At 56.4% G+C, this 62918-nt stretch overlaps 3 protein-coding genes across 3 annotated transcripts; all 3 read left to right on the forward strand.

Moving 5' to 3' along the window:
- The first annotated feature begins 5652 nt into the window (after positions 1-5652).
- Positions 5653-31226, forward strand: ZFR2 (zinc finger RNA binding protein 2). The gene is made up of 20 exons (XM_061189070.1): positions 5653-5709; positions 7052-7143; positions 7489-7720; positions 8678-8798; positions 9265-9468; positions 9597-9871; positions 12610-12792; positions 14599-14809; positions 15962-16122; positions 16911-17030; positions 18375-18514; positions 18669-18804; positions 19287-19477; positions 22390-22561; positions 25669-25807; positions 27288-27385; positions 27807-27902; positions 29322-29433; positions 30179-30276; positions 31014-31226. The coding sequence occupies exons 1-20, from the start codon at positions 5653-5655 to the stop codon at positions 31224-31226; spliced, it is 3051 nt and encodes a 1016-aa protein (XP_061045053.1).
- A 15589-nt stretch (positions 31227-46815) lies between these two features.
- Positions 46816-52613, forward strand: MATK (megakaryocyte-associated tyrosine kinase). Its single transcript, XM_061188897.1, has 12 exons — positions 46816-46888; positions 47278-47391; positions 47478-47593; positions 47680-47899; positions 48378-48471; positions 49896-49961; positions 50866-50965; positions 51041-51125; positions 51211-51284; positions 51399-51594; positions 51974-52060; positions 52157-52613. Exons 1-12 carry the CDS (start codon positions 46880-46882, stop codon positions 52394-52396), a joined length of 1401 nt encoding a protein of 466 aa, XP_061044880.1. The 5' UTR covers positions 46816-46879; the 3' UTR covers positions 52397-52613.
- Positions 52614-56166: 3553 nt separating this feature from the next.
- On the forward strand, positions 56167-57333 carry RAX2 (retina and anterior neural fold homeobox 2). The gene is made up of 2 exons (XM_061188899.1): positions 56167-56382; positions 56995-57333. The coding sequence occupies exons 1-2, from the start codon at positions 56167-56169 to the stop codon at positions 57331-57333; spliced, it is 555 nt and encodes a 184-aa protein (XP_061044882.1).
- Positions 57334-62918: the final 5585 nt, after the last annotated feature.

The raw sequence follows: 62918 nt of genomic DNA on the forward strand, positions 1-62918 counted from the left end.
CTTTGACCATAGTCACGAAACGTTTACTTGACTGCTTTGCAAGCCCCGTTTTGGGTGTCTGCAAAGCCCTCGACCACCGGGAGCTGGCCTGGCCGAAATTTGCATAGGTGACCTGAAGTGGCCTCAGTGTGTCTCCTATCAGCTTTGCCCTCAGCTTCTCCCCTCTACAGCCATCACCACCTGTCTAGTCTGCTTGAGCTGCCGTAACAAAACACCACAGACTGGCCTAAACAATGCATGTATTTGTCACAGTCTGGAAGCTGGACATTCAAGATCAAGGTGCCGGCAGGGTTGGTTTCTCCTGAGGCCTCTCTCCTTGGCCTGCAGATGGCTGCCTTCTTCCTGTGTCCCTGTGTGGTCTTCCCTCTGTGTGGGCATCCCTGGTGTCTCTTCTCATAAGGATACCAGTCCTATAGGATTAGGACACCACCCTTATGGCCTCATTTAATTCTTTAAAGCCTCTATCTCCAAACACAGTCATATTGGGGTTAGGGCTTCATGTGAATTTGAGGGGGGGCGGGCACAACTCAGTCCACAGCACCACCTTAGCATCCTAAAACAGGACAAATCTTGTCCTGAGATACTGTGGTGACTCCGGATTGCTTTCTGGCTAAAACTCGGATTCTGCCTGGCATCCCGGAGCCCCGAGCCCACCATTCAGCCTCCTGTCACCCACCCCTCCTCTGTCCTTCAGCACACAGGACCGTTTCCCTGTCAGCCCCTGTGCTCTTCTCCCTTTCCCATGTGTGTGCCAGGCCCTTCTCTCAGCCCAGGGGGCTGCATCTGAGCCCCTCTCTGGAATCCCAGTATTCTTCATAGGTGAGGCCTTTTCAGGCTCTGGGTTGGAGGGGGAGGCTCGTGCTGCCTGCTGGGCTGTCAGCACATCCATACTTCTTCCAGACGGTGTGTCTCTGCCTCCCCTGCCCCTCCCCCAGCGTCTCAGCTGTTTGTACAGGAGAGGTGCTTCATCCTGTCATCTGAGTAGATGGGGGCGGGGGTGACCTCCGGTGAGATCAAGGGCGTTTCACCATCCCACATAAAACTCAAAGCTGATATCTACCCTGCCCCTGTACGCCTCACAGCCAATCAGTCTGCTCACAGCTGTGACGTTTGCAGGCCCTCGTAATAAAACTGACGGGAGTCACCCTGCAGGGCACGGGAACACCTGAGACCTCCCACCACTGAGTTACATCAAGACCAAACGGCTTGGACGCCCAGCCATCTGTGGGCAGACTCTTCTTTTGTCCTTGACTTTGGTCTAGCTCAGAGGTCTTCAAACCTCAGGGTGCATAAGCATCACTACTCAGGGTCGTATACAACTAAAACATGTCCCGAATTCTTAGTTTACACCCGCAAACGTGCTGTCTTGAGCCTGATCCTGAGTCACAGGGCAGCCTGCAGTGTTCCGGTGATCCTTCTGGAGTAGGGTCTGGACCAGCCGTAAACCAACGCATGACGCTCCCCATCTGCAGCTGGGGTCTCAAAGCTGGTGCCCTGGGATTGGGCTTGTCCTAGACCAGCAGTTCTCACCCGGACAGTGTCTGGGGACATCTGTGGTTGTTCGAACTGGGGGCACCTCTGGCATTGAGTGGGTGGAGACCAGGGATGCTGCTCCACAGCCCAAAGTGCCCAGGACGGCCCCCTACAGAGAGTGATCGGGCTGCAGTGTCAGCATTGCCTGGATCGAGAAACCCTGTCCTAGACAGAACAGGCTGTTTGATCTCCTGGCCTGGAACAAGGTCAACAACCGCCCGCCTCACTGGTTCCCTAGGTGGGGCCCCCACCAGATGGAGACACAGCTTTTGACCTGAGCTGGGTCACTGCGGGAGCAGGTGAAGAAAGCCCCAAGCTTGTCTCTACTCCCTCGGGCCCTCGGCTAAAGGACAAGACTTGCCCTCCACCACGGGAGACACTTTGCCTCTGCACCCTCAGTTGGCACCACTTGTGCTGGGTCTTCAGGACTGGGGGCAGAGACCCTTCTGGAGGTGGAGGCCATTGGCACGCTGGGAAGCCAGGCAAGAAGGAAAGCATCACTGCAGTGCTGCTGGCCTCTTACCCAGCAGAGGCAGCAGGGCTCAGTCCAGAGAGCTCCAGGTCTGCGCTCACCCTTGGACTCCAGCACTCCCGCCCTTGCAGCTTGGGCAGCTCAGACCCCTTTGTCGAGCCTTCTGAGTGGCTTCAACGGCATGGCTTTTTATCGTCCTCCCAAAGCCCATCCCATCCGTTTTCCTTGCCGGTTTGGGTTGGTCCACACCTCTCCCATGTGACTCAGGAGAATGTGGCCCCAGCTCCAGGTTAAATCCTGATGGATCTGAGGCAGCCATCCTCGCCCCATTCTCCTCAGCTGTGCCCTGTTTGGAGCAGGTCGTGTGGGACCCAGGCTGGAAGAGAAGCCATGAGGGGAAGCTGGCACAAGAAAGCATATACAGAACATACGTAGAACATGTGTAACAGTAGAAAATGGGAAATAGCATGTGGTGGTTTAAAAGTATTGCCATAAATTCTCATATTCAGTATTCATTAAGAGAATTCATATTCCATATTCCCATAAATAAATTCACTCCTCCCTTCAAAAGATGGCGCTTAATCCTGTCCCCTTGAAGGTGGGGTGTATTTAGTGGTTCACTTCTAACGCTGAATGTGGCAGAAGTTATGCCATGTGATGTCTGAGGCTCACAACAAGCATAGCTTCCACCTGGTCCTTCCTGTCTCTCTCTCTGTCATCTCTCATTCTGGGGGAAGCTGGTCACCATGTTGTAAGAACACTCAAGCAGCGTTGGGAAAGCACCAACCATGTTAAGGAGCCATCCTGGAAGCAGATCTCACTACCCGAGTCGAGCCTTCAGATGATGCTGTCCTAGCCGACTGTGCGGCATGGGGAATCTTAGTTCCCCAACCAGGGACCGAATTTGTGCCCCTGCATTGGGAGCGCGGAGTCTTAACCACTGGACTGCCAGGGAATTCCCCCAGCCAACTTCTTACTGGCAACGTCTTAAAGACTCTGAGTCAGGGCTTCCCTGGTGGCGCAGTGGTTGAGAGTCTGCCTGCCAATGCAGGGGACACGGGTTCGAGCCCTGGTCTGGGAAGATCCCACATGCCGCGGAGCGGCTAGGCCCGTGAGCCACAACTACTGAGCCTGTGCGTCTGGAGCCTGTGCTCCGGAACGAGAGGCCGCGATAGTGAGAGGCTCGCGCACCGCGATGAAGAGTGGCCCCTGCTCGCCGCAACTAGAGAAAGCCCTTGCACAGAAACGAAGACCCAACGCAGCCAAGAATAAATAAATAAATAAATAAATTTATTTAAAAAAAAAAAAAAAAGACTCTATGAGTCAGAGCCCATCCACACCACTCTCAAATTCTGACCGACAGAATCTGTGAAGATGATAAATATTTATTATTGTTTGCAGCCACATCGTTGGGGGTAATTTTTTAAATTGAAGTATAATCACTTACAATATTAGTTTCAGGTATGTAACATAGTAATTTGATATTTTTATACATTACAAAATGATCACCACGATAAGTCCAGTTATCATCTGCTACCATGCAAATTTATTGCAATATTATTGACTATATTCCCCATGCTGTATATCACATTCCTCAGACTTACTTATTTAAGGACTGGAAGTTTGTACCTCTTAATCTCCCTCACCTATTTAACTCATCCTCCCAACCCCCTCCCTTCTGGCTACCACCAGTTTATTCTCTGCATCTATGAGTCTGTTTCTGTTTTTTTTTGTTTTTGTTTTTGTTTTTGTTTCTGTTTTGTTATGTTTATTCGTTTTATTTTTTAGATTCTTCACATAAGTGGGATCATGTGGTATTTGTCTTTCTCTGTCTGACTTATTTCACTCAGCATAATACCCTGTAGGTCTATCCATGTCACAAATGGCAAGATATCATTCTTTTTTTACGGCTGAGTAATATTCTATTGTGCACGAGTACACGTGAGTGCACACATATGTGTGTGTGTGTACCTAAGTATCCGTCGTTAGACGAATGGATAAAGATATATATCTCATTTATCCATCTTCTTTATCCATTCATCTATCAGTGGACACTTAGGTTGATTCCATATCTTGGCTCTTGTAAATAATGCTGCAATGAACATAGGGGTGCATAATCTTTTTGAATTAGTGTTTTTGTTTTCTTCAGAAAAATCCCCGGAAGTGGAATTGCTGGATCATATGGTAGTTCTATTTTTAATTTTTTGAGGAAGCTTCATACTGTTTTCCATAGTGGCTGTACCAACTGACATTTATTAGGGGTAATTTTTAACTCTGCAATAGAAACTGATACATAATATAAATACTTACCAATAGTAAAATAGGCAAATGAAATATAGTCAAACAAATGAATAGCCTTCACAGTTTGAGAGGCCCAGGGCAAGAGTACAAATGGAAGCCAGCATGCCATGTCTAAATATTTCAACATTATAGACCAAGCTGGCAAAAGTTAAATACAGTATGTTCTGTCCCACCTACCTTAACAAATATACCTTTCTAATGACCAAGAAGAAAAAAAAAAGAGTGATGCTAGGTTTACAGTTGTCAAAACATCAAAGGTTATCATTACTGTGCGTGTCTGGGCATGCTGGTGATGGGCTGATGATGTTTGGGTGTCTTAAATAAAATAAAAACATACTAATTCATGAATGATTATATATTCTGTAAAATGTGTTTTAGGTGCTTTCATTTCAGCATGAATGATGTTTGTGTAATCAAGATTTTCATGTCATTTGAGTTTTGTTACAATAATGACCCTGTCATGGGCTGACTTGTGTCCTCCTAAAATTCATATTTGGGTGTTAGGTATTGGGGGTTAGGACTTCATTGCTAACTAAAGAATGTGACTGTAGGAGATGGGGTCTTTAAAGAGATAATTAAGGTAAAATGAGGTATTAGGTGGCCCTGATTCAATATGACTGGTGTCCTTATAAGAAGAAGAGATTAGGACATAGACACACATAGAGGGAGACCATGTGAAGATGCGGGGAAAAGATCCCTGGGACCCCGGCGGGCCAGGACCCCACCTGCGATTGGGCTGCTCCCACCCACCATTTCCCAAACGCCTGACTGTGGGCCATACTAATATTTCCTGAGCACCTGCTATGTGCCAAGCGCCACTGTCATGCCGGCAAATAGCTTGGGACCCACCGCAGTTCCTGTGGCTTCATGTTGGTGGAAGGATTGCGTCAGGCGGTGCTGGGAGGGAAAATCAAGCAGGGTGAGGGGGCAGGATGATGGGTTACAGGGCCCTGCTGCTCTCCAACAGGGGCTCAGGAAGGGCTGGAGAAGGAAGTGAGGAAGGGAGCGAGCAGGTGTGGGAGGGGATGGGGGTGGAGGGCCTTGGGAGGGTTCTGAGCAGGAGGGTGACGTGGTCAGGTCTGTGCTTTGAGAGGACCCCTCTGGCTGCCAGGAGGACGAAGAGATGCTGGCTAGGAGATGGGCAGGGACGATGCAGCGGGCTCCGCTTGACCCTCAGCACCGCGCTTCCCTCTCCCTGGCAGGTCCCTCAGCCCCCAGGACGGCCTGGATAACACCCCCCCATGTTGTCCCCATTTCTCCATGGCCCTCCCCACTGGGCAGTGAGCCACTTTGGGGGGCAGGAATGACACTGCAAGCATCACATGTGAGTCTAGCATCGGCCCAGAATGTGTGCGAAGGTGCCAGTGGACAAGTGCTGCCAGCCGTCGTCCCTCTATACTCAGGTCTGCCTGCATCTGAGCTGCGCACACGCCTTGCCTCATCCTCTACGGCAGCGGTCCCCAACCTTTTTGGCACCAGGGATCAGTTTCGTGGAAGACAGATTTCCCACGGCCAGGGTGGAGGGGATGGTTCAGGCAATAATGCAGGCGACGGGGAGCGGCAGGTGAAGCTTCACTCGCTCTCCTGCCCGCTGTGCACCCCCTGCCGTGCGGCCCAGTTCCTAACAGGCTGCGGACCAGTACCGGGCTGTGGCCCGGGGGCTGGGGACCCCTGCCCTACAGGGTTTGCGGGAACTTCCTTCTTTTAAAAATTGAAGTAGAGTTGATTTACAATATTGTATTAGTTTCAGGTGTACAGCAAAGTGATTCAGTATTTTCTTTAAAGATCTTTTCTGTTATAGGTTATTATAAGATACTAAATATAGTTCCCTATGCTATACAGTAGGTCCTTGTTGTTTATCTATTTTCCATATAGTAGTGTGTATCTGTTAATCCCATATTCCTAATTTATTCCTCCCTCCCCTCCCCTTTGGTAACCGTAAGGTTGTTTTCTATGTCTGTGTGTCTGTTTCTGTTTTGTAAATAAGTTCATTTGTATTATTTTCAGATTTGACATATAAGTGATATCATATAATATTTGTCTTTAACTTACTTCACTTAGTATGAGAATCTCTAGGTCCATCCATGTTGCTGCAAGTGGCAATATTTCATTCTTTTTTATGGCTGAGTAATATTCCATTGTATATATGTACCACATCTTCTTTATCCATTCCTCTGTCGATGGACGCTTAGGTTGCTTCCATGTCTTGTCTATTGTAAATAGTGCTGCAGTGAACATTGGGGTGCATATATCTTTCTGAATTAGAGTTTTCATCTTTTCTGGATATGTATCCAGGATTGGGATTGCTGGATCATACGGTTGCTCTATTTTTATTTATTTATTTACTTATTTTAATTTTTAAAGTTTTTGGCTGTTCCATGTGGCTTGTGGGATCTTAGTTCTCCGACCAGGGATTGAACCCCAGCCCTCAGCAGTGAAAGCGCTGAGTCCTAACCACTGGACCACCAGAGAATTCCCATCTATTTTTATTTTTGAAGGAACTTCCATACTGTTCTCCATAGTGGCTACACCAATGTACATTCCCACCAACAGTGTAGGAGGGTTGTAGGAACTTTCTTATATGATTCTTATTGGTATTGGGCTAAAATCTTAGCCGATACCCTTCCCCGACAAACGGGCTTTTACATTTGAGGACCGCCTACTGGTGACTGATATTTGCAGAGTGAGGCGCGCGGGGATCAGAAAGATCTGGGTCTGAATCAGGCACTTGTCACCTATCCTCAGAGTTTCGTCTTCCAGACAGTGGGGACAGACCAACAGACGGACCTACAGACAGCTGGCAGTGCCTTCTCTAAGGGCAGGAAGGTAGGGATGAGGTGAGGCAGACAAAAGACCTCAGCTCTGGGCTTCCTGCAGAACGAACCACAAGCAAGAGCTGGTTCTTATAGGTAAAGAGTTCTTAGTTTAGCGTTAATCGACCTTCCGTGATTTGTCTCAACTGTGAAAATGGGGACCAGGCTGGCTCCGAGCACTCAGGGTTGCTGTGAGATTAATTCATGAAAAGCGCTTCCAGTGGCGCCTGTGCTCACAGAAGAAAGGTCTTGGACTGGAGGCATCCAAGTGGCTGACGTCTAGTGTCAGATGGCATTTTTGTGCTCAATGCAGGTTCTCGAATGCCAGGATCTAACGCTGCCGGGTTCTGTGTTTATCTGTGGTTCTAGCGCCCAGCCTCCGATGGCTTTTCCCCTCCCAGCTGCTGGAACCAGCTTGGCCATGCAGCCTGCTCCTGGACTGGGCCCTGCCCTGATCCCGTTTCCCGAGGCCGCCCAGCCACCCAGGCCCATCACTCCAGCGGGGTACGGCGGGTACCAGCCCCACCCCGGCCATGACCTCGGTTACGGCGGCCAGCCCCAGGAGCCTGTGCCGGCGGCCACCACGGCTCCCTCCTACCAGGTATCAGCCCGACTTTTCTCTGCCCAGCACCAGTCCTTCCTTGAAAACACAAACCAGACGGGCCATCACCCTTCTGGTGCTCCCATCCCTGCCCTTAGAGGGGATGGGGGCTGGGCTTGTCCTTCCCGGGCCTTTCCGGTGCTGACGATGCCCCCTTCCTGACCCCGAGCTCTAGGACCGCAGATCTGGCAGTTGTGTTTCCACGTGGAATCGCCAAGGCGTCCCACGCTCCATGTGGCCCAGCCCCCTGAGCCTCTGTCACCCACAGCTTGTTCCTGATTTGCTCGGCCAAGCTCGTACCCACCTGGCTCCGTCCCCTCCCTCCTTTACTCCCCTTTGCTTCCCCAGGACCTCTGGGACTTCTCCCAGCCTACCATCCTGAGTTCCTGCCCTGCTCCCAGGGCCTCCTCCCGGCCTCTTGGATCCGTCCTCACCTCCATGCAGTTAGTCCCTGGTCCACTCAACAGCTCCTATCTCCCTGTGAACCAAAATCCAGCCGTGCTTCCTGCTGCCCCAGGCCCTTCCGGCACCCCGGCCCTGCCTGCCCACCCAGCCCCTCTCCTGGCGCTCAGTCCTCTGCTCTGACCAGCTTCCGGGTCTCCTGCCAGCCCACCCGCTGACCCCCACCAGGGCCTCCGCTCCCTGCCAACCCGGCCAGGAGCCCTGTCCCCGGTCTCCGCATGCTTGCCTCCTCCTCCGAGCCGTCCCCGGCAGCCCTTGTCCCGTTGCATGTTCCTCAGAGCACTTTTGCTCTCAGACATTAGCATCAGTTCTGAGGGAGCAGGCCACATCCCTCTCCCTGGTCGCTGCGTCCCCAGGTCCCAAAACAGAGGCTGGTACAGAGCAGGAGCTCGGGAACCACATGGATGCAGGCCTTGCAGGGGGCGAGGAGGGGGCCTTGCCCCACCCTGAGCACCTTTCTCCTGCTCTGTGTTCCCCATGGAAACCCTCTCGCAGGACAGTTACAGCTATGGACCATCGACAGCCGCTGGTGGCTACGAGAACAAACGGGACCCGCCACCTGCTGCTGGCCTGCCTCAGCTCCCAGCCATGGCCACGGCCACGCTCTGCCCACCAGGTGGGTGGGTCTCTGCAGGGTCAGGGCGGGGGCAAGGGGGCCTCGCTTACACGGGAGGGACCCCAGGAAAGTCAGGTTTCAAGCGCTTCAGGTTCACAGGAGGTGCAGCAGTAGCGTGGGTCTCAGGGCTGTCTCCTCAGATACGCCCCAAAGTCTCCACTAGTCAGTGGGCCCGTGTGTGCGAGAGAGAGGGGCGGGGAAACCCAGACAGAGAGATGGGGGAGAGACGAAGGTGGGACTGGAAGTGTTTTCCAAGGAAATGGGTCCTGCTGAGGACTTGGAATCCAAGATGGGAGAGCCCGGGGCTCCGGCCTCCAGCGCGGCTCAGACACCCAGCCTTCACAGCCAGTTGCGCCCAGGCCGTGCCAGCTCCTGGCAGCCAGGCAGTCGTGTTGGTCACACCTTCTCTGCTCCCTGGGCCCGGTGTCACAGGGGTGGCTCTGCAGAGGCTGTGCTTGCTCTCCAGGGCCCCAAGGAGCCTACGGTGGCATTGGGTACAACCAAGCACAGCCCCTGCCGCAGGTGCCCACCGCCGAGGCGGGGCAGCCGGCCAGCGCTTCGCCCTCCACCTCCACCTATCCCCCGGCGAGCAGCGCTCAGCCCGCGGCCTCCTCCCTCTCCACCCTGCCTTCCTCATCCTCGTTCGGCCCAGCCTCCGCCCCGTACACCGGTAAGATGGTGGTTTCCCCCTCAGGCATGCAAGTGCAGGCTGTTCCTTTTATTTGCTGCTGAAATAAATGTGGTCCTTTCCTCAAAACCAACCCATCTCCCCCTCTCATTTTTCTCTCCGCTTCATAGGACCAAGCTACCCGAGCTATGGCGCATCCCCGTACTCAGCGGTCAGTCCTTACTATCCCCCGCTGCTCCTCCCACAGATGCGGCCGCCCCCGCTCCCAAAGCCCGTGGACTCGTCCCTGTGGGGCGGCTCGGGAAGCAATCCCAGTGCCCGTTGCGCCAACAACTTCGCCAAGAAGCTACCAGTTGCCACCAAGCTGCCAAAACCCAGGGGTGGCCCCAAGCAGCTCCCGCTTCACTATTGTGACATCTGCAAGATCAGCTGTGCTGGTCCCCAGGTCAGCCGCCCCGCCCCACGCTGGGCAGGCCCCGGACCTTCCTGCCCCCGCGGGTGGGAGAGCCCTCCCTTACCCCCTGCGACCGGCCAGAGGTCAGGGTCGTTGCTTGCTCAAAAGAGATCTGTTATTAATTTGCAACGCCAAGTGCGCATCAGCATAACCTTAAAACTGCCTGGTGTTCTTGTGAAAGACACGAGAGTGGGCCCAGCGCTGGTCGTTGGCCGCAGAAGCGTGGTCTTGCACCCTGAGGCCATCTGCAGCAGGGAGGCCCTCAGCGCACTGTCCTGGACGCGAGGGCTGGCAGGCACGGCTGGTCACAGTGCACCTTTGCTGCAGGGCCGTGCAGGCAGAGCCGTGCATGCAGGGCCGTGCAGGCAGGGCCGTGCAGGCAGGGCCGTGCATGCAGGGCCGTGCAGGCAGGGCCGTGCAGGCAGGGCCGTGCAGACAGGACCGTGCAGGCAGGCCCGCAGGTGGGTAAAAGCACGTTCGTGCGCGTGTGCGGGCGAGTGCACTGCTGTCTAAGCAAAGGACCTCCCCAACCACGCTCGCAGGTGACCCATCTCGCTCCCTGCAAAGATCATCAGACGCTAGGGCTGGTCCTCACAAAACACCCCGTGTGGATTTTGTCTTGTTCTTAGTACTCTGAGAGAAAGCTGGCACCGTGGAGGCATGCAGAGACTCCAAATCGCAGGCTATAGAGGTGTGGGAGGAGCCCAGAACCCCTCATCCCGCCCCGACTTCCCTGGCAAAGGGACGAGGGCCGGGCGGCCCGCACTCAGGGCTGCATCGTGAGGATTCTTGGTTCCTCTCACCAGTCCAATACAAGGTCTGCTCCTGTGATTCTAGACTCTTCGCGGCATCACGTTGAGCAAGGGTGTGACGCTCCCCACGGCCGTGGGGTGGGACGGAGCGTGGGCACGTGAGCATCACCCGAGTGGGTGTCGAGGCCTCTCTGAGCCTCGCCTCCCCGTGGGACCGGGTTTGCCCAAGCGCGTCACCACTCGGCATAGCATCTGGCACGCAGACGTGTCAGCTCCAGTTGTTCCCAGCTTTTTGTTAATGTTAACAGCGCTTGTTCGTTGGACTTTTCATTGAGATAGTGGTGGTTTCACAGGTCGTTGTAAGAAACACCGTGGAGAGGCCACGTGCCCTCACCCAGCGCCCCGAGTGCTGACGTTTTGCCAAACTACAGTCACTGTCACAGCTGGGATGTTGGCCTTGAACCCGTCCGCTGAGTCAGAGGTCCCAGGTTTTACCGGTCTCACTGGCACCTGCGTATGCCTGTGCGCACGTGCGTGTGCGTGCGTGTGGTCTGCTCTGTGCGAGCTCATCACCTGCCCAGGCTCGCGCATCCGCCTCCACCACCGAGATGCCGGGTGCTTCTGCAGGGTCCCCGTGCTGCCCTTCCCTGCTCGCCCCTCCCGCACCCACCCAGCGCCGCTTGAGAGACGGTTAACGTGGAAGCAGCCACGCACGGCCTCCGTCTGCATCGGAAGGACTTGGTCGGCGTGGCCTCCCCGCAGCGGGGGCAGCACTTCTGCCTCTTTCCCGGGCACCTGTCTCTGAGTCCAGGACAGCACAGTTGGCGGTGCGGTCTCCGTCCCGGCCGAGCGAGGGGCCTCCAGGGCAGCTGTGGGCTTCAGGAGCCGCGGGGCACCAGGCAGGCCTCCTTCTAATGCTCCTCTGGGTTTTTTCTCATTCCACATTTGTTCCGTGTCTGTGATGGAGAGTCAGGCATCGGGATGGCATAAACTGCGAACATTTGTTCTTTCTACGGGCTCAGACTCTGCGAAGCGTGTTCTGAAGTAGTTTACTGTTGGCGCCTTGGTGTATATCCTTTCAGGCTTGTCTCCGTCCCACAGGCTTTTACGTCATGTCCGTGTGCGTGTGTGTGTGTGTATGTGTGTTCTGTGGCTTAGGTAAAAACACAGATTCCTGGGACTTCCCTGGCGGTCCAGTGGTTAAGACTCTGCGCTTCCACTGCAGGGGGCGCGGGTTCAATCCCTGGTCAGGGAACTAAGATCCCATGTGCCACGAGGCACAGCCAAAAAAAAACCCCCACAGATTTCTACATTCCGAGAGCACCCTTCCCACTCCTGTCCCTGCCCCCAGAGCCAGCCGACGTCACCAGTGCCTTTGGTATTTTCCAGAGACATTTCTGTTCCGCGGAATGTTGACTCTTGGCGTGGTTAGAGGGCATTGGGTTAGCAGGCCCACTTTGCCTCGTCTTAAGGCTTCCCAGAGACAAGTCAGGGCTGCCCCGTGAGAGCTCAGTCGTGTGCCAGACGCTGTCAGACATCTCGGGCACGTGGTGCGGGAAGCGTGGGTCTGTGCCTCGCGGCCACCTCCCCCAGGTGGACCCCGCGGTTTGGGAGCAGTGTTCTAACAGTGAAGTGTGTCGCGCGTCGTTCCGGTAGCACGCATCCTTGCTTGGCTTCTGAGGTCAGATTCTGAAAAGCCGGAATATTCTTTCAAGCAGCCCCTGAAACTAAATGTGTGCTCCTTTGAGGATGCTTGCTTAAGAAACTCATTGATTTTTAGAAAAAACAAAAGAGAAGGAAACCTTATGTCTTTCCGTCCAAGCTTCTGAGTCTTCTATCTGTTGACTGGGCTTTAAAAGGAGGCCCGTGAACAGAGGGGTGGGGACATCAGGCCTCCGGTGAACTGCGGCGACGGGGAAGGCGCGGTGCCAGGTGGGCACACAGCCCCCTCAGGCCGCCCTTGCTCTCTGCCGGCAGACCTACCGCGAGCACCTGGAAGGGCAGAAGCACAAAAAGAAAGAGGCGGCTCAGAATATGGGCACCCAGCCCAACGGCAGCCCACGAGGGGTGCAGGCGCAGCTGCACTGCGACCTGTGTGCCGTGTCCTGCACCGGGGCGGAGGCCTATGCCGCCCACATCCGGGGCTCCAAGCACCAGAAGGTAGGAGCCCCTCACAGGCCCCGGCCCACTCGGGACCCAGAGGGGCGTCCGATGACACGGGGGGTGGGCAGCCACCCACGAGAAGTAGCTTTCCCTGCAGGCCCACGCGTCCTCCTTCCTCAGAAGCCAAACCCCTTCTCCCAGTTAGAAAAGTCACACCTGCCCCTGGACGGAAGCATGGAGCAGGGCAGCTCATACCCAGAGGAAACTGTTCTTGGCCTTGGGTGTGTCTGCATGTATATATGAACCAGAGTTTGTATGTTGATGAGATCAAATGGTATATTCCATTTGGGGTCCTTATTTATTAAAAATCAAAGTAGTAAGGTTTAATATTTTAATATCAATGTTTTCATTGATACTAAATTATTTAATATCAGCATTTGTCATGTTTATTACTATTTTAATATCAACGTTTTCCTGTGGGCTTAAAAATGCCTGTAGTATGTCATCTTGTGAGGAAATGAATGGGCTCCTCCACCCGAGAGAAGGTAGGGCCCCTCTCCCTGTGCCCTCTTTCTATGGTCCAGAGGTGCTTTTTGGAAATCAGCAAACCTTCCCCAAATGGCATCACGAACCTGCAAGGTGCTGCTCACCTTTCGGGTGTGCGCTGAGGACAGGAGGAGGGGGAATTCCTGGCTGGACGCCTGCTTTGAGCTGCACCGCACAGTTTAGAGCGAGAGGGTTAGGAAGGCCCCTGTCCTGTGGCTGCCTCTGTCTGCCCCGTCCACAGAACCCCTCCAGCTGCCCCAGCTCACCGGCCATGCTCCCTCCTGCCCCCGGGCCTTTGCTCACACCCTGCCCTTGGCAGCCCCCTTCCAGCCCCCGCTGCAGGCTGGGCCGCCCCGAGCCCCTGCCTGAGGATCTGTCTTCTCCCCCTGCTCGTCAAGGGCCTCGTTCCCCAGCCCAGCTGGGACAGGCTCTCGAATGCCTGCGTGAACCCACAAAACCCACCAAGGAGGGAGCAGTGAGGCGTGGAGAAGGGGACGCGCCAGCCTGGTGGTAGCAGGGGTGCAGGCGGGAGAGCTGGGCCCAGGCGGGGTGGGCTGCGGGTGTCACAGCTCGCAGGCTGGGACTCGTTCTGGGGTCAGGAGGCCCTGCAGCCAGCCCCGGGGTGGGGGGCACGTTTGAGCCGTGAGTGTCAGAGACTTAGAGCCAGAGAATGTGTCTGAGACGGTCGTCAGTGCAGACTCTGGGGGTGGTGGAACAGTCCTTTCCAACTGGAACTTTTGCAATTAAGTGCCTTTGTGTGTGTGTGGGGGGGGCATGCCGAGGACAGGGGGATGACTGTATCCTAGGTGGATCTGTGTCCCTGGACGTGTATATGAGTTCCTGCAGAATGTGGAGGTGTGTCTATGGACGTGTACGCCCACGTATACCGAACATGGATCTGTGTCGTGGACGTGTACACGTGTACATCTTAGCAGGCGGTCTACACACACTGTGTCTCTACCTGGGGCTGGCACCGGGCTGGTGCTTGGCATGCAGAAAACAGCCATGCTTCTCAGTGCAGGCAGTGGAGTTTGGAGGAAGGGGGTCTGTGTAAGCCAGCAGGGGTGTCAAAGTATTATAGGTCCCCCATGTGCAGGAGTAGTGGGGGCCTAGAAGCAGGAGACAGCTCAGGAAGGCCCTTCCCAAGGCATTTAAGTGGGAGCTGGAGAAGGGGCAGGGTCCCCGGGGACGGGATGGACCACCGCCCTCACTTCCACAGGCTGCCAGCTCCCGCATGCCCGGTGAGGTGCTCTTCCTACCCCTGAGGAAGGTTGGCCAGGCCTGAGCGGCCCTGACAGGGGGCTGGGTCTGTTCCAGGTCTTCAAGCTGCACACCAAATTGGGGAAGCCCATTCCCAACATGGACCCGGCGCCAGCGAACTCGGCCCAGGCCACCAGCACCAGCCAGCCGGCCTCCACCCCCCTCACCGCAGAGAGCCCCCCCGCGGCCCCTGCCAGCCCCAGCATGTGTGCCCCAAGCAGGCCAGCGCCAGCCAGGAGACCGGCCACCTCGAAGGCCTCGCACGTGGGTACGTGTCTCTGCTCTTCACAGCCACTGTCCTGCCTCAGCGAGCTCGAGCCTCAGAGACGGGATGGTCCGGTCAACGGTGTGCGTGTGGCCATCACTTCTGGGGAGGCAGGACCTATGAAGGGGGTGGTTCTCTCCCAGATCCCCGCTGGCGGGGTGTCTTCTGCCGCCTTTGGCCCACCCTGGGGAAGCGTGGGCAGAACCATTGCAGCTTCCATTTCTTCCCGTGGAGCTTGGGACTGAGCCGCGTGCTGGCCACACTCGGGAAGCCGGCCCTAGGCCTGGAGAATCCCCTGGGCTGCCACCTTCCACGTGCTGGAAGCAGCCCCCTTCACACCGGGCACTCTGATAAGTGAGGTGGGCCCCGGGAAATCCAGGCAGGTTCCTCGCAGCCCCACCCGCAGCCCTGCCTTCCCTCGAGCGTGTGTCACCCGCACCTGCTGTGACCCCTGGGCAGTCACGGCTGCTGAGGGACATGCATTTCAAGGGTAAATAGGCTTACATGTCAGGCAGTCACTCCACGTGCCTGATTCACCCTCCACGGCTCTAGGTTTGTCATTAGTCCCACTTTACAGATGGAAGAACCGAGGGGAGGTGAGGAAAAGCACCTGGCTCTGGACCACCCGGTGAGCGGTGGAGGTGGGATTCCAACCCAGTCTCTGCTCTCCACCACCACGCTTCGTGTGGGAGGCGGGGCCTATTTTATTTTGAGCCTCAGCAGGCCTGAGATTTGAACCGTCACGTGATGTTGAAGATCAAATCATAAAGCGGTTTTGGTGACAAAGAAATGTCTCCCTTCTGAGGCTCAGTAAACCCTGGTCTGCCTGATGTTCCACTGTCGGTTAACTAAGGGCTGCAGACTTTGTGCAGCAGTGGCGGTTGTCCTCAGAGAGGGGCCTACGACCTGGGCCTCCCTGTGGACCCGTCCACCTTGGCACCAAACGCCGTGAGGGCCTTGCTCTCCCAGTCGTGACCCAGGCTGGTGGGAAGGGGTCTCGCGGGACTGTGGATCCCACAGGCTGACGTCACAGAAGGGGGAGGGGGGCAGGGGAGACCCGGTGGCATCGAGTTGTACCCTTCATGCTGACGGACCAGAAGCCGACCCTGGTCGCTGGCTGGAGCAGATTATAAGTCACGCGGTTCTTCCTTCCAGGGCCTCCTGCGCTGCCGGCAGCAGACAGCAGAGCCCCCCAGGGGAAACTGGCACACCCCAGATCAGAGCGGCCCGGAGAACCGCCCGCCCAAGGAGGCTCTGTGGAAGCTTCTGGAAGGTGCTGTGACGCACAGCCAGTGGGCCCAGGCTACGTGGAGGAGGTAAGTGCTGGGCGTCCGGCCATCGGCTCACCCTGCTCCACCCCGGGCTCCTGTGGAGAAGGACCTTGCAGGGCCAAGCCTCGAGGCCTCGTCCCAGTTCTCCCCCTGAGACTTGCACACCAGCCCCGGGCAGACCTTAGTGAGCCAGCATCCCTTGGATCTCACTGGAAGGCCCGGGTGCTGGGCTTCAGATCTTAGAAGGAAGGCCCGAGACAGGCGGAGGCGTTTCCTGCCGCCAGGCAGCCCCTCTTCCTGCGGCAAGCAAGGTGGCAGGAGGGATCTGTGTCCTGGAAACCCACGGGCACGTGATCCTCGGGCACAGGAGCCAGCGTGCGCCCCACACAGCACCACCTGCATGCCCGGGGCTTTGTGGAGCTCAGGTTCTGAGCCTCTCGCCCCAGGCCCACAGTCCCAGCCTCCCGGGTGCCTCCCGGGCCGTGCATGTGGGCATTTCTTCTGTGCTCGTGTTCGTGCTTTTGTTCACCCAACTCAGCACCTTCTGTTTTGTCCCCTGCAAAATAGCCACACCAGGCAGGCTTCCTGCCAGGCTGGTGGCAGCCCCGGGATGGGGGGACAGGGGAAGGGAGGACGGGACGGTGGTGGCAGAGGGGAGCCAGGCCTGGGAGGGCGCGCTGGTGAAGAGCCACTCCTCTGAAAGCATAAACCGCTGGGCAGACAGGGAGCCAGCGCCCGGCCTGGACGGCCCTGGGGGATGGAGGCGCCCTGCTGGAGCCCAGACCCGCCGCGTGGGGGCCGTGGGCGGCGCTCAGCCGTGCCTTGTGTCTCAGGTGTGCAACGAGGAGGGCAGAGTGATCCGGTTCCACTGCAAGCTGTGCGAGTGCAGCTTCAATGATCCCAACGCCCGGGACATGCACGTGAGGGGGCGGCGGCACCGGCTGCAGTATAAGGTGTGCCTGCAGGGGGTGTCTGGTGGGCCTGGCTGGGGGTGAGCGTCTGTGCTCTTGACACCTTGGCTCACATCTCAAAACACACCTTTTGCCCCCATGAGTCGGAGCCCCTGGGCCCTTCAGCACCCCGGGCTCAGCCAGAGGGACCCTCGGCTGCTTTCACGAGGCCTCCTTGTCACGGGTTTGCCGGGGCATGCGTGCACACGTGTGTTTAGACACACTTGACTATCGGGCCCCGTGTACACTTGTGCACAGCACACACTGTGACTCTGCTCGTGACAAACAATGGCTTCTGGATATTTCCTCTCTTTTCAGCAGCCTTGTTGAGATACCATTCACACACCACGCAGCTCACCCATGTAAAGTGGCTTTTACTACATTCACAGAGTGTGCAACCAGCAGCTCCATCTAGTTCCAGAACAGTCCGTCAGGAGCCCCGTTCCCATTGGCAGCCACCCCCTACCCCTACCCCAGGCCCTGACAACCAGGAACCCACTCTCCGTCTCTGTGGACTTGCCTGTTCTGGACGTTTCCCATCAACGGAGTCACACACCGCGTGTCCTTCTACATCTGGCTTCTCTCACTGAGCATCGCGTTCTCAGGGTCCGTCCACGTGGTAGCGAGTGTCAGGGCTTCACCCCTTTTCCTGGCTGAGAGATGCTCCCGTGTGTGGAGGGACACGTTGTGTGTGTTTCACCCGCTGAAGCACGCTTGTATTGTTTCCACCAGTGACCAATCCTTAGACAACACTACACTCTTTGAGTGATGAAATTAAGTACTAAGGACAAAGCCCAGTGAGCGAATTAGCAATGCTATTTAGAATATATAGAGCTGGATCCCACACAAACGGAGTTTCCCTGGGTTACTCTGATCGGGACGAGCATGTCCGTTCAGTCCTCCGTCAACATGCGTGACCACTGACCGCGGTTGCTGCTCCGTGTTGCGGCGCCTTCTCCCTCTGGCTCCTCTGTCAGATGTGCGGATGGTTGGCTTGCGCAGTGGCGGACGTCACGTCTGCTGCTCTGCAAGTCAGTCATAGTTTTGTTCCCCGCTGTGGTTCCCTTTCCTGCCATGGCCTTTGGGGACGAGGAGTGTTGACACTTTGGGGATTGAAACTCACTGTTGTCTAAACCTGGCAGGAGGGACTTCCCTGGCGGTCCAGCGGGTAAGACTCCGCGCTTCCACTGCAGAGGGCGCAGGTTCGATCCCTGGTCGGGGAACTAAGATTCCGCATGCCGTGGGGCGTGGCCAAACAATAAAAAAAATCAAAAAATAAAAAATAAACCTGACGGGAGGTGACACCCCCAGCATTCTCGTCTGACCGAAGGTCTCCGATCTTCCCAGAAAAAAGTGAACCCCGATCTTCCGATTGCGGACAAGCCCAGCACGAGAGTTCGGAAGCTCCTGGAGGAGAGGCTGAGGAAGCAGCGGCAGCGGAGCAAGCAGCGTCTGGGGGAGCTGCGGCGCCGGCACGATGAGATGAGGTGCGGGGCCTCAGGGCCCTCCGCCCGCCAGCCGCGCTCAGCCCGGGCCAGACCAGGCGGCGTGAGGAGCCGCTCCTGGGGCTCCCCACGGTCTCCCGCGTGACCGGCCCAGGGTCCCGCCGCTGCTCATGGCTCCTCGTCCCTGCCACCCCAGCAGGCGCTACGGCTCGTGCAAGAGGCGGCTGGAAGAGGAGCCACAGGCGCAGGAGGCGCGCTTGGGACGCCCGCCGGCCGACCAGCATCCACCTCCCCTCAGGAGCAGGCCGGTGCTGTCCACAGCCAAGCCTCTGGTGGGTGGTGGTCTCGTCTTGATGTCCGAATGCCTCAGGGGCTGGGAACTGGAGGGGGCTGAGGGCCTCACCTCCAGCCACAGCGATCCCTTAAAGCTTCCTGAGGCCCCAGTGGTCACATCCCTCGGGAGCCTTTGGGTGTCTGTCCGTCCGAGGGGGCCGGGCCGGGTCGGATGGGAACTGTGGATTGCACCCTGCTGACGGAGGGGGTCACCAGCTGCCTCGGGGCCTCTGGCTCGGAAGTTCGAGAACGTTGCCCAGGGAGCCCACTGGACCCCCAGTCGGCCCAAGCTCCCCACAGCCATCGGGGCCCTGGGGTCCTCACTGGTCCACCTCCCCTGTGGACCCTGTCATTCCTCTGCCTGGCTCTCCGGCCACCGCTTGCCTGTCAAAGCCAGCCTGACTCCGGGCCCCCCGCGTCCCCCGGGTCACCGGGGCCTCTCAGGCTGCCCGTGACGTGACACGTGTGCCTTTCCCCGAAGCCCATGAGGCGGCCGGAGTCCAGCGACGACCGGCATGTCATGTGCAAGCACGCCGCCATCTACCCCACAGAGGAGGAGCTCCTGGCCGTCCAGAAGGCCGTCTCCCACTCGGAGCGCGCCCTCAAGCTGGTGTCCGACACAATGGCCGAGGAGGATTCCGCGCGCCCAGAGCCAGAAGGCGGGGAGTGCAGGTAATGGGCATCGCCCTCCTGTCCGGGGGCCCGGGGTGACAGAGGCGGCTCCATTGCCGGGTGGCTTCGAGCCCTTGGACGCCCAGGGCTTTCCAGAAAACTCCCCAAGAGAGGCTCAGAGCCGGAGCCCCGAGGCTCAAAGGGAGTGGTAGTCCCAACCGGTTGTTCTAACACCAGAAGTTACTTTTCCTGTCAAAGGTGCGTGTAGAAATGTAGTTCACAGAGGATTAGCCCCTCTGTTTCCTCACCCGTAACGCGGAGATAAGTGTGATTCTCCTGGAGCAGGAGGTGCCGCTGAGCGTCCGCATGAATCATCTTTCCCGCTGCCGGGAGTGTCGCAAGATGGAAAGTCCCGATGCCTTGTAGTGAATCATGAGGGAGTTAGCTTTTCCAAGTCCCTTCTCTCTGGTTGGCTTCTTTTCCATTTACTTTTTTTTTCTGGGCGCACCACACAGCTTGTGGGATCTTAGTTCCCCGACCAGGGATTGAACCCGGGCCCTCAGCAGCGAGAGCGCGGAGTCCTAACCACTGGACCACCAGGGAACGCCATCATTTACTTTTTTAAGGTTTTCTTTTTTTTTTTTGGTGGTAAAATACTCATAACACGAAATTTGCCATCGTGACCATTTTTACGTGTACAATACGGCAGCACTAAGTACATCACAAGGTTGTGCAACCATCACCGCTGTCCATTTCCAGAACGTTTTCATGATCCAAAACAGAAATCCGTCCCGTGAAATTCCCCAGGCCGCTCGCTGCCCCCGCCCCTGGCACCCACCTTTCCACTCCCTGTCTCCACGGCTTGGCCTGTTCTGGATGTTTCACGCCAGTGAAGTCATGCAGCATCTGTCCTTCTGTGTATGGCTGATTCCAGTCAGTAGCTTCTTCCTGCCGCAGTGTTTGCTCCCCGACAAGAACATGAGAGCCACTCGTGGGTCACCAAGTGTCATAATGAAATGCACTTACCCCTCAGCGTGAACGCAGCTGCCTCCCCGGGACAGTGGGCCTTCCTCACCGCCTGGAAGGGGAAGCAGGCGCGGCCCCTCGGGCAGAAAGGGGGGGCCCTCCCTTAACCTCCACCCTGATGTCTTCTGAAGGAAAAGGCCCCTCACTTAGTGCTTTGCAGTTTTGCTCCCGTTTTCTCCCCGTGCTCGTGTTTTGCTTTTTTTGTTGTTGTTTGTTTGTTTGAAAATATTTTATTTATTTATTTATTTATTTATTTATTTATTTCTGGCTGCGTCGGGTCTTAGTTGAGGTATACGGGGTCTTGGTTGCAGCATGCGGGATCTTTCGTTGCGGCGTGTGGGCTCTTCGTTGCTGTGCGCGGGCTTCTCTCTAGTCGTGGTGTGCAGGCTCATTAGTTGTGGCGCGAGGACTCTCTAGTTGTGGTGCGTGGGCTCAGTAGCCCTGTGGCATGTGGGATATTAGTTCCCCGACCAGAGATTGAACTGGCGCCCCCTGCAGTGGAAGCGCAAAGTCTTAACCACTGGACTGCCAGGGAAGTCGTGGATGTTCCATTATTTACTTAACTATCGAAAAGAGTGTGTTAGTGTTTGGGTTTTGTTTTTTTTTCTATTTTATTATGGAAATTCTCTAACACACACAAAAGGTGACGAGGCCCAAGTGACCATCCCTAAACCAGGGATGACTCACTTGCTCTCTACCCACCCCCCTCCTCAACAGACCGCTGCGGTTAAAGGAAACCCTATCACACACGATATCAGGCATATCAGCCCGAGGGTGGAGTACGTGTCTCTAAACAAGACTCTTTTTCATTTAACAAAACCAGAACACCATTATCATACTTGAAGAAAATGAACAATAATTCTTCAACCCCATCAAATATCCAGTCAGTGCTGAAATTTCCAGTTGTCTTTTTGGATAGCATAACGTGGTCTTTTTGTTTAGGGTTTTTTTTTGTTTTGCAGTTGTTGTTGAATCAGGGTCCAAATTGATTGACAACCTGTCAGTCTCTTTATCTGCAGGTTCCCCGCCTCTCTGCTTTGTCTTCCCCTGAAGGATATGGTCCTGGTCCTGTAGACATCCCAGGTGCGGCCAGGTCCCTTCGGCCCATCCCGGGCTCCAGCACTTGTGGTCCCGAGACAGACCACAGAGAAATACACAAATGCATTACAGAATTAGGTTATCTCGTATCCTGAGAAGTGTCACAAAGAAAACAACAAAGTGGGGATCAGGGAGTGGTGGGAGCAGGCGGCAGCTTCGAGAGCCAAGGGGCGGACATTTGTGTTGTGACAGCTGTGGGGAGGGCCGCCACGTGAGGGCACCCCAGGCAGCGGTCCGGGTGGGATGAGCCTCGTGGGGAGGGGGTGGAAGGAGAGGGCGGTGGCGAGGCGGCCCAGGGGTCAGGCTGGGGGCCTCGGGCCCCGGGAAGAAGCTCGGGTGTCCCCAACCTGCAGAGGGGCAGCACTGGGAGGGTGGCTGCCGGGTGGACGCGGTGGTGGCAGTCACCTGCGGAAAGTGACCAGGCCGGTGTGGTGCAGGTGGGGACACGACTCGGAGGGAAGCAGGGAGCACCTGGCCGGCGGCCTCGGGGGAGTCCAGCTGGGGGCGAAGTGGCCGCAGAGGCGGCTCAGCAGCACGAAGCCAAGGACCGACGAGGGGGCCCTGCTAGCTGAGGACCAGGGCGCCGCTGGGGGTGGCCGCGGGTGGCCTCTTCCAGAATGCAGTTTATTAGGAAACAGTGATGGCCGCCAGCCCTGCTGAGCAGCGCAGCTTCCTAGCGGCGGTTCCAAGCGCTTCTCCCAGATCTGTCTCCTCGTGGCTCTTTGATCAGGTGCCCCCTGGCAAGGGCCGTGCTCCCGTTTTACAGATGAGGAAGCGGCCCCGCGTGCAGGAGCGGAGACCCTTCCTCCCCACCCTCTGCCCACGCGTTTGCGGGTTTGTCTCGGCAGCCACCCAGGCCCCTCTGCTCGGATCCTGAAAGGCGTGATGCGGGTCGGCCTCCTGGCGAAGGGCCTCCTCCTGCGGGGAGACAGGGCCGTGCAGCTGATCCTGCTCTGCTCCCAGAAGCCCACCCGCGCCCTGCTGCGCAGAGTCACGGAGCAGCTGCCCCTCCAGCTCCCGGTGAGGCGCCCGGCCACGCATCGCGTGGCTTCTACGCGGCTTGGACACAAACCGGTTTGTTTTTAGAAACAGGCACAAGGAGAGAGTGGTGGAACTTGAGGGTTCCTTTACAAAGGGGGTTCAGGGTAGAGCTTGGAAACAGTCTAAACGTCCGGCCACTGAGGACGGTTACTTCCGTCACATCCACAGCAGAGCCCAGCCAGCCGGCACGGAGCACAGACGGGACGAAATCCACAGGGCAGACACTCAGGCTCATGAGACTAGAGAGGCGCAGGGCTGGGGGTCGGCCGGACTTTCTCCTCCGGAGCAGTTCCTGTTGTTGTCATAGAGCTTTTTTTTTTTTTAAATAAATCTATTTATTTATTTATTTATTTTTGGCTGAGTTGGGTCTTCGTTGCTGCTCATGGGCTTTCTCTAGTTGTGGCGAGCGGGGGCTACTCTTCGTTGCGGTGCGTGGGCTTCTCGTTGCGGTGGCTTCTCTTGTTGTGGAGCATGGGCTCTAGGCACGTGGGCTTCAGTAGTTGTGGCATGCAGGCTCAGTAGTTGTGGCACACGGGCTTAGTTGCTCCATGGCATGTGGGATCTTCCCGGACCGGGGTTGAACCCGTGTCCCCTGCACTGACAGGTAGATTCTTAACCGCTGCGCCACCAGGGAAGTCCCTGTCATAGAGCTTTTCTCAAGCGAGATGGTAACCGGGGGAAGAGTGAAATCATGTCATGATTTAAATTGATCATCTTCCATTAAAATACTCAATTCCCAGGGCGGTTTCTTCTTCCTGATGTGTCTGCTGCCCTTCCTGAGACAATTCAGCATCGTTCCTCCCACTCGTGTAGTGAGCACTGGGGGCCGGGTAGACCCAGGCTGGCCTCTGGGGCTCCCAGTCTGGTCAGGAGACACAATAAACAAACACAGAGCAAGCTAACGTCCAGTTTATCTTCTGTAGAGAAATTAAAACCTGATGTCAAGTAGCGAGCACCTGGGGAGAGCGGGGGCCACTTCAGACAGGACCGTGGGAGGTGTGTGTCCTGACAGAAGATGGAACAGGTGAGATGAGAGCTGAGAGATGAGGAGAGGCCTTGAAAGATGTGGGGGTGGGCAGTATTCCACATAGAAGGACCTGCAGCTGCAGAGGCCAAAAGGCAGGAGGCCCAGGGAGATGCGTGCCCAAATGGACAAAGGCCTAGATCGAGCTGGGCCTGAAGGCCATGTGGGGAGGTAAGATTGCCTCCTCAGGGAAATGGGGAGACTGGAGGGTTTTAAGCAGGGGAGTGACATGCTCCGACTTCACCAATTTAATCACTCGTTTCCTGAACACCCATGACATGACAGTTTTCTGCTCAATACCATAGGGGTTGCAAAGATGGCTCAGATGCAAGCCCTGTCCTCTGGAACCTTGCAGCCCGGTGGCTAAGACAAATCCCTAAGCCTCATGAAGATGGATGAGGCCATGGGGAAGATGGCTAAGGCCACTGGAGAGTTGGCAATGCCCCCCACTCCCAGCCATGTAGACAGACCCTCCTAGCCGTTACCTGGCCGAGTGTCTTGGGGGACCCCAAAGCAAGATGAGGGACACAGTAAAGCTTTTCTATGCAGGCACCGGGTCACTGCACCAAGCCCGCCTTCGTTGTGCGGTCTCCCCGGGAGGCTGGTAATCGGGGACGGCAGTCGGAGTTCTGATGACTGTGCGCAAGGGGTCCCTTCTCCCTGTGCCCCTGAGAGTGACAAGCCGGAGAGGGTGTAAATGGAGGGGAGGGAGATCCGCCGAGAGGGCGGGGCTTGTCTGGAGGCTCTGCTTGCAGGGGGGCTGACCCTCAGGGTATCCCCCAGTGATGCAGCCGGGGTAGGCGGGGTCCTAAGGACGAGTGTGCTGGGGCAGGGCTGAACCCTGGGCAGGCATGGGGTGGGTAGCGGAGCCAAGGGGCCTCAGATCTTGCCTGGAGGCAGCCCCTGTCCAGTGTCCTGAGAAACCATCGTTCTGCCCTCATTACACAAACAGTAGCCTGCTGGACCAACTGAAGGATTTTGCATTTTTCACTGAATAGCATTTCTTGGGTCACATTCCATATTCGTACTTAGGGAGCTTCATTCTTTTTTGCGGCCGAAGAGTATCCTGTTGCCACTTGTCCATAACTAGCTGGGTCCTTCCATGTAGTTGGACGTTTAGGTTGTGTCCCGCGTTCTGTGTTACCAGTGAGGCTGCAGCAGATGAAGAACCTTGTACACACAGTGCTCCACACACGTGGGAGCGCGTCCCGGGGCAGAGTCGCTGGGTCAGAGGCCTGAGCCTGGAGGCTTCTGCCGAGTGTGGCTGGGTCAGCCTCCACCAGCAGTTTAGAGACGCATGGATTTGCCAGCCCAGCGCCTCCCCAGACTCTTTGAGTTTTGTCCTTCCTACAGCTGACGATGGCACCCCATTCTAGTTTTAACGTGATTCTCCCTTGCCATGGGAGTCTTTTTTTGTCATTGTGTAGAAAGGGTCACTTTGGTTTCTCTTTCTCCAAGCTATCTATCACTTGCCAGTTTTTTTTTTTAAGATTTATTTTTAATTTATTTATTTATTTGTATTATTTATTTTTTTTGGCTGCGTCGGGTCTTAGTTGCGGCACACGGTGTCTTCATTGAGGCATGTGGGATCTTTGTTGCGGCACGCAGGCTTCTCTCTAGTTGTGACATGCGGGTTTTCTCTTCACTAGTTGTGGCAGGCAGGCTCCAGGGCACGTGCGCTCTCCAGTTGAGGCGCGCAAGCTCAGTAGTTGTGGCACGCGGCATGTGAGATCTTAGTTCCCCGACCAGGGATTGAACCCGAGTTCCCTGCACTACAAGGCAGATTCTTTACCACTGGACCACCAGGGAAGTCCCCACTTGCCGGTTTTGCTGTTGGGTTGCTGATCTTGTTGTTATTGAGCTTTGGGTGTTTTTACATATGAAGACACCTTGATGCTGGGTCTGCTGTCTATATGCATTTCTACGTGTGCACTTCCGGAGGCTGGGGCTGTGTCTGTGTCCCTAGGAGGTTCCAGAACACCCGGCATGGGGCCTGGTACCCGACCGCAGCCTGCCTGTCAGCTGGAGTAATGAGGCCTTGTGTTGTATTTGCACCTCGTAGATGGTGACAGAGGACAAGTACGAGGTCTCCTCCGACCCTGAAGCCAACATCATCATCTCCTCCTGCGAGGAGCCCAGGATACAGGTCACTGTGTCCATCACCTCGCCCCTGATGCGGGAGGACCCCTCTGCAGACCGAGGTGCGGCAGGGCCCTTCCGTCTAGCCCTCCTTTCCACACACCCGGTGGCCTAGGGCAGCATCCGCCTCTGCTCTGGGCGGGAGGTGGGGGGGTTGCCACGGCCAGTTTCCGGCACTTCCGTCAGCCCGGATGCCCCGGTGAGATAAGAGCTGGGCCTTGGGGCTGCGGAGGAAGGGAGGTAGAGAGCTGGGGCGGAGTGTCAAGTGGCTCAGTACCCAGCTGTGGGGCACGTGCGTGGGGAGCACTTCCTCCCATCCCTCCTGGCCGTGCGGGCACCTGCTCCCCGCCCAGAGGAGACCAGCTGTGCTGCGTCCCCCAGCAAGGCAGGGGCCCGGGGACCTGAGACAGATGCGCATTGCCTGAGCCAGTGGGAGGGGGTGCGGGGCGAGGCCAGAGGGCAGCCAACAGGGAGGGTGCAGGCCAAGCCGATGGGGATGCACCCGAGTCTCATCCAGCCTTGGAACCTCCCGGAACAGCCCCGGAGACTGTTTCCCAAACTCCAGTCTTTCTTGGACCCCCTTCATTACTGTCAGATCTGAGGGCCACGAACCACTGATGCTTTCCTCTGAATCAATTCCTTTTTGACTCTTAAATTTTTAAAGAGGAGAGCCTTTGAACCGTAAGTGGAAAGCCGTTACCAGTTGTCATAAAGAGTGTCATCTGAAAATAAATACAGTGGGAAGAAAAAGTGATGCCCTTCAGTTCCAGGTGGAGGCCCTGCTCGGGCTTGCTCCGAGGGGGGACTGGGAATGTCGGAAAGGGTTCAAGGTCCGAGGCCTCGGAAAGAGGTGGACTGGAGGGGGCTGGAGAACCGGAAACCCCTCCGAGGGAGCCCCGGGCCCCCAAGAGCTGCGATGTCCCCGCCCTGCTGGCTGCTGCGGGGAGGGGAGCTTTCAGCTTCCTCTGTTGCTTGCTCTCAGCCCCAGAGGAGCAGACCCAGGCCTGGGGGTTGGGGGGTTTATGGGCGAAAGAGAAACCTCTGCTCCCTCCTGTGACCTAAAACACCAGGACCTCGCAGCATAAGGGGAGAAGAATTTTCCTGAAGCAAGAAGAAGAAGGAATCAAAAACAGGCTGGAATTTCCCCCAGACACAGAGCCCTGGTCACCTGTGATGGCGTGTGCTCAAACCTGACCCGCTGTCTCCCTCTTAATTATGCATGCGGAAGTTTCTGGGAATCCAGCTTCATTCATAGTTTTCCATCTGAACCGTGATTTGCTAACCAAGGGAGTCAGCGCTGATGGCACTGGGTGACACGCGTGGAGCTCTTTCCTCGTGAGAGCGCAGAACCCGGAGGAGATGGGATCTTCGTGGAGAGGATGTCTGTGGTCCTTGCAGCGTCCCAGAGAACGGGCCAGCGAGCGGAACCATGTGTCTTCTGGATAAATGCAAAGAGGCCTAGGGACCTGAGGGCCCGGCCACGTGGCCCGGGCAGCGGGAGCAGGGAGAGGGGCGCCTGGCCCATGTGCCCTTCTCTTCTAGAAGGAACAGAGGTGCCTCCGCCTGACCCGGGAGATGTCCTGAGCTCAGAGAAGTGCCTCCAGTCGCTGGCTGCCCTCCGCCACGCCAAGTGGTTCCAGGTCAGGGGTCGGGCCCAGAGCGGGCTCCCAGTACAAATGAGGGACAGACGTGGGTGGGGCGGCTCCTTGGCCGGCTCCTCGACCCATGTGTCCACGCCCAGCGCTAACGTGATAGAGGTTACATCCTGGCTGATTGGGTCGGGAACTTGAAAGGAGTGACCACCACTCTGGGGGTGGGGGGCCGTGATGGCCGGCACTAGGGCTCAGCCCTGGGCCATTTGGGAGTGGAGTCTGCTTCCGGTCGCCAGCCGTGAGGCCGGCCGGCCCATGCCTCCCGGAGTCCCTCACTGCCAGGACAGGACCCCCAGCTGGGCTCACTGCCCCTGGATCAGCCCTTGTTCCCTCGGCCCAGTGCACGTCCCCCCCCTTGGCCACGTGCTTACAGCTCCCTGGAGCTAACCATGTGCTGCTTTTCCCGAAGGCGAGAGCCAGCGGACTGCAGCCCTGTGTGATCGTCATCAGGGTCCTTCGGGACCTCTGCCAGCGCGTGCCCACCTGGGGGGCCCTGCCAGACTGGGTAAGGCAGTGCCAGGGGGCTGGCCCTGCTTTAGGAAGCCCCCAACCTCTGACAGGCCACAGCCCTGGGAGGCCGAGCCTCATTTCCTGGTTCAGCGCTCAGCTTTCCAACAAAGGGCTGGTGTCCGTCTGAGCACCAGGAGAGGTGGATTGCGGTGGGGCATATCGGGGTCCCTTGGCCCCAGGGTGAGGCTTGCTACAGACACAGTCTCATTTGACTGCATTATCTGAAACCTACAACCTTGCGGGCAGAATCAGGAAGCATGCAAATACAAGGGCGCCCCAGCAAGAGGTGGGGTGTTTGCCTAGACCTGCAGGTGTCAGTGCAGAGGCCCCCGTGAGGGCAGGCAGCCTGGTGCAGACCCACCTCCTCTGAAGGGGAGGTCCCCTGCGGCCCTGACACCCCCGGTCAGCAGGCCCCGAGCCCTTCTGGGGGAAGATGATGGGAAGGCCCCCTGTCCCCCAAATCCCCAAGCTGCTGTGTTGTGAGACCCCCAGCTCCTGCCCTCCATGGGCCCCCCTGCCCCGTCTTTCAGGATCTCATCTCGTCTGTGCGCCCCTCGGCAGGTCTGTCTCTGAGTGTCCCTCTCCCGTCACACACCCACTGATCCCCCAGCGAGCGCAGATGTGTAGGTTTTTAAGCCTTTCACCTTCGACATTATCCTTGGGAAGGCGGCCGAGTGCCCTGAACTTGGGGGGACGCGTGCATCTTACGTGCGGCCTTCTGCTGCCAGTTTGTCGGCTCCCACGCCCACAGGCGGGTTCTTGGACCCTTCCCACCTGAGCCCAGGCTACCCTTGGCCTTGCTCATGAGGGCTCTGGAGCCCACCCGGACCTCGGCTTCCTGCCCGTGGACCGGGGAGATGCCCACTCTCGGCACCACCCCTGGGGGATGGCACAGCGGTGGCCCCGTGCTGAGTGACGAGAGGGGTTCACTCAGACACTGGGAGGGCCCCGCATTCCCCGGAGCCCGTTTCGCTATAAGTATAGACGCAACCCCCATGACAGTCACAGCTCCGGCCCTGCCCTGGGGCCCGGGCAGGTGGCTCCTTGGAGGTGGGGACACGCCTGCGCGAGTCCCCAAGTCCTTGTGACCCTCATGGCCCTCACTGTCTGAACCTCAGGTCATGGAGAATGAGTTTCTTTTAACCCTCATGACACTGGTTTGCAATGTTACTGTCTATGGGATTTTGCTGATGTCGAAACTAGGCGAGAGAGGGAAGAAACCCACCCATGGCCACGCCAGGGTGGCAAGGCCCCGGTGACCCCCTCCTTGTAGAAGTTCAGGGGTGGGTGGGCGTGAGGGGAAGAGCTGGGAGGGGAGCCTCACGTCCCCGGGCCCCTGGAGACCTGGCCGAGGCTGCACAGCCGTGCCGTCCTCAAAGGCCCGGGTCTCCTTCTCTGTCCCCACCCGGCCCAGGCCATGGAGCTGCTGGTGGAGAAGGCTCTCAGCAGCACGAAGGGGCCCCTGAGCCCCGGGGACGCCATGAGACGGGTCCTGGAGTGCGTGGCCTCGGGGACACTCCTGACAGGTCAGTCCCCGTCGGCCGGGAGCCCAGACCCTGGAGCACGTGGCAGAGACCAAGGGCCATGGCGGGGGCGGGGGGACGGGGGAGCGCAGAGGAGCCTCTTAAGAACACTTGAGAACCACGTCCAGCACAGGCAGGACAGCGGACACAGACGTGCACACACATGTCACCACTCAAGGGAGCCACACGGAGGTGTGGACCAGCCGGAAGGAGAGGCGGGGTGGAGGCTGGAGGGGAGGGGTCCGTGCCTTCTCTCACGCTCCTCTGATGGCACACCCACCCTCTCTGGGGAGCCAGGGACAGCCCGGGGGACATTTCCGAAGGAAACAACAGGGATTCCATGATGGGCTGTGTACAAAGATGTTCACCACGATGCCCTTCACGGTAGCAGAAGGAGGAGAGCACGCGTGCGGCCCGCGTGACATGTTAGATGCAAAACGGTGTTTTCCAGTCATTTCAGTGACACGGGGCAATAGCGTTTTAAGTGGAAGAAGAGGATGATACACTGACCCGTGGTGTGAGCCTTTTCTGTAACTACATGCTCGCCCACGTGTGCACACACACGCAGGCGGTGAGGAGGTCTGCTGAACGCCTGTGGGGCTGGAGGGAGAACTGGCAGGGTAGAGGCCCGGTGTGGCCCGTGGGCATGAAGGGGCCAGGTGCAGACCCCCCAGCACTGCAGAGCCGCAGTGGCAGCCTTCATAGGGTGCACTCTCCTTCTCTGCCACTCCCACCTCCCCTCTCAAAGATGGGCCGGGGCTCCAGGATCCCTGCGAGAGAGACCAGATGGACGCCCTCGGGTCCATGACCCTCCAGGAGCGGGAGGACATCACGGCCAGTGCCCAGGTAGGAGGCCAGCCCACGGGGCTCCCCGACTCGGGCCAGCTCGACCTGGCTGCGGGCAGCCCAGTTCCCAGCCCCCATTCACATCTGCGCTGCATCCCAGGAAGTGGTCTGGGACTTCCCTTCCCACCCCCTCCCTTACAGAGACAGGTGGCTTGTGGGTGACAGGACTGCTTCTAGGGGCAGGGCCAGCCTGGCCTAGAACCAAAGCTACTCCCGTGATGAGGCGCAGACTTGGGGCCTCCTTGGCCGGTACTATCCTCCCCAACCCTGCCCTGTGGTCTGCAAACACCCAGCCAAGGCCTCCAACTGGGCCTAAACAGCTTCAGGCCCCAAAGCAGAGACGCCATCTGTGGCTTCCCTTTTGTTTGCAAATTTTTATTTATAAGCAAGTCTCCAGCAGTACAGAAATCGCACTGGGCCTGACATTTATGAATGGCCTTCAGTGGAAAGAGTCAAATTGCTCTTGATCAGAGCCAAACCCGGAGAGGCAGGATCTAAGGTCCCTGTAGCGAGGAGAGAAAGAGCTGAAATTCCGAGGGGCTTCCTGGCACAGTACTCACCACCAGCTGGCACAAGCAACTCCCAGTACAGTTCTTCACGTCCAAGGGTGACGTGAGCTCTGCAATTGCTAGAAGGGTGTCGAGGATGCCCAGCAAGCCCCCGAGTCCACACGGGGCCATGAGAGGCGGGCCGGCAGGCCGCGGGCAGGAGGGTCCTGATGGGTCGTCTGCCCCCAGCACGCCCTGCGCATGTTGGCGTTCCGGCAGATCCACAAGATCCTGGGCATCAACCCTCTGCCGCCCCCCAAAAGCAGGCCTGGGGCGCGCTTCCGGAAGAGGCCACGGGAGGTGAGCGAGGCCGAGGCCGAGGAGGGCGCCGGCCAGAGGAAGCGGGCTGGTGGGGCGGAGAGGGGCCTGTGTGAGCGGCCTCGCCTCCCCAACGGGACCTGACGCCCCACCAAATGGCTGCTTCACCCCTGACGCTGGGCAGTCCTGTTTTCCTTTGCAGTAATGTTCCGTAGATTTCTTTAAAGACACTTGTGCTTAAATCATTAGCAAAATCTCTTCATCTGGCGATTTGAGCTGCGGGGGTTGGGGCACAGCGCCCCAAGGCCTGCCTTCACCCGGGCGAGAAGGTGCAGCACAATTTTAAACCCTGGCATTTCTTGCTAGCTTTAAACTCATCCTGTGGCCTACTAAGGGTGTGGGTTTTTAAATGGCTTCGTGAGGACACACCAGCCGTGCGTGGATTTGAAATCTCACGGGCAAGCCCACTGGGGGTCCCACATCAGGAAGCCTGGCCCTGGAAGGCAGGTCGGGAGGATCTGGGGTGGTGGCCAAGCCTGAGAGTGTGCCCAGGCCGGGGTCCTCAGTCCCCAAGCCCAGTCTGCTCCAAACACGCTGCCCCCTCCAGCTCCCCAGCCTGGAGACGGCCCCGCGGCCAGAGGTCTGCAGGGCCTGAGCTGGGCTCGTCCCCCAGCCTGCCATGGGAGGGCCACAGAGCCGAAGGGTGGTGAGGATGCAGGCTGGGCACGCCCCTGACCCCCGGAACATCTGTGACCCCCACGGCACTGCACCCCGTGCCACTCCGTGCCTTCTGCACTACGAGGAGCAGCTCTGTATGCCTCATTCGGGGCTGGGTTTGCCTTGTCTCTCTCCCGTCCTCCTCGCATAGGTGCAGCCAGTGTGGGTCCAGGGCCCGCCCCTTGAAAGCGGAGTCTGGGGGCTCTGCCTGGTGCGGGGCACAGAATCAGGCGCCTCCTGGCACTGGTGGACATGAGGGCACCCTTGCCCAGCTCCCACCCCGATCCGTCCAAACTTCCCTCTTTGCGACAACTTCTCTTGCCTGGCTGCCCCGTGGCGCTGAAGGAGATAAGTCCATCTTTGGGCTGGCACGATCTTTTCTGGTCACTTGATTGTTTCCAGCTCATTTCTGTGTTTAAGGGACAGCCTGTGTGTGGCTTCACATCTAACGTCTTCGTAGAACTACCTGGAAGTTTGGGGGGTGGGGAATAAACGAGATATGCCTGTCTCTCGGTGTGGACCGCGCAGTCCTTCCTCGGGGTGCAGTGACCCTGCTGGGCTCCCGCAGCCTCTCAGGGCCCCAGGCAGGGGCCCTGACCAGCCAGAACTTCTCCCCGAGACTCTGAGGCTGGGAGTGTGGATGGGGAGGAGGTCCAAGGGGCTGGTGCTGCCCAGGTGTGGGCCTCTCAAGCCATCTCCATACTGAGGTCCCCTGGGAATGCAGAGGAGCCAGGCTCTGCAGACCCCAACCCCAATCCCGGGGATCCAGCCCAAGAAGCACTCATCTCACACACATCCCACAGCCACTCAAGGAACCCACCCTGGCCTGGTCCAGGAGATACACAGCGGGACCATCAGTGGGAGGGTCAGGGACCCGGAAGGCTTCCTGGAGGAGGTGGCAGCCAAGCTGAGTTGGGAGGGGTGGCTCTCCGCCTGCAGGCCCCCTACCAAGAGTTCCCCCGCAGTTTCCCCAAATCCTCATTGCAAACCTCAGGGGGTGGCGGGGTTCCAGACGGGGAGAGGGCAGGTTGGAGGGCAGAGAGGGGAGGAGGCGGGTGAGGTTGCAGTGGCCCATAGCGGAAGTGGCACATGCCCATGGGCACAGACCAGGGCAGGGAGATGGCCAGGACCCCCTTCTCAGAGCTGGGCCAAGAGAGTGTCGGCCCGCCGTACAGGCAAAGCTTAGCCTGGTTCTACCAGGCACATTATCTACCGGAAACAGGAAGCAGCCAGCTGGTGCCTGACCACTCCGACCTCCCCGGAAGGGCAGGCGGCTCTCCTCTGCTTCTGGGCCCTTCCTGAGGGAGCAGCACCCCAACAACAGGACTGAGGGCAGAGCAGCCCTTCGGCTACAGCCGCAGACCGGGCACGGGGGACGTTCTCCACCTCGCGCCGGGGAGCTTCACCCGCACACACCCTCTCCCTCTGCATCTCTGTCAACAGCTTTGCTATTCACCCAGCTGCCCAGGCTGACCACCACCGCCACCGAGGAGTCCTTCTGGGTTCCTTTGTGCTCGGGGCCGAGCCATCTGGAAGTCCAGTTGGTCCCACTTCCATTGCTCTCCGTTCACAGCTTCTGGCACTCTGCAGCTTCAACCCTCCAGCAGCTGGGGCCTCAGGATAAAACTCAGGATTACACTCAAGATAAAACCCCAAATCCCGACAAAGTCCCCCCAAAGAACCCAACTGCCACCCTCTGCCTCAGTAACTCCACTTCAGACCTACTAGTCTCTGCTGGTCCTCAGCGAACCAGCCAAACTTCTTCCTGCTCCAGGGCCTTTGCACGTGCTTTCCCCACTGCCTGTTAAGCTCTTCCCCTGGCCTGTATGGCCAGCTGCTCCTCTCCTCCTTTGGGTCTCAGAGAGGCCTCCTTGACCACCTCAACCTGTCATAACCCTATTCATTTCCTTTATGCCACACACCACTGATAAAAATCATTTGTTATCTGCCTTGCTCCCACGCTGTGAACTGTCTGCGGGCAGCAAGTGTATCTGCCTTACTCACCACGGCACCCCAGGTCTAGAATAGACCAAGTTCAGTAAATATGTTAATGCTTGAAACCATGCTCTGACCCTCAAGGATGGGTGTCTGTGTTGGAGGGATTCACCTCCTAGCAGATAAGAAGACACCGTTTGTTTCGGTGTCATCCCAGGAGATTACTGTATCGATCAGGATGAGAGCCTTTGGCTAAGGCGGTGGCGAGAGGATGAAGGGAAGGGAGAACGGGTTGGCATTCAGGGGTGGCCATCACCGCTGCACTTTTGTGGAAAGCCCCTGTCCCGCTATCATGAGCCTTCCTCACATCCTCACATTCCCGGAGGCAGTAGCAGCTCCGGGAAATCTCACGACCCACTACTCACCATCCCATCCCTGCCTCCTAGGGAAGACGGATGTGATCTTCTCCATCAGGTGGTGTAAGACCAATCCAGTTGACAGAGAGTTAAATCAACCCCCCCACCCACCCACCAGCAACTCCAGAACACCGAGTTTAGGCAATGCAGCCACAAAATCAGACAGCTGGTTAGCGATGTACTCGGTCCAGATGGATGGGACACCTGGGCTATGGTGCTCGCTGCAGGCCTGAAGAGCGGTTGCTTCTCGTCTTTCCAGCCCTCTCCCCACCGGGCAGAGGACCCCAGAGCAGGCTGGCAGCTGGCCGGGAGACGTGGGACCAGGCACTTGAGAATTCGGACCGCTGAGCGGCGACAAGCAGCCCAAGACAGCGACGCAGGACCTCAGGCTTCGGGATGCCGGTGGGCCAGCCTGGTTGCTAGGAGACGGTGGTGAGTGTAGGAGGGATGACGCGGGGCTGTGTGGGCAGGGCTGGAGCCAGACCTGGCAGGCAGTCCAGGAGAGACACACATGAAAGTGCAGATCTGCCAACCCCACCTGCAAAGTCACCAATAACACAGAAAGAGAGCCACGAAAATGCACTGCGTCTCCTGGTCCAAATAAGTTGCACTCGGTGGTAGAGGGAGCATCTCCAAGGCTCAGCCAGTCCGAGGCTTGTTTGGGGAAATGTTGGCTCCATCTTCTCCCTGGTCACCCGTTAGTTTGGCTTCCGGAATGAGAAGATGTTTCAGGTAAGCGGATTAAGGCTCTGCTGAGTGGACAAGCCAGAGGACCCATGTTTCTCCTTAAGGTGGAGAGGGCCGCCCGGGGTAAGGGGTGTGTGTGGGTGGGTATCATCCTGTTTATATCTGCCCAAGTTCTGAAAAATAAGTGTACTGGGAAACAGATATTTGCACACCCATGTTCACCGCAGCATGATTCACAGCAGCCAAAATGTGGGAAAAAGCCAAAAGCCAAGTATCCATTAACAGATGATAAACAAACGTAGTCCATCCATACAGTGGAATATTACTCAGCCTTAAAAAGGAAAGAGATTCTGACACCTGCTACAAATAACGTAGATGAACCTTGAGGACATGATGCTCAGTGAGAGAAACCAGACACAAAAGGACAAATACTGTCTGATTCCACTCATAGCAGGTCCCTAGAGGAGTCAAATCCACAGAGACAGGAAGTAGATGGTGGGGGCCAGGGGCTGGGGGAGGGGGAGGGGGAGTCAGTGTTTCATGGGGACAGAGTTTCAGTTTGGGGAGATGGGAAAGTTCTGGAGATGATGGTGGGGATGGTTGCCCAACAATGTGAAGGTACTTAATGCCACTGAACTGTGCACTTAAAAATGGTTACAATGGTGAATTTTATGTCTATTTTAACACAATAAAAAAAATTTTAATGCATTGGGTTTTTCCAATTACAAAAATCTTGGAAGTTTCAGAAGAATGGAAGAAGGGAAACAAAGTCAACCACTGTTAATACTCTGTGTTTCCTTCCAGTTTTCTCATTTTCTACACTCTTGGTTACAGATGGGCTGTTTATACGACTTTGATTCCTCCTTTTCTTCAGTTGACATTATAACAACTTTGATTTCTCAACTGTGTTTTCAAGGTGCTTAGATATACTTTTCTAACTTAATTCTTCTGGAGACCTTTGGAGACAAATCTTTTTCATTATTATTATGGTGCTAATATACACATAATATAAAATTCACCACTGTATTTCAAAATGTATGACTAAGTGGTTTTTGGTATTTTCACAGCGTTGTGTAACCATCACCAATATTTAATTCCAGAACATTCCATCATCCCCCAAAGAAGCCCCATCCCCATTAGCAGTCACTCCCCATCCCCCTCCCCAGCCCCTGGCAATCATGAATCCACTTTCTGTCTCTGTGGATTTGCCTGTTCTGGACGTTTCCCATCAATGGAATCACACACTGTGTGTCCTTCTGTGTCTGGCTTCTCTCACTGAGCACCATGTTCTCAAGGTCCATCCACGTTGCAGTGTATGTCAGTGTTTCACTCTTTTTTTATGGATGATAATATTCCAGTGTGTGGATGGACCACATTTTATCCATTCACCAGTTGATGGACATGTGGGTCATTTCCACTTTTTGGCTACTATGAAGAGATGTAATTTTTAATAGCTGCATAACATTCCACCAAATGAACATACCCTAATTTGCTTAACTGTTCCCCTACTGTTGGACATTTAGATTGTTTTCAAATTATAAATTATACCTCTGCAAACACATTCCTGAACATTTGGGATTCTCTCCCTTCCACAGATGCCCAAGATCGAAAGGCATGAACATTTTAAGGCATTTGAAACTTCCATGTAGAAGACCGCATTCCACCAGAGGTTTGCGAGTTCCCCCGCACACCTCCCCCCACACTGTAGACAAAGGAGCCTCATTCACCGTCCCCAGGTCAGGACTGTGCCCTCTTATTTTCCAAAATTCTTTTCTGCACATACGTTTAACAGTTAGGTTTCATTCTACCACGTCTTGTATCCTCATTATGCTGTTCTTTCATTATCTCATTCATTCAACACATGTTGATTGAACACCTATTATGTGCCATGGGCCATCACTCATAGGGCGTCCCTGTGTCTCCCATTGAGAATGTTGAAATTTATTCAGTTTCAATCAGCAAACACCACTTTCTTGGGAGAACCCAAAGATGAACCAGAGTTGTCACTTCCTGCAGTGAGGGTGACTCCGTGGTCCTTTATCATATTAGCCATGGGGTGTCAGGTGCTCACTTCACCTCCTGAGCCTCTTATAAAATTGGATTAAAACTCATAGCAGCAAACTTGTAGAGCTGTGGGGAGAACTCAGTAATAAAATGCGTTTTTTTTAACACTTGCTGCCCAGAAAGGTTTAGCCTCAGGGACACGGGCATGATGGAGGGCAGGGGTGAGAGTGAAAACCGGTGATTAAAATGGAAGTCACGCATGTTCCATGTGTGAGAAAAGCCCTAAAGGTGCTGCTGATGTTCGGGGACTCCCCAACAGTGGCCAGTCCCCCCACAATCACCCCCAGAGTGAAGCCACTGCCATGGCAAGGGGCTTCCTGTCAGCTCTGTAGCCCTCCCCTCATGTTAGCCAGCGAAGAGGCCAAAACCCAAAGAGAGGGGGGAAAAGTAACTTGGAGGAAAGAGAGAATGAGAACAGAATAAAGCAATTCTAGAAAAAAACCTTATGCATATATATTATCCTCAGAGAGCGAATAGGAAGTTCACTAGCCAGGAAACAAGTTTAAATTTGCCTTTTGAAAAGGAACATTCAAAGAACCAGAAAAAGCTCTTGGAAATGAAAAACCTGAGGATCAAAATTCAAATGGCAACAGAAGCGTTGGAAGAAAAAAAAACATAATGAGAAGATAAAAAGAAAAAAATGTAGACAAGAAAATTAGATCAACCCAGGAAGCCCAATATATGACAAAGAAGAGTTCCACAGAGAGAGACCAGAGAAATTAAAAGTGGAAAAATCACCAGTGACATCATCCAAGAAAGTTTGCCAGGAATGGAAGATATGATAGAGCCCACTGAATGTACAGCACCACAGGTGAAAAATAGACCCACACCAAACCCACACTGTGAAAATGCAGGATGTGGAGAATAAAGGGAAGATGGAGCAGATTCTACAAGCTTCCAGAGAGAAAGAGAGTGACAAGCAGAAAATGAGGAAGCAGAACAGTTCAGATTGTTCAACTGCCCAAGACTGGAAGCTGGAAGACCTAAGGCAAGGGAATATATCCACTACTCAGAACACTTGTCCTCAGCCAAACCACCAATCACACAGGAGAGCTGAGGGAAAACACTTTCTCTAGAAATACCCAGGGAGTATACCTTCCCAAAACAAGGGCACAAACCAAGAAACAGGAGACCTTACCCCAAGAAACTGGAGCTACATCCCAGGAATCCCAGGATCTGAAGAAGAGGAGCCAGAAGCACAGCCGGGCAACAACTGCCCCTGTGTGGAGAAGTTAGTTCCACCTGAGGGGCTTGGGGAGAGAGAGAGTCACAGACACACAAAAAACAAAGGCAATCACTAACTCCAGGAAAATCAAAAAACAAGTCCTAGAAAATAAAAGTGTTCCTTAGTGCACACTGTTGCACTGTGAACAATATTTTCATATAATAACATAAGCACTGAATATTCATTTAAACAAAAGTTGTGATATAACTTTTGGGAGAGCAATATGCCTAATAGAGCTAAATCTATACTTTCAGGAGTAGGAAATCAATGGACAGTGTTCAACTGGTAAATCCAGAGATGTGTAAACCATTATTTGGGAAGATGGAAGCAAATGCCAGAGAAACAGCCAATAGAAACAGCAGTGGCAGCCCTTGGGGAGTGAGACACACAGTGCTTTGTTTAAAACAGTTTTTTTTAAGCTTCGCACAGTCTTCAGCACACAGCCAAACACTCTACAAGTATTGCTACTATTAATTTTGACAAGAAGAAAACATCCATACCTTTGAGGGGCTCATCGCTGAGTCGGGGAGCTTTATGTAGTTTGGAGAGCACTTGAGAGCTTACTATGTGCCATGAATAGCGACACATTTAATTTAATAGATGAGAAGTGCACTTACAGGATCAAATAGATTAGAAAATGTGCCTACTTATAAGAAAATAAAGACAGAGAGAGACCAGAGGTCAGCAAACTACAGCCCACTTACCTACCATCTAGCACACACCATCTGATTTTGTGCATCCAGTGAGCTAAAAATGGTTCTTTACATTTTTTAAAAAATATTTTAAAAATTTAATTAATTTATTTATTTATTTTTCGCTGTGTTGGGTCTTCGTTGCTGCGCGCGGGCTTTCTGTAGCTGCGGCGAGCGGGGGCTACTCTTTGTTGAGGTGCGCAGGCTTCTCATTGCAGTGGCTTCTCTTGTCACAGAGCATGGGCTCTCGGCCTGTGGGCTTCAGTAGTTGTGGCACTCGGGCTCAGTAGTTGTGGCTCGAGGGCTCTAGAGCACAGGCTTAGTTGCTCCGCGGCATGTTGGATCTTCCCGGAACAGGGCTCGAACCTGTGTCCCCTGCATTGGCAGGTGGATTCTTAACCACTGCGCCACCAGGGAAGCCCGGTTCTTTACATTTTTAAACGGCGGGGAAAAAAGAGTCACAATATTGCATGACATGTGAACAGTACATGAAGTTGAAATTTCAGCATCCATAAGTAACGTTTTATTGGAATGCAGCCATACCTGTTCTCTTTCCCTTGTGTTCTCTCTCTATGGTGGCTTTCGAGCTACAACTGCAGAGCTGAGTAGTCAAGACATGTGGCCCTTGACAGAGAGTTTGCTGACTCCTACGTTAGAGGATGAGGGTGTCGGGGACAGGATGGGGAGGATCAAGGTGGGATCCTGGAGCAGGGGCACAGGGGCAAGTCTTCCGGTACCTTGTGGATCGCCTGCTGTCCCTCTAACTTTACCCTCTCACACAACTCTGCGTTCATTTGTTCTGGGAGGGTCTACCGCGTGCCAGGCTCCAGAGATAAATGCTTGCCCAGGCCAGAGCCAGTCCCTGCCCTCGCTCACGGAGCCTACACTCTGTCAAGGGGAGCAAGGCGAGTCAAAGGCAATCAACAGGAACGAGTAAGACAGGGTAACCGGCAGTGATTTGGGCTTTGATGGTGGGTGGCCTCTCTGAGTGGTCAGGCACGGTCTCTTGGAGGAGTTGGAAATGATAAGAAGGAGCCTGCCTTGCGAAGAGCTGAGAGGAGCACACACTAGGAGGCAAAAACAGCACGTGCAAAGGCCCTGAGGCTGGACGGTGCCTGGAGCATTTGAGGAATAGGAGAGACCTGGGAGCAGAGAGGTGACAGCGGCCTGCCAAGCCACAGCGGGGAGCTGGGTTTCGCGAGCACAGCAGGCACCAGGGGAAAGTTCCAAGCCAGGAGGTGACACAGACCCAGGTTACATATATTGAACCCTTGAGCATGCCTGGGAAGTGAGGTGCCCAGCTCCACCTTTGGTACAAGGAAGACGGGACCAAGGGACATGGGGGAAGAGCAGGCACCCTCTCCCATCAAAGGCAGATCTGCCTGAAGCTCACCCTTGGCACCCAAAGCGGGTCGTCCAAGAGGCCCTTCCTTGGACAAGTCAAGAATGGCCCAGCAGACCGCACTCTGGTTGCAAAGCATTTTTCCTCGAAAGAGGGGAGTATTCCTGCGCTGAATACCCTGCGTCCCCTGGCAGGGAGAGAAAGCTAAATTTAAAGGTGTGTTAACTGGGGCAGTCTGATCCAGCCGAGTCTGATCCGGCGTGCTCCAGCCGAGGATCCGCTGGGTCCCCGCAGCTCAGCTGTCCCCACACCTGGCAGCAGCTGCCCTGCCTCACCTGCCCCTCCACATCCAGAAAGCTGTTACTGGCGCATTCTCTTTGGGAGGTCTACCGTGTGCCCCACACCTTGCCGGGCAGCCGGTATGTGGGCCCTGGAGCCAGATGGGCCTGAGCTTAAAGCCCAGCCCACCACTTCCCATGTCCCGGAGCATGGCACCCTCTGAGCCTCAGCTTTCTCATCTGCAAAATGGGTCCAATGAGAGCGCTCACCTCACAAGTGACAGGCACTGCTCATTACCTCTTCTCTCCCCAACATTCACTGGCTTTAAAAGTATGTTCTGAGCACCTGCTGTGTGCCAGGTACTGAGGCCACAGCAGTGAATGACACCATCCAAAATCCCTGCCTTCAGGGAGCTGACGTTCTAGAGAAGACGCAGCCAGTAAACAAGATAAAGTAAAATATATGTTCGGTCTGAACGTGGTAGTTCTACAGAGCTTCAAAGGAAGGGGGTGTGAAGTGTCAGCGGGTTGAAATATTCTGTGGGGTTTCTGGAATGTTGGGTAAGTCTGGGGAAGTGTCCCAGGCAGGAGGAACAGGAATGCAAAGGCCCTGAGGTGGGAGTGAGCCTGGGAGCTTTGAGGAAGAGGAGGCCAATGCTCCCGCCTCCCCCTCTTCCTCGGCCCCTAGTGTAAAGTCCATATTTCCCAGCTTCCCCTGCTCCTGGGTTTGGCCTTGTAGCTAAATTCTACCCAGTGGGAAGAAGGGAAGGTGTCATGTGCATCTTGCAGAAAAAGTCCTTAAAGGGAAGAGGTGCACCATTGTTCTCTGAAACTTCCTGCTTCCTGTTGGCTGGAATGCAGATGGGATGGATGGAGCTTGAGCAGTCATCTTGGATCAAGAGGTGGAAATTCAAGTGCTGAGAAAGGCAGAGCCAGAAGACGGCAGGAGCCTGGGTCCCTGTCACAGCCCTGGATTGCCTCCCTCAGAGAGGATTAATTCCTATCTAATTCAAACCTCTAGCACTGGGGGTCTTCCACCCCGTGTAACCAATCCTAATTCCAACTGATGCATTACGTAAAGTGCCTGTCACATGATGCCCTTTGTTCATGCCTACTACGATTTTCCTCTGTATTAGTAAAGGAGAATAAGAAATGTGCCCCGCCCTTGAGAAGTTTAGAACCCCAGTGGGGAAGTCCGCGGGCCTGACTCTCAGCCCCAGCCAGCTGTGTGACCAAGGGCAAGCAGCCTCGCCTCTCTGTCTCAGCTGCTCCAATTCCAAAGAGAGAGGATTGGCCCCAATAATCTCCAGGAGTTTGGAGAAGGGAGGGTTGGGCAAACTGCAACAGTGAAAACAGGAGAAAGATGAGAAAGGTGAGGAACAGTGAGATTTGGACGAGCAAAAGAAAGGCCTTTGGGAGGGGGATGGGGTAGGTCCATCAGGGCTCCTCTGTTGCCAGCACCACCTGACCCGGTGGGTGGACGGCGGATTTATCAGCTTGTGGAAGGGGACACCCAGGAGTTTCCTCTTCCTAGCTAGGTTTAGGGCAACCTAATCTGACTCACCAGTTCCACATCATAGAGTCCGTTCATTTCTTTTCTTTTCTTTTTTTTGGCCACTCGGCATGTGGGATCTTAGTTCCCCTACCAGGAATCGAACCCACACCTCCTGCATTGGAATCGCGGAGTCTTAACCACTGGACCGCCAGGGAAGCCCCGATTCCGTTCATTTCAACACCCAACTTCTGGTCCCATTTTCAGTATTAGGAATCCCTTTGGTTGCAAGTGGCAGAAACCCCCTCCTGAAGCCACCAAAAAGCAAAGACCAGCTTCCAACACTAGGCAGAGCATGAACTCCAGGCATGGCTGGATCCAAGCATTTGAATTCTCCCCGAGGGGTTCAGTCTCTCTGCTTCCCCTGGGCTGGTTCCTTCTCAGGCAGGCTGATGGGCTTAGTCACCAAGGCCAGGTCCACGCCCGTCACACAGCAAGATGAGAGGGCTAGTGTTGTGTCCTTTCAGAGCATAGAAGTGTGAGGTCTTACTCTGAGAAGGGTGGGGGCATGGGAGAAGGCTTGATAAAGATGGCGAGAGCTAGGGATGCCCGCTGGACAAGGGGGTAGGACATCCCAGGCAGAGGGGACAGCCAGGCAAACTCCTGCAGTTCAGCGCTGCCAGACTGGGGGATGCTTGGTAGAAGCAGGAGACGAGGCCCGGGGGGTCAGCTGGAGGCTGAACACGAAGAGCCCTGAGTGTCAGACTGAGCATTTGAGGCTCTGTCCTCAGGCCGTGGGGAGCTATGCAAGGGTATAGAGTGTGGAGTGGGGGGGCACAACCACGTTTTCATCCCTTGTTGGTGCAGTGGAAGGTGTATGATAGCAAGGCGGAAAACTGGAGGCAATCGGGAGAGCAGGGAGGGAGCTTCTGTGTCACCAGCCTGCACCACATGGCTTGCCTGGGGCGGGGTGGGGTCAGAGAATTTCTGGAATCAAGTCAACAGGACTGAAATGTGGAGGGTGAGGAGCCTGGCACTGGGAAAGTCTGGGAGACCGATCCATGATGTGGCTACCAACTGGCTTCAGGCTGGTAGAAGGCAAGAGACAGGAGAAACTGGTATTGCCACCTCCAGGGACTGGAAGAGCCATAGCATCTTTGTGATTCAAAGTGGCTGATTCTTGGTTGCCTCCAGAGATGGGGAGCTCACCCCTTATGACCCAAATAAACCATGGACTCAAATCTATCCCCCTAGAGTCAGGCACAGCTCCATGCCCCATGCCCCATGCCCACACCATGGGGGCCTCCCTCACCCAGGCCAGCCCTTGTTGCTTTGGGCACCTGACGCTGTCTCCTTTTAAGACTGTCGTCCAGGGCTTCCCTGGTGGCACAGTGGTTAAGAATCCACCTGCCAATGCAGGGGACACGGGTTCGAGCCCTGGTCCGGGAAGATCCCACGTGCCACGGAGCAACTAAGCCCATGCGCCACAACTACTGAGCCTGCGCTCTAGAGCCCGCAAGCCACTACTACTGAGCCCGCGTGCCACAACTACTGAAGCCAGCGCGCCTAGAGCCTGTGCTCCGCAACAAGAGAAGCCACTGCAGTGAGAAGCCCGCGTACCACAATGAAGAGTAGCCCCCGCTCGCCGCAACTAAAGAAAGCCCGCGCGCAGCAACGAAGACCCAACACAGCCAAAAATAAATTAATTAAATTTAAAAAAAAAAGACTGTCCTCCAGTCTCAACACCTCTGGTTTCTCTGGTTATTCATTCCAGGGAAGGGCCTCCCAGAGTGTGAGACAAGGACCCCTGGGGGTCCTGGGGAGGATGTCGATTTTTCTCAGACACCAAGTATCATGGTTTTGCAGAGGGAGAAAGCAGACCCCTTCGACCTCCTCCCATCTCTCTGGCTGCATCAAGGAGGAAGTCTCCATGGGGTGTTGGGGTGTCTTAAGCACAGGCTCATGGCCTTGCTGAGCAGAGCAGGCAGACTTCCATCGTGGGCCTGGGGCCGCTGAAGTGGCTGGTGTGACTCTAATGGTGCTGCTGGGTTTCCGCTGTGGCTACTTTGACGCTGCATTTCTATTTTGGGCAAGTGATGATGGTTTGCCATATATGGTTGGCCCCCAGTGACCCTGCTGAATGCTGGCTGCAGGGTCCCCAGCCCCTTGGTCCAAAGCAGCGCCCGTGGCTGGGAAGGGGGGGCTGGGGCACACCCTGGGATGATCCCACAGCCAGATCCATGGAGCACAGGGAGCCTGACGAGCAGGAAAGCTCCCTGCAAACGCTGCCAGCATTAGTAAATTACACCACCACAGAGAAAGACGTCCTCGCCCTTGCTCGCCTCCTACCTGCTTCCTTCACTGGGAATAACCCTTTGCCGGTTGGAGGGTCCCCTTCTGGAATGTTCCCCTTGGACTTACTGTCTCCTGTGTAACGTGAATGGGATTGTGCAGTTTGTATTGTATCACATTCCAGGTAAGTGGTGGTTGTTTTTGACAACCAGAGATTTTAGCATTTTAATACACATAGTTTCCTAGTCTTTGTTGCATAATATTGCATGATATTGAATATCTGTAATTCTTGTAACTGGGCCTCTATTGCCAGAAGTCACATGACATCTTAGAGGCATAGACAGCCTTCTGGGGTACCAGAAAATTAAATTCTGGGCATCTTGCTTCATCACCCTGCTGAGATCAGCTTCATCCTTGTCCAAGCGGAGTCCTCCACTCATAGAAAGAGTTGTAAGGGAGATCGCAGAGCGACAGCTGGGAGCCAGGCCCCCAGGCCATCAAATGCTCATCAAGTTGTCCTCTGAGCGGGAAGCTGGTGCTGCCTGGCCCTACAGAGGAGGAAACTGAGGCTGGGAGGGGGCAGCACCTGCCTCTGGCACAGCTGGGTTGGCGCTGTGGAGGCCCCACTCTTACCGTCCAAGGATGGCTGCTCTGCCAGGAGACCTCCAGTTCCAGATGATTTTTTTCCTGTGGCCCCAATTTTCCCTTAATGTCGTTGATGATGATAAGGATACTCATAGTGGTTGACATTTTGAGGGCTTTCTTTGCTCCAGGCACCAGCAGCCCTCTCCAGGGGCCAGGTACTGAAGTGAGATCCTTGTTGTTAGAGGAGTTGACTGAGGGCGTTGGAATCCCAGTCAGAAGGGTCCACAGTGTTGTCTGGGCTCTGTGGCTTGCTTACCTCCCCGGACGGGAAGCTCACTCTCCTTCCCCTCCCTGTGACCGCGCGGCACTAGCTCCACGCTCCAAGGTGTGGGTTCCCGGAATGGGCAGGGGTGCGCGCCCCGCAGCGCCAGGCCGGGGAGCGGCGTGCAGCCCGAGAACGCCGGCGGCCCCCGCCCGGGCCGTTCGGGAGGCGCCTGGGGCCTCGGAGGCGGGGCGGGGAGGGGCCGCCGGCGGCGGCGGCGGCGGCGGCGGCGGCGGCGCGCTAAGCAGACCGCAGTAAGGCCGGCGCTAGGACCCGCGGGGGCCTCCCAGGCCGCCGCGCCTCCCGCTCCCCCGCTCCTCAATCCCAGCCTTCCCCCCCAAAATGAGGAAGCGGAGCAACTTGCTCCAAGTTGTGCAGCCGGGCCCGCCTCGGGGTGCGCAGCCGGGGCGCGGGGGCCCTCCTGGGGGCGGGCGCGGGGTGCGGCCCAGGGGCGACCCCTGAACAGGTGAGCGCGCCGGTGGGGATGGTGGGGAGAGACGGTGGGACAGTGGGGGGACCCCAAGGACTCGCAGGTGGGGTTATGCCGGGCGAGCGCGGGAGGGGCCGGTGTGCGAGCGCGAGCGTGCGCGTCCGGGGCGCGCGGCCGGTACGCGGCTGGGGCGGGGGTGGTTAGATGCGACCAGGAGCGGGGTGGGGTGGGGTGGTATTTTTGTGGGTGCGGGTGTGCGCGTCTGCAAGCCCCTGGGTGTGTGTATCCGCGGGTCCACGTGGAGGGATGTGCGCGTGTCTCCGAGCTGCGTGTGCGCGGCCCTGCGTGTAGCTCTGCGTGCCCGAGTGGCCCAGCGTCTGGCGCCCAGGTGTTCAAGTGTGGGTTTGTGTGTGGTGGTGGGGGGGGGGGCCGGTACACACGTTTCCGAATGTCCGAGAGTCTGTGCGTGTGTTCACACGTGTAGACGTGTGTGCACAACTGTCTCTAGGAGAACCTGCTTTTGCTTGCGTACCCGCGTGCCTGTGGGTACCTGTGTCCACCTGTGTGTTTCTGTGTGTTCTCGTGTGTACGTGGATCAGTGTGCGTGTGAGTACACGTAGGGCTGGGGATTTCTGGGGGCATATATTCGAGGAGCAGAGACTCACCCCTCCCAACCTGTCCCACTGCCCAGCCACCTGGTGGGGTCCATGGGGGAAGCAGGGGGAGGAAATGCCCGGGCCCCAGCAGCAGTGAGGGACTTTGTGTGTCCGTCCTGGGTCGGCGTGGGGTGGGAGAGGAGAGAGGCTCAGCTGGCGGCCACAGGAGCCCAGCAGGGCTGCACTGCTCTGGCCCCCACCCCCTCCAGGGTCAGAGATTCTTAGGAATGACCTTGAATCGTCCTGTATTTCCTTGTCCTGTCCCTGCCTACTTACCAGAAAAGAGGAAGAACCAGGCTCCATTAGGTGGCTCCAAGCTCCCCACGCACTGTGTGGGCTGCTGGGGCCTGAGTCAGCCCCTGGCCACTTGCTCTGTGCCTGCCTTGTGCCTCAGTTTCCCTTTGGGGATGATGGCAGGGCCAGGCTCCATGCTAAGGAACTCTCCCAGGGAAAGACCACCTCCCCAGAGGGGCTTGGGGAGCCCCTACAAGCCTGGGGAGGCCGGCTGGCTGTCACCTCCACCTGGCCTGGGCTGGAAGTGGTAGTCATGGCCCCTGGGGCCCCAGCCTCGCTTGAATCTGGGCTCTCCAGCTGGTCTCTGCCCCCTCCCCAGGGGAGCCCTCGCTTCCTCCACGCCTGGCACCCCTCACCCATCTCAGCCAGGATGCCAACGGTGAGTATCCCCCACTTGGGTGCCTGTGCCCTGGCCCTTCCTCTGCTCAGTCCACAGGAGCTCTGCTCCATGGGGAGTGGGAGGTTTACTCTCTGACCCGTGGCCCCTTGGCGGTGTCTGCCAATCTTCCTCTATCACTTGGTGTTGCTCTTCTTTCACCCTTTCCTCCTGCCCTCCTGCCCTGGGCCCCGGCTCTGTCACTCTGATATGTCCTCTGCTCGCTGCTCCCTCGCCCTCTCTCCTCTCCTCTCTCGCTGTGTGCTGTTTGTGGTCTCTGCCTCAATCCAGTCTTTCTCTCTCCTCTGGACCTCTCTCTCCCCTCACCCCCGCATCTCTCTCATGACCCCTTTCCCCCTCTCGGCACCGCCCCCCCCCCCCCCCCCCGCTAGAGGCGCTGGGCCCCAGGCACCCAATGCATCACCAAGTGTGAGCACACGCGCCCCAAGCCCGGGGAGCTGGCCTTCCGCAAGGGTGACGTGGTCACCATCCTGGAGGCCTGCGAGGTGAGTGGGGTGGGGGGGTGTGCTTGGGGAGAGGGGACTCCGCCAGGAAACCACCCCACCGACCCCACCTGGCTCCCTTCCCGCAGAACAAGAGCTGGTACCGCGCCAAGCACCACGCCAGCGGGCAGGAGGGGTTGCTGGCGGCGGGCGCACTGCGGGAGCGCGAGGCCCTCTCGGCGGACCCCAAGCTCAGCCTCATGCCGTGAGTCGTGGGGAAGAGACCGGGACCAGGGCGGAGTCAGCGGGGCCCGGCCAGCCATGCCCAGCCCGCCTTCCCGCCGGCCGCAGGTGGTTCCACGGGAAGATCTCAGGCCAGGAGGCTGTGCAGCAGCTGCAGCCGCCCGAGGACGGGCTGTTCCTGGTGCGAGAGTCCGCGCGGCACCCGGGCGACTACGTGCTGTGCGTGAGCTTTGGCCGTGACGTCATCCACTACCGTGTGCTGCACCGCGACGGCCACCTCACCATCGATGAGGCGGTCTGCTTCTGCAACCTCATGGATATGGTGGAGGTGTGGCCGCCACAGGCCCGGGACCCCAGAGCCTATGCCCCCCCATTGCGGAGATGGAGGGATGCCAGGCTCCGCCCTACCCCAACGGCTGGCTGGACATGGGACCCCAGAGGTGTCTGCTCCCCAATGGGGAGAAGGAGGGGCTGGTCTCCATGGGCCACCAAACCCTACAGTTGGTCTGAGTCCTCCAGGTCCCACCTCCAGAGACTGGGGTGACTCCTCTGGGGACACCTAGGAACCTCCAATTTGACACCAATGCCAAGACACTCCCCATCCTCCTGTTTCCTGCTAGTCTGCATCCTTTCCTGTTCCCATGGAAACCAGCCTAAAGAGTCCTGTGGGAACGAACCCCCTCTCCTCCTCCCCAGCTCCCACCCACCCCATCCAGAGATCCCTCCCTAGGAAGGGGATGGGATGCAGGGGTTCCCTCACCCACGGGGTGGGCTCATGGCTGCCTCTGCCCTGCCCCACCCTGCAGCATTACAGCAAGGACAAGGGGGCCATCTGCACGAAGCTGGTGAAACCCAAGAGAAAGCAGGGCACCAAGTCAGCGGAGGAGGAGCTGGCCAAGGGTAGGGGGCCCCGCCCTTCCTCTCAGTGTTAGCCTGGCCTGGGAAGGCAGGGCCCTGGGGCCTGGGCACACGGCCAAGGCCACATCACCTGAGCAGGTCGCTGTGCCTGGCTCTGCAGGCAGAAGACCTGGGCTGCCCTTGGGCCGGGCGGGGCACAATATTGATCTGGTTCTCACACCTGCTGCTTCCCCCCACCCTGACCCCTGCCCCTGCTCCCATCATCCCTGAGCCAGAAACCCTGGGCAGATCCTCTACGCCCCCCACCCTCCCACATCCTTTCCATGGCCAAGTTCTAACACCTGTTAAACCTGGCCCCTCCCCAGGACTTCCAGTGGTTAGGACTCTGCGCTTCCACTGCAGGGGGCAAGGGTTCACTCCCTGGTCCGGGAACTAAGATCCCGCAAGACGCCCGGCGCTGCCAAAAAAAAAAAAAAATCCGGCCCCTCCCTGCCTGGCTGCCCCTGCTCTAGCCCAGCCTCAGACCGTCCAGTTGGACCACCTCTTTCCTGAGGGGGGAGTCCCCCTTCCTCCCAAACCCTGTGGCCTCAGAGGCAGCTGTCTACCGTGAAAATCACCCGTATCACTCCCCTGCCTAAAGGAGGGAGTTCGGGCAGCTCCACTGCCTTCCAGAACCTTCCCCTGTGGCTGAGCTATCTTTCCTGCTTCATCTACAAGGCCCTTCCTCTATTCCACAAGCCCCTGGGGTTGTGTGACTCCTCGTTTCCTCTCATGCCTCTGTACTGTTGTGCCTTCTATTCCCCTCACCTGAAATGCTTTTCCAGCCCTTGAGTAGTGAAATCCTCCATGTTCAGAGCCAATGTGCCCTACTGTGGCCACCCCTTTTGAACCTGGTGATCGTGGCTGTCTCCTTGGAAGCTTCTTGGGGATGGCACCTGGGTGGAGGCTGGTGTCACCGTGCCTGATTGTACTCAAGGGCTCGTGATTTGGAGAGGGGCTTTGGGGAGGAAGAGGAGGAGAGCTACAGAACCTGCTGGGGGCGGGGGGGAAGAACACAGGGGTGCTTGAGAGAAAGATCAGGGAAGCTGGAACACAGATGATGACTTAGAGCGCTGGAAGATTCTGGAAGTTTCCAGAACCTTTACCAGAAGGTTCTGGAAGCTTTACCAGTCTCTGTTGTATTTTTTGGCCTGTGTGGGTGTCCCTGGGTGGTCGGGGATAAAGGATTGTAAAGGAAGAGCCCACAGGGTCCTTGGAAGGACACAGTCTCCAGATGGAACAGAGAAGGGCTCTGTTGCTTTTGGCCGCCCGATAACTGGTACCAGGAGTACGGAGCCTCAGACACGCCCTTGGGCCACTGCTGGGGACGTGTGCCGTGGGAGACACGGCCTGGTCTCCCGCCAGGTGGAGCTGCCGTGGGAGGGGCTGGCACCTGGCAGCCCTCTGACCGGGTCTCCCCCCGACAGCCGGCTGGTTACTGAACCTGCAGCATTTGACGTTGGGAGCGCAGATCGGAGAAGGAGAGTTTGGAGGTGAGCGGGGGGCCTGGCAGGGGCTGAAGGAGGGTGGGGGGGGTCCCAGAGATGAATTCACATCCACATTTGATACCTACTTGCTGTGCGGCTGAGGACCCAAGGGGTCCTCTCTGTGAAAGGAGGTTCACGACAGCTGGGGCCAGGAGAAATGTAGTTCAGGCAGGCACCCAGCGGGTGTGACTCCTTCACAACCCCAGGCTCTTGCGCACGCTGGTCCCTCTGGTCCCTCTTTTGTTTTGTTGTTTTTTTTTCCGGGCCACACTGCACGGCATGCGGGATCTTAGTCCCCAACCGGGATGGAACCCCTGCCCCCTGCAGTGGAAGCGCTGATTCTTAACCACCGGATTGCCAGGGAAGTCCCTGGTCCCTCTGTTTTGTTGCCGTTGCCTGAAGTTATTATCCTGGAAGGCCCCGGGGCCTAGATCAGGGCTCACAGACCTTCTCTGGGAAGGGCTGGAGTGTGTATTTTCCATCTGTCACATCTGCTGAGCTCTGTCCTTGTAACAGGAAAGCAGCCACAGGCCGCAGGGAGATGAACAGGCATGGCCGTGTGCCAATAAAACTTTATTTATGGACACAAATTGAATTCTGTGTAATTTTCATGTCAAAAAATATTCTTCTCTTGATCTTTTTTCAACCATTTAAAAATGTAAAAACCCATTCTGAGCTTGCGGGCCTTGCAAAAACCCACGATGGGACTGGATTGGGCCCAAGGGCTGGAGTTTGCAGACTGGTTTAGGTGATTCTCTTTGCTCAGGGATCTGGAGCTTGTAGGGGAGGGGTTTCCAGGCCTGGGGACCCACCGCTGCATCGGCGTCCTTGGGGGTCAGTGTGAGTGGGTATGACCCTGTGTCTGTCCAGTCTCTGTGGGGTCCTGATCTCCTCCCCCACCGGCCCCCAGCCGTCCTGCAGGGCGAGTACCTGGGACAGAAGGTGGCCGTGAAGAACATCAAGTGCGACGTGACAGCCCAGGCCTTCCTGGACGAGACGGCGGTCATGACGTGAGTCCTGGTGAGGGGAGGGCACCCTGGGGCGGGAGTCCAAGTCACCTTCACCCCACGCCCGCCTGCCCCCAGGAAGATGCAGCATAAGAACCTGGTACGTCTGCTGGGTGTCATCCTGCACCAGGGCCTCTACATCGTCATGGAGCACGTGAGCAAGGTGGGGGCAGGGCCCGAGGGTCGGGCGGGGTGCGGTGGCCGAGCAGCCTCCAGCAGCCCTCACCCCACCCGTGTCTCCCACACAGGGGAACCTGGTGAATTTTCTACGGACGCGGGGCCGGGCCCTTGTGAACACCCCCCAGCTCCTGCAGTTTTCCCTGTGAGTGGGGCTCCCGGGGGCAGGGAGACCGAGGCACGGAGCAGGGAGGAGCCTGGCCTTGGAAGTCTGTGGTCCAGGCACCCGAGCCCTGTGCCCACCACCCCTCCACTCCAGGCACGTGGCCGAGGGCATGGAATACCTGGAGAGCAAGAAGCTGGTGCACCGAGACCTGGCCGCCCGGAACATCCTTGTGTCCGAGGACCTGGTGGCCAAGGTCAGCGACTTTGGCCTGGCCAAAGCCGAGCGGAAGGGGCTGGACTCCAGCCGGCTTCCAGTCAAGTGGACGGCACCCGAGGCTCTCAGACACGGGGTGAGCCCCCCTTACCCCCCAGGGCCCTTGGAACCCTAGCTCCACTGTGTGACCCTGGACCTGTCTCTTGCCTCTCTGAACCTCCAAGGGAATGGCTCCACCTCCCTGGTAAGCCCTTGGCCCATAATTGTTCCTTTTAGCCCCAGTCTGGGCCTTGGTCTCCTCATTTCTGGAACAGTCTTGGGCTCAGCAAGTGAGAGCAAGAATAACCTCGTTCTTGCACTGAGTCTGGGTTGGGGGGTGGGGCGGATTCACAGGCAGGAGCCTATTGGGAGGAGACCTGGGACTAAAGGTCAACCCAAGGGGGCTTCCTGGAGGAAGCAGGGGCTGGGGCAGAAGCCCTGAGGGGTCCCTCTCCCCCTGATCTCCGGCCCCACAGAAGTTCTCCAGCAAGTCGGACGTCTGGAGTTTCGGGGTGCTGCTGTGGGAGGTCTTCTCATACGGCCGGGCTCCGTACCCCAAGATGGTGAGCAGGGGCGGGGGGGGCGGCGCTGGGTCCCCCGCAGGTCTAGGGGTCGTGATCCTGACCCCCAGCCTGCACCGGCGTGCCCTCTGCCCGTAGTCGCTGAAGGAGGTGTCAGAGGCCGTGGAGAAGGGGTACCGCATGGAGCCCCCCGAGGGCTGCCCGGGTCCCATCCACGCCCTCATGGGCAGCTGCTGGGAGGCTGAGCCCGCTCGCCGGCCGCCCTTCCGCAAACTGGCTGAGAAGCTGGCCCGGGAGCTGCGCAGCGCGGGCGCCTCGGCCCCCAACGGGGGGCAGGATGCAGACGGTCCCACCTTGCCCCACAGCCAGGAGCCCTGACCCTGCCTGCGGGGCCTCGGGCCCCAGAGGACTGAGACAGTGGTGGGCACAGGGTGGGGACTCGGGCCAGGCCTGAGGAGGGGCAGGGCCAGCGAGCTGCCCGCCCGGCTCACATCACAGGGGCAGGCTGCGTCGGGGTGGTCTCTGGGCAGCCCGTGGGCACCACGGCCCCAGGGAAGTGAAGGACTAGCGCCTGGATAAAGACTGGTTCCAAGGACTGGGTGTCTGAGTCTCTCTCTGCTACCACTCTGGGGGCCCCGTCACTCACCGGGGGTGATCTGCCTGCCCAGTTGTCTGCCCACTGAGGGGTTCACCCCACTAGGACCTTGCAGCCCAGAGGGGCATATATTTCCCCTGGGATGGGGCCAGGAGACCCCCAGGCCAGGGATCATAGCCACCCGTGGAGCCACTTGCCATCACCCACGGGTCCGCCACTTCCTTTGGTGGCAAGGACCCCACCGTAGCCCTCAGGGTCCCAGGTGCAAAGGACAGTGGGAGAGTGCCAGCGTCTGCGGACATCCGAGTCCCCTGTCCTGGCATCCTCTTCTCCCCAGCCTTGCCCCTCGTCCCCTCCTGGGGCGCTCCGGTGTGGCTACGTCCTCCACCTGTCACGACCCAACAGCCTCACCCGGTGACTCCAGGGAACACTCGCTGAAAAAAGCCAGCCACATGGCCTGTCCCAAGGCCCTGCCCCTCCCGTCCACTCTCGAGCGGGGGCTGGGGCTCCGGGCTTGCACCCCCAGGTTCGAATCCTGACTCGACCCGTAGCTGTGTGGCCCGGGCTTGCCGTGAGCCACTGCGTCAAACTGAGGGCATGTCTGGGATGGGGGATGTTAGTGCTAAACTCGGGGTGTCCTGGGCAAACTAGAGGGGCAGCCCCCCTCCATGGGCCCCCAAAGCCTCCTCTATGATCAGGCGTCTTTTCCGGGGGAGACGTGAGGACCCTGAGGGCTCACACCAGTGAAGGACTGAGAGCACACAGCTAGTGCTCAGCTATTACTGTGGCTGTCAGCCATCCTCTCTGTGATGACGCTCCCAGACAGCCAGACCCTAGGCTGCCTGGAGAGGGGGTCTCTGGCCAGCTCGGTGTGGGCCCCTCCCCAGGACCCCCTGAGCCGGTGAGGGGACACCAGGCCACAGCACGGCCTGCCACCTTGACTGCCCCACCCCTGCCTGAGCAGAGCCTGAGAAATGTCTCAAGGTCACACTGACCTCCTGCAGTTCCCCCCCTGAGCCCCGCCCACCCTCTGGCCTCAGTTTCCCCACCAGCACCCGAAGGGGTTTAGCAATTCTTCCTGGGGGAGAAATGAAGGGTGGGAGGCCAGAGGGGCTGAGAGTGGCCTGGCCCCCGCCTAATCCAGATGGAAGGGGCTGCCTGTCACCGTGGCCCCGCACCGCCCTGGCCTGCCCCTAATCCGGCGCTCTAAGCTGACACAGCGTCTGGACCTTCAGCCGCATCCTGCTAAATCGCCAAAGCCCCCTGCGCCTAACACCCAAATCCCTCCTGCGCCTCTTAACCCACCCGGGGCCAATTAGCTAATTGGGGCCTGCGAACAGAGCAGCTCTTTAGCGTTTCCAAGTGATGAAGCGGTTAGGGGAATTACCTGCCCCCACTCCACAGGGCCCCAGCCCACCGTACAGGCGGGGCAGCTGAGGCCTGGAGAGGCCCCAGGAACCTCTGGAAGCACTCGCCGGCCCTCCCTGCCTGGCCGACCCCTTGGGTATTAAGCCCCCTGCCCACCGGGCCGTCCCTCCTCGTCCAAGGCCGCTCGCCCCTGCCCCCGACTTCTCCAGGGCCTGCACCCCTTTGCATGTGAGTGTGTCTGAGCGTGTGCACTCATGCCGTGTGTGAGTGCCTGTCTCCATCTCTTTCTCCGTGTGTGCCTTTCCCCTACAAAGCCAACATTCCCTACATTCCCTTATCTCTACAAAGCCAGCAGAGATGAGATAAGGACTTATCTCTGCTTCCTCTGCACTCACTCCCTAGTCCATGCACGGGCCTGGGTCTCCCGTCTTCCTCCGCTGCTGGGACAAACTCCCTCTGTCCTCCTCCTGGGCCTCATCCTGCCCCCTCTCAACCCCGGTGCCCCTCCTCTCTGTTTTCAGGGCACCCCCTCCCCCCGCCTGAGCCCCCAGGCTCCTTGGACTGGGGAGGGGGGTTGGCAAACCAGTCTCAGGGGCTTCCCAAGATCCTGCTCCGGCTCTCAGGCCACCGCCTGAGGGACAGTCCCATCATCCACCTGTCCCAAAAACAGGGCCTGGGTATACCGGTCCTCTTCCCTCCTCCTCAGACTTTCTCCCTCCAGATCTCTCTCCTGCCTCTCCCCCGACCTTGCTCTGACCAGGCCTCTAGCATCCTCCTGGCCTCCCATCTTGCACACAATAGCTACTCATCCAAAATGCCATCTCTGCCCCTCCCATGCTCCACAACCTCCCATGGCTCCCCAGTACCCACCCCTTCACACCCAGTCTTGTCCAGTACTCCATCTCCCACTCTGATCACCTTCATTGAAACAGCAACCTTCCCTCCCCTGCCTGAGTTTTCTCACCAGGCTTCTGACCACCTGACATGCTATATTTTACTTATATAGTTAAAGATTATCTGTCTGTCTGTCTCCTCCACTAGGATGCCAGTTCCAAGATTTGTGTCTGTTTTGTTCACTGCTGTGAACAGTACCTGGTATACAGTAAGCTCAATGAGTGTTTACTGAGTGACTGAAAAGTGAACTTCTATTCATACCTCAAAACCCAGCTAAAATGCCCCGTACTCCTTTGCCCTGCACAGTGCCCAGGGGGCCAACTGGAATTGCCTTCACCTCTGGGGACCTCAGCTTCCCTAACGCCCGTTGACATCTGTGAATCTGAGAGGTTCTTTTTCTCACACCAGATGATAAAAAAAAAAGAGCCATAACAGTGGACATTCATTAAGCACTTGCTGTATGCCAGTCACTGTACGATGCTCTTTCCTTTCATCAGCTCATTGAGTCCCTGTGAGAGCCCCATGGGGTAAGTCCTGTTATCGCCGTTTTACAGCTAGGGAAACTGAGGCCCAGAGAGGGGGAGGCTCTTGTTTATATCCTACAGCGAAGGGTGGCAGACCCAGGCTAATGGTGTCCCTCCAACCCCTGGAGCCCGGCCCTCCCTCTGTGGCTCAGAGCAACCAGCACCTGGGCGGGAGGGGCCCCCTCAATTAATCACCTCACTAATCCTCCTTCCCACCCGACCCCAACCCCCTCGAGTCTGGCTGGGCCAGGCCAGCAGCAGACGGAGCTGGGCCGGCAGGGGCTGTCAGAGGACCTGCTGGGAGCGGTGAGCACTGGTCAGGTGGGCACAGGTGGGCCTGGGTGGGAGTTGGGGGCACAGAGAGCCCCCCAGGGCAGAAGACTGGGGGGTAAGGAAGTGTTCTTAGGGCAGTGTCCCAGTTCCTGCCTTCCTGGGGGTCCTAGACACAGAGACAGAGAGAGAAAGGGAGACAGAGGCAGTCAGGGAGAGCTCCAGAGGGAAAGAGAAAGAGAGGCGGGGAGACAGAGACACAGAGAAAAATGATCAGAGAGAAAGAAGTGGAGACAGGGTCAGATGATCCGACACGAGCAGAGAGGCTGGGGAGGCAGAAGGAATGCAGGACCCAGTGGAGGGAGAAGCCCCTCCATATCTTACCCCAGACCCAGCAGGGGCCGGGGGCTCCCCCGCCCTCCCCAGCCTCAGTCCCTCCCGTGTCTCACCGCCATCTGTCCTGCCGCCGTCCCGCCAGGTGGGGGTGAGGAGGAGCCATGTTACTGAGCCCGGGCGAAGGGCCAGCGGCTGAGGGTGGGCGGCCAGGGCCTGGCGAGGAGGCCCCCAAGAAGAAGCACCGGAGGAACCGCACGACCTTCACCACGTACCAGTTGCACCAGCTGGAGCGGGCGTTCGAGACCTCCCACTACCCGGACGTTTACAGCCGCGAGGAGCTGGCCGCCAAGGTGCACCTGCCCGAGGTGCGCGTGCAGGTGAGGGGACCCCCTGACAACCCGAGGAGGGAGCCGGTGCCAGGTATGAACCCTCCCAGTGCATGGGAAGGCTTCCCGGAGGAGGGGACATGGGACTGGGGCCTTGATGTTTGAATAGGAATTTGCCAACTAGAAAGGAGAAAGGACATTTTTCTAGCCCTCCAGAGCAATGTGTGCGAAGGCGTGGAGGGGTGAAATAGGAGGCATTTCTACAGAGCTGGGTGTTGAGGCAGGCGGAAGCAGAGGCAGAGAAGGAGCTTGGGAAGGGCCTCAAATGCCGAGCTCAGTGGCTGGAACTTCATGCCAAGGGCCAAGAGAGACCAGGAGGGAGGCCAGGGAGCCTGAGGGGGCCTGGGCAAAGGGAAAGGCAAGGAGAGCCTGGATTCAGAAGACTTTGGGGCTGATTTGATGGGGGCCAAGAGGCAGAGATCCTGCTCTCAAAACAGCCGTCTCCTTGGGGCAGGTAACACAATATGTTGGCACTGCAACAGGTGGGGGTCAGGTTAGACAGCAGGCAGAACCCCGAGAGGCTGCGTGACCCAGAGGAGGAAAGAGTGGCCTCGCCTCACCCCACCAGCCCTGACCCAGGAGCACCTCTCTTGCTGCTTCCAGGTGTGGTTCCAGAACCGCCGGGCTAAGTGGCGCCGCCAGGAGCGTCTGGAGTCAGGCTCCGGGGCCGTGGCAGCCCCGAGGCTCCCCGAGGCCCCAGCACTGCCCTTTGCCCGCCCTCCCGCCATGCCACTGCCCCTGGAGCCCTGGCTGGGCCCTGGGCCCCAAGCCGTGCCGGGACTCCCGCGCCTCCTGGGCCCGGGTCCGGGGCTGCAGGGGTCCTTCGGGCCCCACGCCTTTGGTCCAGCCTTCACGGACGGTTTCACCCTGGAGGAGGCGTCCTTGCGGCTGCTGGCCAAGGAGCACGTGCAGGCTCTGGACAGGGCCTGGCCATCGGCCTGAACCTGGTGCCTGCCCAGCCCTCCCTCCTCAGCCTGTCTGTGGCTACCCACGCCGGGTCCCCCACCCCACCACCACCTCCTTACCCTGCCTTGCAGGGTAACTGGCACCCAGTTTCAAGAAGGAGGTGGCCAGAGGATCCCTGGCCAGGGGGATGGGTCCCTGGCCCGGTCTCAAGGGAGTCTGTGCCCTCGTGGGGCCTCAGTCTCCCCATCTGTCAAGTGGGCGTGGGTGGGCTGGATTCTGAGGTTCTTAGACTGCAATCAGGAGCCACTGGGATGTGAATTCTGAGTTGATGAGTCTAAATCCCTCCGCCTGCCGCCCTCTCTCTAAGAAATAACAAGTAACAGCAGTAGCAGCTCATGTTCAACCCGCCCCCTTTCACTGTGTGCTCCCAGTGTGCCCATTGCTTTACCCCACGAGGTGGGCATGGCCACCAGCCCCATTTTTCAGGGGAGGAAACTGAGGCCCAGAGAGGGGAAGCCAGTTTCTTGAGGCCACACAGCCAGTAGGGGGCGGAGCTCTTTTTAAACTCATTGCCTAACTCCATCACCCCAGGCCCCATGCTGGACCCAGGCTGGGCGCTAACAGGGGACTCTTTGCTGAGGCTGGGCGAATACTGTCTGTCCCTGCTCCTCCCAGCTACCACGGTGTGGCTTATGTCCCCACTGGCCACAGCCCCCATCATGTCTCCCAGCCCACTGGGGTGGGGGGTGGGGGTCGGGGCCCTGGTGACAGGGCCAGCATTTGTTCTGTCCAACCCATGTCTCCCACGTGGCGGTCCTCACCTCCCTTCAGCCAGGGGATACAGGGCAGGACCCGCCCAAGACTGTCCGGGTCCGGACTGGGCTGAGAACCGGGCTCCTGATCCCTCACCCAGGCCTCTGTTGAAGAATCTCAGAACAACCACCACGTCTGGAAGGGGTTACAGTGTGTGTGTATATATAGTAACAGCTTTACTGAGGTAAGATTTCCATAAAGTTAATTACACGTGCTTAAAGCATACCACTTGGTAAGCCTTGACGTCTGTGTACACTCCTGGAAGCCTCGCCACGGTCACGTGACGTGTGCACCCCTTCAGCTGCCTCGTGCCTCCCCGGTCCTCTCCCACCCCCCGCCCGCCCCTCCCCACACGACCATTCATCTGCTTCTGTCACTGGACATTCACTTGAGTTTTCTAAGGTTCTATAGAAATGAAACCACACAGGATGTCTTCTTTATTAGGTTTTGTCTGGTTTCTTGCGCCGAGGACAATTATTTTGAGAGGCGTCCAGGCGGACCCCCTTTTCTTGGTGAGCCCTATTCCGTAGTAGGGGATACACGTCTGTTTATTCATTCCTCTGGTTTGCTCTGGGGTTGGTTCCAGCTTGGGGCGATTATGAATTAAACCACTGTGGACATTTGTGTACATGACCTACACCTTCATCTTTCTTGGGTAAATACTTGTATATGGATTTTAGCCGTTCTCAGGTGTGACACGGCATCTCGCTGTGGGTTTACTTTGCTTTTCCCTCATGACACATGGTGCTGAGCATCTTTCCATGTGCTCATTTGCCATCTGTGCATCTTTGGTGAAATGTCCGAATCTCTTATCCATTTCTATATACTAACAGTAAGCACTTGGAAAAGGAAATATTTACATGTTTAAGATACCCTTTAAAATAGTATCAAACACCTCGGAATAAGCTGGACAAAAGACGTACAGCTGCTTGACACTGAAACTCAAAATATTGTTGAGGGAAACAAAAGAAAACGTGAGTGAATGAAGGGATATGTTATACCCATGGAGTTGGAAGGTTCACAAGATGTCAGATCTTCCCCAAATGGATCTACAGGGTCAACGCAATCCCAATTAAAATCCCAACAGATCTTTTTTTTTTTTTTGGTAGAAACCGACTAAATGATTCTAATATTTATATTAAAATACAAAGAACCTAGAATAGCCAAGGCAATCTAGAAGAAGAACGATACATTTGGAGGACTTACACTATTAGATATCGAGACTTTTGGAAAGCCGCAGTAATTAAGGAAGTGTGGTTTTGGCCCAAGGATGAACAGGCAAGTTGACTGATGGAACCAAAGAAACAGACCCACATGTGAACGGTTGCTTGATTCACACCAAAGGCATCCCTGCACATTGGAGAAGGATTACCTCTCCAGCAAAGGGACCTGTATATGGAAAATACTGAACCTTGATCCCTGCCCCACACCATACACAAACGTTAAATGGATCATCAATCTAAGTGTGAAAGGCAGAACACTAAAGCTTTTAGAAAAAAACTGTAGGGGAATGTCTTCAAGACCTTGGCACTTGGCAAAGATATTATAAATGGGAAGTAAGGAACATTAAACATCAGCAGAAAGACCGGACTTTGTAAAAGTTAAGAACTTATGTACATCAAAATATACCATTAAGAGAGAGCATAGGCAAACCACAGAGGGGGAGAAGATATTTGAAATATTGACCAGCAAAGGACCCATAGCCTTGACAATTAGAAAAAGGACAGACACACCAATAAGAAAAAGACAACCATTTTTTGGTTTAATGGGCAAAAGACACTTCGATAAAGAGTCAATCCAAATAGTCACAACCTTATGAAATGGTATTCAATGTCAATTGTCATTAGACAAATGCAAATTAAAACCACAACAGAATATGCCCTATATGCCCATCAGAAGGTCTAAAATTAGGCAGTATTTTGTGCTAATGGAACAATTTACACTTCACAAAACTTCGGCCGCATCCACCCAAGATGTTGTTCTGTTTGTACAACAGAAGACTACACGACAAGGACAGACAAGGACCATATACAGAGCTGGGCTGCCAACAGGGATGAATCTCACCAACGTTGCTAAGCGAGTGAAACCAGAACAAAAAGAGGATGTACCGTAAGCTTAGACGTCTGTGAAATTCAAGAACAGGCAAAGACCTCACCAATGGGCTCTTCACAAAGCTAAACAAAGAATTCCCGTACGACCTAGCAACTCCACATCCAAATATACACTCCAAAGAACTGAAAGCATTTTCCCCCTCAAACAACAAGAAATCTCGAGATGGGCAATTCAGGGCTGTGGGTGCCGGTGCCCCTGTTCTTGGTGGCATTTGTCCTCACGGTTGCAATGTGGCTTCTGCTCATTCACATATTGCAGCCGTATTCCAGAGAGGGGAAAGACGGAAGGACAGAGGCAAAATGCATGTGCCAGCTCTGTCTTTTTTCTTTTTTTTTTTTTTAATGTGGAAAACAATTGCTCTCCCAGAAGCACCACCCATGGGGCATCTGCTAACTCAGCGTTGGCTCCTCAGCTGTGGGGTGTGTCCATGAGGGTGATTCAGTGACAGGGTTGTCCCCAGTTTCCACAAGACATAGGGAAGCCTGTTTGCAGTGGGAAGCAGGGTTAGCTCAAGACAAGGAAGGGGAGGGGATGAGGGATGAGTAACCTCGGCTACCACCTTCCTGGGCTTCAGTTTCCTCAACTGTCAAATGCGGCTGCAGCAGCTGTCTGGCCCCAGCAGGAAAGTGAAGAGGAAAGCGTTTGGAAATACCCCAGGGAACATTTGCACCTGCTTTCCTTTGCCCATGCGTGTACATGGCCCCCTCCCTCCCTTTGTTCATGCCCCCGCTCAGATGTCAAATCCTCAGATAGATCTTCCCAGACATCCCTGGCTACAGGTGCAGCTCTTGTCTCTGTAGGTCCCGTATTCTCCTTTCTATCCCTCCACACACGTATCACCCCTGAGCCTATGACATATTCACTCATGCATTTACCTGTATTCTGTGAACCTCCAGCCCCACCTGCCTCACCTCATATGTGGTCTTAGTGGGTTCAGTGCTGCATTCCCCCGGCACTGAGCCTGTTGTCAGTGCGTAGGGGTTACTCAATGAATATTTGCAAAATCAGTGAACTGAGGAGGCAGGCTGTGGTACTGGATGTGTCCAGCAGGTGGCAAAGCCTCATCACAGGTCGCCCTTCTAGGCTCATCCAGAAGGTACCTGGATGAAAGCCATCCTACGATGTAGGACAGGTGTCTTGATCTCCTGGACCAGTGCCAGAGAAATACAACATGGACTATGTGTCAGTTTAAATCTAGTAGCCAGGTGGATGGAAACAGGTGACATCAATGTTAACAATGTATTTTATTGAACCCAGCATATCCCAAACATCATTTCAATGTGTCATCACTATAAAAAGCTATTGGGGGCTTCCCTGGTGGTGCAGTGGTTAAGAACCCACCTGCCAATGCAGGGGACACGGATTCGAGCCCTGGTCCGGGAAGATCCCACATGCCGCGGAGCAGCTAAGCCCGTGCACCACAACTACTGAGCCTGCACTCTAGAGCCCACGAGCCACAACTACTGAGCCCATGTGCCACAACTACTGAAGCCCACGTGCCTAGAGCCCGTGCTCTGCAACAAGAGAAGCCACCACAATGAGAAGCCCACTCACCTCAATGAAGAGTAGCCCCCAGGCTTCCCTGGTGGCGCAGTGGTTAAGAATCCACCTGCCAATGCAGGGGACACAGGTTCGAGCCCTGGTCCAGGAAGATCCCACATCCCATGGAGCAACCAAGCCCGTGAGCCACAACTACTGAGCCCGCGTGCCTAGAGCCCCTGCTCCACAACAAGAGAAGCCACTGCAATGAGAAGCCCATGCTCCGCAATGAAGAGTAGCCCCAGCTCACCACAACTACAGAAAGCCCATGTGCAGCAACGAAGACCCAACGCAGCCAAAAATAAATAAATTAAAAAAAAAAAAGAGTAGCCCCCGCTCGCCGCAACTAGAGAAAGCCCGTGTACCAGCAACAAAGACTCAATGCAACCAAAACTAAATAACAAATAAATAAATAAAAATCATATTAAAAAGCTACTAATGAGATTTTTAAAAATATTTATTTATTTATTTAGTTAGTTAGTTAGTTAGTTGTGCCGGGTCTTAGTTGCAGCAGGTGGACTCCTTACTTGTGGTAATGAGATATTTTGTATTCTTTTTTGTTCCTGAACAAAGGTCTCAGAATCTAGTACCTATTTTATAACACTCACAGCATAGCTCAGCACGGAATAGCCACATTGTTTTTCTTTGGCTGTGCCTTGTGTCATTGCGGGGATCTTAGTTCCCTGACCAAGGTCGAACCCACACCTCCTGCGTTGGGAGAGCAGAGTCTTAACCACCAGACTGCCAAGGAAGTCCCTGGAATAGCCACATTTCAAGACTCAATAGCGCCGGCTGTAGTGGACAGCACATTACTGGAAAAAAAGATGGCAGATGAAACCTCAGGCTTGAAGGCTGTCTCTGCAGATACTGGGCGGAGCCAGGGCTCGGAGGGAAAGCTGCTTTGTCTCTCCCTGTGCCCTGCTTCCCCTGTGTTGTAATGTGGATCTGCCTGTAATGCCTGTGTCTCAAACCCAATGTGTTGAAGAGGTCCCTGATGATATGACCCACTTTGGTGGGTGGTGGGTTCCCCATGGGTGACCTCACCAAGTCACTGAAATGGACGATAGGGTGAACTTGTCTCATGGATGATGTTGATGAGCACTTAATTTTTTTTTTTTTTTTTTTGGCCGCACTGCGTGTCTTATGGGATCTTAGTT

This window comes from Eubalaena glacialis, chromosome 4, assembly GCF_028564815.1.
Source record: "Eubalaena glacialis isolate mEubGla1 chromosome 4, mEubGla1.1.hap2.+ XY, whole genome shotgun sequence".
In the NCBI taxonomy this organism is placed as follows: domain Eukaryota; kingdom Metazoa; phylum Chordata; class Mammalia; order Artiodactyla; family Balaenidae; genus Eubalaena; species Eubalaena glacialis.

Excerpts from the sequence above, each read along its gene's own strand:
- MATK (XM_061188897.1), top strand. Across the intron at positions 47,594-47,679 it reads CCCAAGCTCAGCCTCATGCC|GTGGTTCCACGGGAAGATCT; the intron begins GTGAGTCGTGGG and ends CGCCGGCCGCAG. Across the intron at positions 51,285-51,398 it reads CAGCTCCTGCAGTTTTCCCT|GCACGTGGCCGAGGGCATGG; the intron begins GTGAGTGGGGCT and ends CCTCCACTCCAG.
- ZFR2 (XM_061189070.1), top strand. The coding sequence starts at position 5,653 with ATGTGTGCGAAGGTGCCAGTGGACAAGTGCTGCCAGCCGTCGTCCCTC. Across the intron at positions 9,872-12,609 it reads TCAGCTGTGCTGGTCCCCAG|ACCTACCGCGAGCACCTGGA; the intron begins GTCAGCCGCCCC and ends CTCTGCCGGCAG. Across the intron at positions 29,434-30,178 it reads CTCGGGGACACTCCTGACAG|ATGGGCCGGGGCTCCAGGAT; the intron begins GTCAGTCCCCGT and ends CCCCTCTCAAAG.
- RAX2 (XM_061188899.1), top strand. The coding sequence starts at position 56,167 with ATGTTACTGAGCCCGGGCGAAGGGCCAGCGGCTGAGGGTGGGCGGCCA. Across the intron at positions 56,383-56,994 it reads TGCCCGAGGTGCGCGTGCAG|GTGTGGTTCCAGAACCGCCG; the intron begins GTGAGGGGACCC and ends TGCTGCTTCCAG.